Source organism: Mauremys mutica, chromosome 17 (genome assembly GCF_020497125.1).
Source record: "Mauremys mutica isolate MM-2020 ecotype Southern chromosome 17, ASM2049712v1, whole genome shotgun sequence".
Classification (NCBI taxonomy): Eukaryota; Metazoa; Chordata; order Testudines; family Geoemydidae; genus Mauremys; species Mauremys mutica.
The window spans coordinates 11,610,854-11,679,681 of record NC_059088.1 but is presented as its reverse complement, the minus strand read 5'-3'; the positions used below and the strand labels follow the sequence as shown (position 1 = coordinate 11,679,681).

Sequence of the window (68,828 nt, the reverse complement as noted above, 5' to 3'; positions counted from 1 at the left end):
GAGTTTAGCTCTGTAGCATGTAACAAGACTCCTAATGAAGTTAAAGTTAGTCCCATTATTGGTGAGACCTCATTTGGAGTACTGTGTGCAGTTTTGGTCTCCCATGTTTAAGAAGGATGAATTCAAACTGGAACGGGTACAAAGAAGGGCCACTAGAATGATCCGAGGAATGGAAGGCCTGTCGTATGAAAGGAGACTTGAGGAGCTCGGTTTGTTTTCCTTAACCAAAAGAAGGCTGAGAGGAGATATGATTGCACTCTTTAAATATATCAGAGGGATAAATACCAGGGAGGGAGAGGAATTATTTCAGCTCACTACTAATGTGGACACGAGGACAAATGGATATAAATTGGCAGTCGGGAAGTTTAGGCTTGAAATTAGACGAAGGTTTCTAACCATCAGGGGAGTGAAATTCTGGAACAGCCTACCGAGGGAAACAGTGGGGGCGAAGGACCTCTCTGGCTTTAAGATTAAGCTTGATAAGTTTATGGAGGGAATGGTTTGATAGGATAACGTGATTTAGTCAATAGGTCAATAACGTGCGACCACTGGTAATTAGTACCGAGGGTCAATGTTGGGATATTGAAAGTCTTTTTCCTGAGTGTCTGGCTGGAGAGTCTTGCCCGCATGCTCGGGGTTCAGCTGATCGCCATATTTGGGGTTGCTAAGGAATTTTCCTCCAGGGTAGATTGGCAGTGGCCCTGGAGGTTTTTCGCCTTCCTCCGCAGCATGGGGCAGGGGTCGCTTGCTGGAGGATTATCTGCTACTTGAAGTCTTTAAATCAGGATTTGGGGACTTCAACAGCTGAGTCAAGGAAGAAAATTATTTCAGGAGTGGGTGGGTCAGCTTTTGTGGCCTGCATCTTGCGGGAGGTCAGACTAGATGATCATAATGGTCCCTTCTGATCTTAAGTTCTATGATTCTATACAGTGGAGAGAGAAGGGGTGTTTGGCACCCAAGTCCCTTGTCTAGCGAGTGCTACTAAGTTGAGGTGAGTCCCTCTGTCATAAAATGCTGGTGCCCCTACTGCCCTTGATTCACATAACCAGGATAACAACCCTGTATTACTCCTGCCCCGATAACAAAGAGATTAGGGGGCCCACAGCAGCCAAAGTGACCGTTTGGGCAGGGTGGGTCATGCTAGTCCCAACATGCTAGATGGGATGGGTGGGCCCATGCAAACGAGATCAGCCCCTGACGTCCTGTTCCAGGGCTCACCACCAGACGTCAGGGTAGAGCCCATCCTGACTCTGCTCACATCAGCACGAGGTTTTAGACCTTCAGGAGCACCGTAGGCAACAATCCCATTTCCCCCGGAAATTTTGTCCTTTCCCTTTTCAGCCGGGGGCTGCTCTGCAGAAACATCTTCCTGAGCCTCTGTCTGGGTTTCAGCTGAGTCCAGAAGAACTTCGGAGGCAACGGACGCACCCTCCGTCCGCGCACGCTGCGAGGCACCTTCCATCTGCTCCCCAGGCCAGACGCTCCCCCAGCAGATAAACGGCCGTTCTCCACACCCCCAACCAGAGCTTGGCATTTCCTCCCCCTTGTTCCCAGACAAGCGTTTGGAGATCGGGGGAGCTCCCTCCATGGGCAAGTCATTACCCCCGACAGACACGGGCTTAGGGCCACTTCCTGCCTGGCTTTTAGCTGAGACCAGAACCGCGTCTGGCGCAACTGGCAAATCCTCGGTCTTTCCGCCTGCGCCACAGGCAGAGTGTTGGAGCCGTTTTCTGCCCCAGCAGCGAATCTGCTTTTCTGACTAGACAAACAGTTTGAACGTCCCTCCCCCTTGTCACAGACCACATGGCTGGTCTCATGGGCTCTGGGGGTTATTTAAAGGGCCTGGGGCCCCCCTGCTTCTAGCGCCCCGGCCCTTTAACTAGCCAAGGGAGCCCTGGGAAAGCGACGGGGCTCTGGCTGCTATTTAAAGTGCCAGGGTGGTAGAAGCAACGGGAGCTTTGGACTTTTTAAATAGCCCCCAGAGCGCCGCAGCCCTGCCCCAGGGCTCCAGCAGTGGGGCTCTGGTGGCAAGCCCTGCTGGGAGCCCCAGGCCCTTTAAATTGCCCCCTGGGGAAGCCGGGCCACCCCGGTGTGGAGCACCAGCTCCTTCCCGTACGCCGAACCGGGGCTTGGGCGCGGGGCCCTCTTTGGACAGGGCCCGATTCAGGGGAATTGGGCAAATCGCCCTAAAGCCGGCCCCGATGCTGAGGGGCTGGCGATCGTATTTTCGACAGGCCCCGATCCCAGCTGGGGCAGGGCCTGGCTCTGTGTGTCCGGGAAGCGCCTGGCATGACGGGGCCCCGATCCCAGCTGGGGCAGGGCCTGGCTCTGTGTGTCCGGGCAGCGCCTGGCACGACAGGGCCCCGATCCCAGCTGGGGCAGGGCCTGGCTCTGTGTGTCCGGGCAGCGCCTGGCACGACAGGGCCCTGAGCCCCTGATTTTATGGTGGTGCCTAGAGGGTGGCGCAGAGGCTCAGGGGTAGCCTAGTGTCTGGAAGACCCTGGTTCAGGACCCTCCGGCCTGGCTGTGTAGATCGAACTCAGGGGGAGTTCGGTGCTGAAAGCCCCTTGCAGCTCTGTGCCGGTATAAACAGGAGCTAACAGCCCCTTCTGGGGTAGTGGGAGGTGCCCAGCGGCTATGGGGGGGGGGGTTCAACAGCCAGTGCTGGGGGGGTGGGAGGCCTGGGACCCTCCAAACCATCGCAGCGGCCCAGGAGCCGGCCAACAGGGCGGCTAACAGGGGAGTTTTGAGTGGGAGTTCCCATTGGAGGAGCCAGGTATTTTGTGTTTGCGTCTGTCTTTGGGGTGCTTGTGTCTCTCTCTGTCGGGGCAGACTGCTGAGCCCTGATTAGGGGGCGGAGCTAGGCGGAGGAGGGGGCCTATAAAAGCGGCCGCCCAGCCAGGCAGCGGCACAGCTGATCGCAGCGGCCCAGGAGCCGGCCAACAGGGCGGCTAACAGGGGAGTTTTGAGTGGGAGTTCCCATTGGAGGAGCCAGGTATTTTGTGTTTGCGTCTGTCTTTGGGGTGCTTGTGTCTCTCTCTGTCGGGGCAGACTGCTGAGCCCTGATTAGGGGGCGGAGCTAGGCGGAGGAGGGGGCCTATAAAAGCGGCCGCCCAGCCAGGCAGCGGCACAGCTGATCGCAGCGGCCCAGGAGCCGGCTAACAGGGGAGTTTTGAGTGGGAGTTCCCATTGGAGGAGCCAGGTATTTTGTGTTTGCGTCTGTCTTTGGGGTGCTTGTGTCTCTCTCTGTCGGGGCAGACTGCTGAGCCCTGATTAGGGGGCGGAGCTAGGCAGAGGAGGGGGCCTATAAAAGCGGCCGCCCAGCCAGGCAGCGGCACAGCTGATTGCAGCGGCCCAGGAGCCGGCCAACAGGGCGGCTAACAGGGGAGTTTTGAGTGGGAGTTCCCATTGGAGGAGCCAGGTATTTTGTGTTTGCGTCTGTCTTTGGGGTGCTTGTGTCTCTCTCTGTCGGGGCAGACTGCTGAGCCCTGATTAGGGGGCGGAGCTAGGCGGAGGAGGGGGCCTATAAAAGCGGCCGCCCAGCCAGGCAGCGGCACAGCTGATCGCAGCGGCCCAGGAGCCGGCCAACAGGGCGGCTAACAGGGGAGTTTTGAGTGGGAGTTCCCATTGGAGGAGCCAGGTATTTTGTGTTTGCGTCTGTCTTTGGGGTGCTTGTGTCTCTCTCTGTCGGGGCAGACTGCTGAGCCCTGATTAGGGGGCGGAGCTAGGCGGAGGAGGGGGCCTATAAAAGCGGCCGCCCAGCCAGGCAGCGGCACAGCTGATCGCAGCGGCCCAGGAGCCGGCCAACAGGGCGGCTAACAGGGGAGTTTTGAGTGGGAGTTCCCATTGGAGGAGCCAGGTATTTTGTGTTTGCGTCTGTCTTTGGGGTGCTTGTGTCTCTCTCTGTCGGGGCAGACTGCTGAGCCCTGATTAGGGGGCGGAGCTAGGCGGAGGAGGGGGCCTATAAAAGCGGCCGCCCAGCCAGGCAGCGGCACAGCTGATCGCAGCGGCCCAGGAGCCGGCCAACAGGGCGGCTAACAGGGGAGTTTTGAGTGGGAGTTCCCATTGGAGGAGCCAGGTATTTTGTGTTTGCGTCTGTCTTTGGGGTGCTTGTGTCTCTCTCTGTCGGGGCAGACTGCTGAGCCCTGATTAGGGGGCGGAGCTAGGCGGAGGAGGGGGCCTATAAAAGCGGCCGCCCAGCCAGGCAGCGGCACAGCTGATCGCAGCGGCCCAGGAGCCGGCCAACAGGGCGGCTAACAGGGGAGTTTTGAGTGGGAGTTCCCATTGGAGGAGCCAGGTATTTTGTGTTTGCGTCTGTCTTTGGGGTGCTTGTGTCTCTCTCTGTCGGGGCAGACTGCTGAGCCCTGATTAGGGGGCGGAGCTAGGCGGAGGAGGGGGCCTATAAAAGCGGCCGCCCAGCCAGGCAGCGGCACAGCTGATCGCAGCGGCCCAGGAGCCGGCCAACAGGGCGGCTAACAGGGGAGTTTTGAGTGGGAGTTCCCATTGGAGGAGCCAGGTATTTTGTGTTTGCGTCTGTCTTTGGGGTGCTTGTGTCTCTCTCTGTCGGGGCAGACTGCTGAGCCCTGATTAGGGGGCGGAGCTAGGCGGAGGAGGGGGCCTATAAAAGCGGCCGCCCAGCCAGGCAGCGGCACAGCTGATCGCAGCGGCCCAGGAGCCGGCCAACAGGGCGGCTAACAGGGGAGTTTTGAGTGGGAGTTCCCATTGGAGGAGCCAGGTATTTTGTGTTTGCGTCTGTCTTTGGGGTGCTTGTGTCTCTCTCTGTCGGGGCAGACTGCTGAGCCCTGATTAGGGGGCGGAGCTAGGCGGAGGAGGGGGCCTATAAAAGCGGCCGCCCAGCCAGGCAGCGGCACAGCTGATCGCAGCGGCCCAGGAGCCGGCCAACAGGGCGGCTAACAGGGGAGTTTTGAGTGGGAGGTGGAAGGGGGCGGCGCTGTGTCCCCCCAGGTACAAGCACCGAGCGAGGCTGAGACAGCAGCAGCCATGAGCCAAGCCGTGGAGGACACACCGAGGATGAGAGCATGCAGCAGCTGCGGTATGTACCTGGTCCTAGCGGGGGACCCAGAGCAGTACTATGTATGCATGAAGTGCCGCCTAATAGAGCTGCTGGAGGAAAAGATCCAGGGCCTAGAGCTGCAGGTAGAAACCCTGATAGAGAATAGAAGGGGGTTCGAGCAGCTGATGGAGCAATGGCAAGCAGTAACGGAAGGGGAACGCCCAGGGGCAAAGGGGGAAGCAGGGGCTAAGGCCAACGAGGGGGGACCACCAGACAAGGAAGATGGGCGGTGGAAGCATGTGACCGTGAGAAGCAGGCAGAGGAAAAGGAGAGCCAGTGAGGGGGAAATTGAGCTAAGGAACAGGTATGAAGGTTTGGAGAATGAGGAAGGGGTACAGCAGGTGGTAGCTGATGGTGGGAGGCCAAGGAAAAAGAGACGAGCGGCCAGTCCCATGGAAAGAGGGGAGGAGTCTATGGAGACAGCACCAAGTTTGGGCCCAGGGAGGTTACAGGATGGCTTAAGGGGAACCATAAGGGACGATAGGAATGGAAGGAGCGTGCGACGAGGGGGGACAGGGGATAGGTTAGAGGACTGCACTGTCCCCAGGCAAAGGCAGGTCTACGTGATTGGGGATTCCATACTGAGAAGGTTGGATAGGCCTGTGACTAGGGCCGATCCGGAAAACAGAAGGGTGTGCTGTCTACCGGGCGCTAAAATACGGGATGTGGACCTGAGGTTGAAAAGGATCCTAAGAGGAGCGGGTAAGAACCCTTTGATCATCCTTCATGTGGGAACGAATGATACTGCTAGATTCTCGCTAGAGAGGATCAAGGGAGACTATGCCAGGTTGGGTAAGACGCTCAAGGAAATTGAGGCTCAGGTGATCTTCAGTGGGATCCTACCTGTTCCTAGGGAAGGGCGCCAAAGGGGTGAGAGGATAGTGACGATTAACAGTTGGCTAAGGGAGTGGTGTTACAAGGAGGGCTTTGGGATGTATGGGCACTGGGAGGCTTTTGGGGACAGACAACTGTTCTCACGGGATGGGCTCCACCTAAGTAGGGAAGGAAGTAGACTTCTAGGAGGGAGGCTGGCTCATCTGATTAAAAGAGCTTTAAACTAGACACTGGGGGGAGACGGTTGGGAGAGGTCCTGGTGCTCTCCACGCCAAATTTATACATTGGGAGCGAGAACAACAAAATAACAACAGATATAGCCAGAGGGGGGCAGGCAGGTGTAAGGAAGAGGGGGGGGACGGATACTAGATCTACAGGTCATGCTGGTAGTACTGTGTCCCTACCGAGTTGGGTGAAAAGAGTGAGAGGAGCCCAACAGCAAAAATTAGGATGTTTGTTCACCAATGCAAGAAGCTTAGGTAATAAAATGGAGGAACTGGAGCTCTTGGTCCGAGAATTGAAGCCGGATATCGTAGGAATAACCGAAACATGGTGGAACGGTAGCCATGACTGGAGTACAGGTATGGAAGGGTATGTGCTGTTTAGGAAAGACCGATGCAAAGGTAAAGGGGGGGGAGTAGCATTGTATATCAATAATGAGGTGAAATGTAATGAAATAACTAGCAATGCAATGGATAATACGGAGTCTGTTTGGGCAATGGTCACATTGGGGAAGAAAACTACTAGAGCCTCACCCGGGATAGTGATTGGGGTGTGCTATAGACCGCCGGGATCTACCCTAGAGACGGATAGAGAGCTCTTTAATGTTTTTAAGGAGGTAAACACTAATAGGAACTGCTTGATCATGGGGGATTTTAACTTCCCGGATATAGATTGGGAAACAAATGCTAGTAACAATAATAGGGCTCAGCTTTTCCTAGACGTGATAGCTGATGAATTCCTTCATCAAGTAGTTGCTGAACCGACGAGAGGGGATGCCATTTTAGATCTGGTTTTGGTGAGCAACGAGGACCTTGTTGGGGAAATAGTTGTAGGGGACAACCTTGGCTCGAGTGATCATGAGCTAATTCGTTTCAAAATAAATGAGAGGATAATCAATAGTGCATCAGAGACTAGGGTTTATGATTTCAAAAGGGCTAACTTTACTAAACTAAGGCGACTAGTTAGGGAAGTAGACTGGCCTAACATATTTAGGGATCTAAGGGCAGATGACGCCTGGGGTTATTTCAGGTTGAAGTTGCAGGAGCTGTCAGAGGCCTGTATCCCGAGAAAGGGAAAACGGTTCGTAGGTAGCAGTTTTAGACCGAGCTGGATGAGCAAGCGTCTCAGAGGGGTCATTAAGAAAAAACAGAAAGCGTACAAGGACTGGAAAATGGGAGGGATCAGCAAAGAAACCTACCTTATTGAGGTCAGAGGGTGTAGGGAAGCAGTGAGAAAGGCAAAACGACGGGTGGAGATGGACTTAGCGAAGGGGATTAAAACCAATAGCAAAAGGTTTTTTAGCCATATAAATAGGAAGAAAACCAAGAAAGAAGAAGTGGGACCGCTTAAAACTTTGAACGGAGTGGAGATTAGGGATAATCTTGGAATGGCACAATATCTGAACGAATATTTTGCCTCGGTCTTCAATGAGGCTAATGAAGGGCTAAGGAATAGTGATACAGGGACCGATGGGAATGAGGATATGGGGGTAGACATTATGGTATCGGAGGTGAAAGCCAAACTTGAACAGCTTAACGGAAGTAAATCGGGGGGCCCGGATAATCTTCATCCTAGAATATTAAGGGAACTAGCGAGTGATATTGCTAGCCCGTTAGCGATGATTTTTAATAAATCTCTAAATTCGGGGATTGTACCGTTGGACTGGAGATTAGCTAATGTAGTTCCTATATTCAAGAAGGGGAAAAAAAGTGACCCGGGTAACTACAGGCCTGTTAGTTTAACATCTGTAGTATGCAAAGTCATGGAAAAAATTTTAAAAGAGAGAGTGGTTACGGAGCAGGAGGCCGATGGCAACTGGGATAGTTTACAGCATGGATTTACGAAAGGTAGATCGTGCCAAACCAACCTGATCTCCTTCTTTGAGAAAGTAACAGATTTTTTAGACAAGGGAAATGCAGTGGATCTAATATATCTAGATTTCAGTAAGGCGTTTGATACGGTACCGCATGAGGAATTACTGGTTAAATTGGAAAGGATGGGGATTGAAATGAAAATCCAGAGGTGGATAAGGAGCTGGTTAAAGGGGAGACTGCAGAGGGTAGTATTGAAGGGGGAACTGTCAGGTTGGAGGGGGGTCACTAGTGGAGTTCCTCAAGGTTCGGTTTTGGGTCCAATTTTATTCAATCTATTTATTGCTGACCTGGGAACCAAGAGTAGGAGTGGGCTGATAAAGTTTGCGGACGACACCAAGTTGGGAGGTATTGCCAATTCGGAAAAGGATCGGGATATCCTCCAGGGAGATTTGGATGACCTTGTAAGCTGGAGTATTAGTAACAGGATGAAATTCAATAGTGAGAAGTGTAAGGTTATGCATTTAGGGATGACTAACAAGAATTTTAGTTATAAGCTAGGGACGCACCAGTTGCAAGTAACGGAGGAGGAGAAGGACCTAGGAGTCCTGGTTGATCGTAGGATGACCATGAGCAGGCAATGTGATGTGGCCGTTAAGAAAGCAAATGCGGTATTGGGATGCATTAGGCGAGGTATTTCTAGTAGGGATAAGGAAGTGCTAGTCCCGTTATATAAGGCGTTGGTGAGACCTCATTTGGAGTATTGTGTGCAGTTTTGGTCTCCCATGTTTAAGAAGGATGAATTCAAACTGGAACAGGTACAAAGAAGGGCCACTAGAATGGTCCGAGGAATGGAAGGCCTGTCGTATGAAAGGAGACTTGAGGAGCTCGGTTTGTTTTCCTTAACCAAAAGAAGGATAAGAGGAGATATGATTACACTCTTTAAATATATCAGAGGGATAAATACCAGGGAAGGAGAGGAATTATTTCAGCTCAGTGCTAATGTGGACACGAGGACAAACGGATATAAATTGTCAGTTAGGAAATTTAGGCTAGAAATTAGACGAAGGTTTCTAACTATCAGGGGAGTGCAATACTGGAACAGCCTACCGAGGGAAACAGTGGGGGCGAAGGACCTCCATGACTTTAAGACTAAGCTAGATAAGTTTATGGAGGAGATGGTATGATAAGATACCGGGCTTAGTCAATAGGTTAATTAAGTGCCACACTGGTAAATAGTACAATGGGTCAATGATATGTTATTCTTAACCTTTTTCCAGAGGGTCTGGCTGAAGAGTCTTGCCCGCATGCTCGGGGTTCAGCTGACCGCCATATTTGGGGTCGGGAAGGAATTTTCCTCCAGGGTAGATTGGCTGTGGCCCTGGAGGTTTTTCGCCTTCCTCCGAAGCATGGGGCAGGGGTCGCTTGCTAATGGAGTGGGGAGATCGGCTAATGTGGCCTGCATCTTGCAGGAGGTCAGACTAGATGATCATATTGGTCCCTTCTGATCTATGATTCTATGATTCTATGATTCTATGATTTGTCTGTTGCCCTGTGGGGAAAAATCGCCAGAGGCGGGGGCCGGCGTACAAGCCGCTCTCTCTCCCGCCTGCCCTGCCAACGGGGGAGCCGCTGAGATCCCACCGAAAACTGCCCCTGGGGGCACTGAATCCAAAGCAATGGAACGGCAACCGCCCACCAGCCGTCCCGCCTCATCGGCGCCGGCGCAAAGCCGCATTTGGGCTTTTCTACCCCCCACGGCCTGGTCCCTGGGAGAGCCCCGCAAAGCGCTGTCGGGCTGAGCTCAGCAATCACAGGGGAACCAGCGCGCCAGAAAGCCAGAAAAACTTGCATTTAGTTCTAGGAATCTGTTAACTCAGCTGCAGGTTAATTACTAGTCTAGTCAATTGATAGATCAGTTAGTAATTACTATTTGAATTAATTGTGTTATATACTGGTCAATTAATAGAGAGGTTGCTAATGTATTACTGGCTTAATTGAAATATTAGCTGGGAAACAAATATAGTCAACAGGTTAGCTAATAAATAGCTTGCTATCACGGTGATAAATATATTAGCAATTAATAAAGTAGTTATATTTTAATATGTTTATTTTATTATTTATTTTATTTTAATGTGCCAGCTGGTTAATTAATCCAGTAGGTGATTAATAGATTCATTGATTAAATATTTTGTTTAATTAGTTGTTTAATAAATACACCAGCCAATTAACAGACAGAAGTTAACCAGTCTTGTTTAATGTTAGCTAATTAATACACTAGCCAATATGTATTATTAATCAATTGATTATCTTTATATGAATTAATCATATACAATTTTGATTAATTCATATAATATGGAATACACTAATGAGTTTATTAGAATGAAAGTTAATATAGTAGCAAGTTAATTAGCGTAAGGTAATTAATACAGTAGAAACTTAATTAATACACCGGGCAACCGATTACTATATGGGCCAATTATTATTTCTTTGTTAATTGAATGATTTCTTTTGAGAGTATTAGAAACAAATTGTTGAAATCATTTCATAAATTAAATTTAAAAAGACACTTTCTGGAATCAGTGAAAATTCTCATTTTTTAAAATGAATATTTATTATGAAAATCACTAGAAAAAAATCTATGTAAGTATTTTAATAAATTCAATTTTTAAAATGCCTACTTAGTAATAAAAGTTGCAAAATGAAACTGCTTCTTAAAGAAAATTCAAATGCTTGTTAGTTCTGTTTATTAACTACTTTAATAATTAATATTGAATGTTCTAGAAATTCATATGTATTATTTCTATTAGGTAATGCTGTGACGATGCGGTTCTGGCGGGACCCAACTGAGAGTGCCAATTCAGGACCAATTGCTCAAACAGGGCAGTCACAGCCCTAGGCTGGGGTTTTTCCACCTCTAAGGCAAGCCAAACCAGCCAGACAAAAAGGACTTTGGTTTCACCCCACTGGCTAACCACAAGTCACACAAGCAATTTCCTTAGGCACTCCAGTCTCCCAGTATAACCACCAGTGCCACTCGTCCTGGGGATGAATGGTTATGAAAACCAACACCCCAATACAAGAAAAAGGTTCTCTCGATTCCAAAGAATCAAGCCCCAGACCCAGGTCAATATACACATCAGATCTTACCCACAAATCACGCTGTTGCCAATCCTTTAGAATCTAAAGGTTTATTCATCAAGGGAAAAAGGTAGAGATGAGAGCTAGAATTGGTTAAATGGAATCAATTACATACAGTGATGGCAAAGCTCTTAGTTCAGGCTTGTAGCAGTGATGGCATAAACTGCAGGTTCAAATCAAGTCTCTGGAGTACATCCCCCACTGGGATGGGTCATCAGTCCCTTGTGTAGAGCTTCAGCTTGTAACAAAGTCCCTCTACAAGATGGAGATGAGGCATTAGCCTTATATAGGCTTTTCCAGGTGTAAGAATCTCTTTGTTCTTACTGTGGAAAATTACAGCAAAATGGAGTCTGGAGTCACATGCGCCAGTCCCTGCATACTTTGCTGAGTTACAAGGCGTGTCTGCCTTCTCTCTGTTGGTCAATTGTGTAACTGATGGTCCTTAATGGGCCATCAAGCAGGCTAAGCAGAGCTAACACCAACTTGTCTGGGATATCACCCAGAAGCACATCACCAACTTGAAATACAGACAGCATAGAGCCAATACTCATCACTTCAACTAAAAATCATACATGCACACAGACAGCATAATCATAACCAGCAACCCAGAACCTGGTCTTAGACACCTTATATGACCCCCTTTACCTAAGATTTGGTGCCACTACAGGACCTTGGTTGCAACCCATGTTCTATATGGTCCCAATTTATATCAATAATGTCACAAATGCTGATTATTTTTCAATTGCATGTTTCTAGTATTTTCAAATCATGTCAAATTTCACTGCCTATAGATTAAAATGATCTCCTGGGTTTAATCAATTTACTTGCACTAATTAGTTAGCGATTAAACTATTGAAATAATGTAATACATTACTGTCACGGAGTGTGGGGGAGTCCGACCCTGCACCCCTCTTCCTGGGACTCACAGCGACTCTCAGCCAGCCAGTAAAACAGAAGGTTTATTGGACAACAGGAACACAGGATACAGCCCAGCTCGTGTTCAGAGCCAGGACCCCTCACTCTGGCCTTTCTGGGGGGTTCAGGGTGCTTTGATCCCAGCCTAGGATCCCCTGAAAACCCACCACCCAGCTCCCAAACCGAAGACTGACCCCACCCTCTCCACTCAGCTCCTTTCCTTTTGTCCAGCTCCTGGGCAGAGGTGTCACCTCCCCTCCCCCAGGCCTAGCTCATGTTACAGTCTGAATACCTGTGTCCCACCTAAAATCCTCCCCGGCTCTCCCATCCCCCACACAGACAGTCCCTACTCCACCACACCTCTCCCCCGTCCGAGACTGAACTGAGCGGGGTCACTCTGCCCAGTGACCCGGGGAAGTTCAGGGCCCCCTCTCCGGGACAGCGCGTCCGCTATCAGGTTGGCACTTCCCTTCACATGGACCACGTCCATGTCATAGTCCTGCAGGAGCAGGCTCCACCTCAGGAGCTTGGCGTTGGCTCCTTTCATCTGGTGCAGCCAGGTCAGGGGAGAGTGGTTGGTGTACACGGTGAAGTGGCACCCAAAGAGATATGGCTCCAATTTCTTGAGGGCCCACACCATGGCCAGGCATTCCTTCTCGATGGCCGCGTAGTTCTGCTCCCGGGGTAGCAACTTCTTGCTCAGGTACACGATGGGGTGTCTCTCCCCCTTTTCATTCTCCTGCATCAACACCGCCCCCAGGCCCGTGTCTGAGGCGTCGGTGAACACCAGAAAGGGCTTGTCAAAGTCTGGGTTTGCCAGAACTGGGCCACTAACCAGAGCCTTCTTCAGTGCCTGGAGAGCCTCCTGGCACTGCTCAGTCCAGACCACCTTGTCCGGCTTCCCCTTCTTGCACAGCTCAGTGATGGGGGCGGCTATGGCGCTAAAGTGGGGCATGAACCTTCGATAGTACCCCGCCATCCCGATAAAGGCCTGGACCTGCTTTTTGGTCTGGGGAGCAGGCCAGTCTCTGATCACCTCCACCTTGGCTGGTTCCGGCTTTAGGCAGCCGCTCCCCACTCGATGGCCCAGGTAAGATACTTCCGCCATCTTCACCTTGCACTTCTCTGCCTTTACGGTTAACCCAGCCTCCCGGAGTCGGTCCAGCACTCGTCTAACCTGGGACACGTGGTCCTCCCAGGTCTGGCTGAAGACGCAGATGTCGTCAATATACGCCACGGCAAAACTCTCCATCCCCCTCAGTAGCTGATCCACCAGACGCTGGAAGGTGGCCGGCGCTCCCTTGAGGCCAAAGGGCAGGGTCAGAAATTCGTAGAGCCCCAAAGGGGTGATAAAGGCTGATTTCAGCCTGGCATCTGCGTCCAGCGGCACTTGCCAGTAGCCTTTTGTAAGATCCATGGTGGTGAGGTACTGAGCGCCTCCCAGCTTGTCCAGGAGCTCGTCAGGCCTTGGCATGGGGTAGGCATCCGATACAGTGATGGCATTGAGCTTTCGATAGTCCACACAGAACCGGATCGACCCGTCCTTCTTGGGGACCAGCACCACTGGGGAGGCCCAGGGGCTGGCGGACGGCTGGATCACCCCCAAGGCCAGCATGTCCCTGACCTCCCTTTCTAAGTCCTGGGCAGTTTTCCCGGTGACCCGAAAAGGGGAGCATCTTTTAGGGGGGTGTGACCCGGTCTCCACCCGGTGGACCGTCAAATTAGTGCACCCAGCCTGGTTGGAAAACAGCTGTCAGTATAGGAGCAGTACCCCTCTGATCTCAGTCTGCTGGGCCGGAGTCAGCCGATCAGAGAGGGGAATCGCCTCCAGGGGGGAACCAGCCTTTGTCCCTGGGAATAGACCCACTAAAGGGTCATCCCCCGGCTACTCCCAATGTCCACACACGGCCAACACCACATTCCCCCTGTCATAGTATGGCTTCATCATATTCACATGGTACACCCGGTGGTGGTGCGCCCGGTTCGACAGCTCCACCACATAGTTTACCTCATTTAGTTGCTGGACAACCTTGAAGGGCCCTTCCCAGGTGGCCTGGAATTTGTTTTACCTCACGGGGATGAGAACCATCACTTGATCCCCGGTGGTGAAGGCGCGGGCCCGTGCCGTGCGGTCGTACCAGACCTTCTGCTTCCTCTGGGCTCGGGCCAGATTCTCCCTGGCCAGGCCCATGAGCTCGGCAAGTCTTTCCCGGAAGGTCAGGACATACTCCACCACCGACTCTCCATCGGGAGCGGCCTTCCCCTCCCATTCGTCTCTCATCAGGTCCAGGGGCCCCCTTACCCGCCTTCCATATAACAGTTCGAAAGGCGAGAACTCAGTTGACTCCTGGGGTACCTCCCGGTACGCAAACAGCAGGTGTGGTAAATACTTGTCCCAGTGCTGTGGGTGCTGGTGCATAAATGTTTTTAGCATCATCTTTAGCGTCCCGTTGAACCTTTCCACCAGCCCGTTGGTCTGGGGGTGATACGCTGAGACCCAGCTGGGTCGGACCCCACATTTCTCCCACAGGGACTGGAGCAGTTTCGACATAAAGTTAGACCGCTGGTCCGTTAAGACTTCCTTGAGGAACCCCACCCGGCTGAAAATGGTCAGCAGCGCATCCGCCACGGTGTCTGCTTCAGTAGAGGACAAGGCCACCACCTCGGGGTATCGAGTGGCGAAATCTACCACCACCGGGATGTGTTTCTTTCTTGACCGGGTCGCCTTGCTGAGAGGTCCCACCATATCTATGGCCACCTTCTGGAAAGGTTCTTCTATGATGGGCAAAGGCCTCAGAGCTGCTTTCCCCTTGTCCCGGGCCTTCCCCACCCTCTGGCAGGGGTCACACGATTGGCAGTACTGTCGGACATGGGTAAAGACCCCAGGCCAGTAAAAGTTCTGTAGCAGCCTCTGCCTGGTGCACCGGATTCCCTGGTGCCCTGCGAGGGGGATGTCATGGGCCAGGTACAGGAGCTTGGGGCAAAACTTCTGGGGAACCACCAGCTGCCTCCTGATCCTCCATGATTCCACCTCCCCGGGGGGAGCCCATTCTTGGTACAGGAACCCCTTCTCCCACAGGAACCTCTCCTTGCAACCTCTCCTCATGGTCTGCACTGCACTGAGGTCAGCCCGGTCCCTGAGCTTCCGCAAGGAGGGATCCTTCTGCACCTCGGCCTGGAACTCGGCAGCTGGGACAGGGCTGGGGAGTTGCTCTCTCCCACCGGCTGGGACTGAGGCCGCAGCCTCTCTGGGCCATGTCCCTGGGCGTTCCCTCCCCACCAGGTCAGGGTCCTGCGCCTCGGGCAGAGTACCTTCCCCGTTGTCAGGGCTCAGTGCCCTGTGCCGACTCTGACTACAGGTCACGACCAGGGCACCCCGGGCATTGCCTGGCCAAGCCTCGAGGTGCCCCCCCATTAACACCTCTGTGGGCAAATGGGGGTGCACCCCCACATCCTTGGGGCCCTCCTTGACCCCCCACTTCAGGTGCACCCTTGCCACAGGCACCTTGAATGGGGTCCCGCTCACACCCCTCAGGGTTAGGTAGGTATCAGGCACCATCCGATTTGGGGCCACCACCTCGGGCCGGGCCAGCGACACCTCTGCGCCCGTGTCCCAGTACCCAGTGACCTTCCTCCCATCCACCTCCAGGGGAACAAGGCACTTGTTCCGGAGGGGCAGCCCCGTGCCCACCCTGCAGACCAAAAACCCTGGGTCCGGAGCATCCCGCCCCCCAGAGGAGCTGACCTGGGGCCCTCCTCCCTCCTTCCCAGGTGGAACGCTGCCAGCCTCCCTTTCCTGGGAATGCTGCCCCTCATCCAATTGGGTCTTTACCCAGTCAACCCTCTGCGGGTTGGGTCTGCTCAGTCTGTCCCTGAGATTGGGGCACTGGGCCCGTATGTGGCCTCGTTGGCCACAGATAAAGCAGCCCATGTCTCGTGGGTCCCCTCGAGGGGGTCGGCTGGACCTGACGCTGGATGTTCCCCTTTGGTGGAGGTTCTCCATAGGTCCCCGCTGGGTGGTCCCATGGTGACTCTCTCTCTGCGTTGAGGCAGGCCTGCTCCTTCGAGACTCCTCCCTGCCATCCCCTGCCCGACTGTCCATGTATTGGTCGGCCAGCTGTCCGGCGTGCTGCGGGTTCTCCGGCTTCTGGTCCATCAACCACAGCCGCAGGTCGGAGGGGCACTGCTCATACAGGTGCTCCAGTACGAATAGGTCAAGCAGGTCCTCTCTAGTTTGGGCCCCAGCCGTCCACTTGCGGGCGTACCCCTGCGCCCGGTTGACCAGTTGTAGGTATGTGACCTCCCGGGTCTTATGTTGACTCCGGAACCTCTTCCGGTACATCTCCGGGGTCAGCCCAAACTCGCGGAGCAGGGCCTCTTTGAACAGGTTGTAGTCCCCTGCCTCCACCCCTTTCATTCAGCTGTACACCTCCACGGAGGTGGAGTCCAGTAAGGGGGTGAGAAACGGGATCCTGTCTGCAGGGTCCACCTGGTGCAGCTCGCAGGCATTCTCAAAGGCCGTCAGGAAGGTGTCTATGTCCTCCCCCTCCTTACGCCGGGCCAGGAAGTTCTTATTGAAGCTCTTTGTAGGCCTGGGTCCCACCTCACTCACCGCAGCCGGGGCCTTGCTGTGGTTCAGCTGGGCCAGTTCCAGCTCATGTTTACGTTGCTTCTCCTTCTCCTCCAGCTCACGCTGGCTTTGTCTCTCCTCATGTTTCCTCTGTTTCTCACGATCCTCCAGCTCTCTCCGTTTTATCTCTCTCTCCCAGTCCAGCCGCCTGCGCTCCACGGAGGCCAAGCGTCGTCGGGACGACCCCCTGCTGGGGGGTGAGCTTCGCCGGGCCGATCCCCTGCTGGCCGGAGGGGTCACGGTGCCCTCCGTAGCCGCTGGGCTCCTCCTCCCTCTCCCCCTAGGCCTAGGGGTGGGGGGTCTCGGGGAGCCCTCAGCGGCCGGCTGACCACTCCCAGCGGGGACAGACACTGGTGCCTGCGCGGTCTCTGCCAGGCTGCTTCCCTCAGACACAGGGATCGGTTCATTCACACGATCTGCCTCCTCCAGCTGGGCAATCAGCTGGGCCTTGGTGAGCTTCCCACTGCGCAGTCCTCTCCGCTGGCACAGCCCCACCAGGTCACACTTGCGCTGCGTGGCATACATCTTCCTGCTGGCCGCTCGCAGGCCGGGGTGCTTGCCACTCCCCACGGGTTCCAGGGGGGACCCCTAGTGTGCCAGTCCTTGAGGTCACCACCTCTCTGCCAGGGTCGAGCTGCAGCCTCCTCCGCCCCTGGGATCGCTCGCTGTGATCCCCCGGGGGACCCTGTTACTGCAAAGTCCTGCTCTCTTGTCAGCCCTCCAAGATCCATCCTCTCCCAGGGGTTAATTGCCCCTTCATTTTACTGCTCCCCAGTCACTTACTGCAGGAAGTGCCGTCCACAAGGTGCAGTAAATCCCACCGCTGGCACCAGTTGTCACGGAGCCCCAGCCTGGCACTAGGGGGCGCTGTGCTGCGGGGAGTGGGCTCTCCCCTGGCAGTCAGGGCTGGGCCTGATGTCCCAGCCTGGCACTAGGGGGCGCTGTGCTGCAGGGAGCGGGGTGGGGTCTCTCCCCTGGCAGGCAGGGCTGGCCCCGATGTCCCAGCCTGGCACTAGGGGGCGCTGTGCTCCAGGGGGAGGGTTGGGGGCTCTCTCCTGCGGGTCCGGGCTGGCCAGGATCGCAGTACCGGGATCGCAGTCCCTGAACCTACAGCCCTAGGGGACGGTCCTGGGCTATTAATGAGCCAAAGCACTTCCCTTGGGCTAGCAACAGAGGTGTCCTGGCTCCCAGCTCCCCCCTCCGGCCCCAACCACTAGACCCCACTCCCCTCCCAGAGCTGCAGAGAGAACCCAGGAGTCCTGGCTCCCAGCCCCCCTGCGCTAACCCCTAGACCCCTCCTCCCCTCGCCGGAGAATGAACCCAGGAGTCCTGACCCCGTTCTCTCCCCGCAGGCCCTGCTCCGGAGAGCCAAGCGCCACAACGCCCACTTCCCCATCTGCACCTACTGCTGCAAGTGCTGCCGGAACCAGGGCTGCGGCTTCTGCTGCCGCACCTGAGCCAGCCGGCCGGACGCGGCCGGACCACAGCAGCGCTCGGGGGCGCCGTCCCTCCAGCCGCGGACAGCCCGGCTCCCCCGCTGCCCCCAGCACTGCTGCCTCTCAGCCCGCCCCACCCTGCCCCGCCCCCGCCTTATTTATTGCTCCGTTTGCGTCTCGCTTTTTGTTATTGGACATTAAATGTGGTTTTTAAAGTCACAAGCCTGTCGTCATAGTTACTGAATTGGACCCACGAGTCCTGGCTCCCAGCCCCCCTTAACCCCCTAGATCCCACTCCCCTCCCAGAGCCAGGGACAGAACCCAGGAGTCCTGGCTCCCAGCCCTGCTTCTAACCACGACACTTCAGAGGTGGCTGCATCTCAGCCCCGGGCGAGCCCCATGGCATTGCTGTGCGGCTGTTCCCCAGCTCTCCCACCCCAGAGGTGGCTGCATCGCAGCACCAGGCATTATTTATCGTGATCCTTTTCCCAGTGCTTTGGTACCCCCAGGCCTGGGCAGGGAGTGTCCAGCCACAGCTGAGTGGCTCCACGAGCAAGGGGAACCCCTGAGGGAAACCGAGGCAACATAAAACTCTTCAGCCCAGGGAGGAGCTGGGAATGGCTTTTATTTAGCTGCAGCAGTGAAAGGGTTAACACAGGCCGACCTGCTCGGCATAACTCTGTCTGGAGCAGTAGCTGCCTCACGGGTGTATTAGCAGAGTGGCCCCCAGCTGAGATGGGGGGTGGGGAGGTGGGAGGGGGACGCGGCCCAGACACAGCCAGAGAGAGGCCCTGGTTGTGCCAGGTGCTGCCCACACAAAGCGAGAGACCATCTCCAACAAGCTCACGGCGTAAGTAGCCAAATGCAGTGATATACTCCCCGTGTTACAGCTGAGAAACTGAGGCACGGGGCGGGGGGGCAGGGACTTGCCCAGGGTCACACAGGCATTCCGTAGCAGAGCTGGGAATAGGACCCAGGTGTCCGGTGACCCAGGCTAGCACCTTAGCCACAAGGCAGGCCGGCTATCCCCCCGCTGCCACCAGTCTCTCTCTAGCTCGAGCCCTGCAATGACCCTGTCCCCCTCCCTGGCCTTAGGCGTTGGCGTAGATGTTTTCCTCTGGAAATTGATCCCAGTCACCTCTCCCCTGGTAGCATCTTCCTCCTCCTCCTTCTCCTCCTCTCCCTTTCTTCTCAAGGGCTCCCCCTTCCCTGGTGACGTCCTGTGCGGGGAGAGACAGGGTTAGCGGGGAAGAGTGGCCGCCATGCCCAGGGGAAAGGATGGGTGGTGAGCGCTGGAGGGGGGAAATCCCAGCAGAGGGGGATTCTGGGAGCGGCGGAGGGGGTCCCAGGGCCCATGTCAAGTGCAGGGAGGGATCCCAGCAGGGTGGGGGATGGGGCTGGAGGGTGCAGGGTCTGGGATAAGCCGCTGGAGGGCCAGGAACCCACCTGTCTGCGGGAAGGCGCCGTGGACTCTGGCTGCTTGGAGGAGTAACTGACCTGCCCGTCTCTGGTCCCTTGGCACCGTCCGGCCCTGGCGGGATCCCTGCTGCCCTGTCTGGGGTGAAACCATCATCAAAATCCAGCCCCTAGGCCCATCTAGCCTGGTGTCCTGCCTCCTCCCTCCTGCCCCGATCAGACCCATGGGTCTAGCTATCCCGATATCTCCCCGGCCTCCGCCATCCCAGAGCTGCACGTCGGGGGAGCCCAGGGCTGGGCTAGCAGGGGCTGCAGGTCAGGAGTGAGGGGCACTGGCAGAACTGGGGGGGCGAACCCACGGCTGGCACAACAGGGGGCTGTGGGTCGGGATTGAGGGCAGCAAGTGGAATTTCACGCTTGCAATGAGCGATAGCTGATCTTGGGGAGCCATTTTCCCCCCATTCCAGGCTACGGTTCCCACTGGATCCTTCTCCCGTCCCGCCTGAGTCTTACCTTCCCTTCCTGACTCTCCAGGCCACTGCAGCCCCGGCACCGACCAGCACGAGGCTCCCACCAACCGCCGAGGCCAGCACGAGTGTCAGGGGGAAGCCAGCTGCAAACCAACAGCTGGTGTGAGCAGTGGGATCGGCTGGGCAGCGATGGGCCCTACAGGGCTTGTAATGAACGGGTGGGTCCGGCGTAGGGGGAGGGTCCCCGAGCGGGGGAGGGGCCGAGGGCTGGCCTAGCCATGGGGACTGAGCCCCCTTCCCCACCTCTCCAGGGAGGCACAGAGGTGCAAGGGGGCAGGTGGGGACTGTGTGACTGATACGTGAGTTGTCACCTGTCTAAGGGGCTGGCACATAGCGCCGTATTTCCTCACATACACATCTCTGCCTGAAGACGAACAGGCCACTGCTTTTAGCTAATGGCAAAGCTGGATCCCCTGCCCAGCCCCCGCCGGTCCCCGGTACCTGCGGGCACCACGGGCAGCGCGGCCTGGCTCTGCCCGTGGGCGTTGGTGGCAGCGCAGGACACGTTGGCCAGGGCCCCGGCCGGGCCCCGCAGCTCCCCGCTCACGGCCGGGCCCCGCGCCCACGAGGTCGCTCGCAGCTCGGGGCCCTCGAAGTGCCCGGGGAGGGTGCGGTTGGGCAGGCGCCACTCGAGGCGGGGCGGGGGGTTCCCCTCGGCCGCGCAGTGACACGTGGCGGCTCCCCCGGGCCCGCGGCCCCGCACCGTGCAGTTCCCCCGCGGCAGCAGCTCCGGCGGGTCTGCAACGGGACACGGGACGTGTGGGGGGAGTTGCCTCCTGGGACCCCAGTGCTCTCCTATCGAACCCAGGAGTCCTGGCTCTCGGCCCAGCCCTGCCACTGGCCCCCACACCCCTCCCAGAGCCAGGGATAGAACCCAGGAGTCCGGGCTGCCAGCCCCCCCTCTAACCACTAGACCCCACTCCCCCGCCGGCGCTGGACGGGGTCACTCACAGCCGACGTGGAGCCGGACGGCTGTGCGGGTGGAGACCCCGACCACGGCGGGGTACGTGACGGTGCAGACCAGCTCTTTGCCGTCATCCCCCGGGGCCGGCGTGAAGCTGAGCACGGAGCTGTAGGAGACGCTGCCGTTCGCCAGGGCGACCGAGACGTTCCTGGCTGTGTAGTCGAACCCCCCTGTCCAGGTGATTTGGGGAGGGGTCCCAGAGCAGGTCCCCGGAGCCTGGCAGGTCACATTCACCAGCTGTCCGGACAGCAGCACCTCGGGGACCCCCAGCACCGGCTGCTCCGTCAGCTCTAAGCAGGCGACACCATTAAACTTCAACTCAGTGGGGAACTACTGGGGTTAATCCCTGGAACTCCCTGCCCCTGGGTATTAGTGAGACTAACCTGCGGGACTCCCTGCCACTGGGTATTAGTGGGGCTAACCCGCGGGACTCCCCGCCCCTGGGTATTAGTGGGGCTAACCCACGGGACTCCCCGCTCCTGGGTATTAGTGGGGCTAACCCACGGGACTCCCTGCCCCTGGGTATTAGTGGGGCTAACCCGCGGGACTCCCTGCCACTGGGTATAAGCAGAGTTAATCCTGCTGAGCTCTCCAGGCCCCCCAGCCTCACCTGTCACATCCACCAGCGGCTGGGTCACCCGGTAGCTGTATTTAAAGTCTCCCTTCACAAAGCGGAAGAGGTAGCGGTCCCTGTCTCTGGCTCTCACGTCGCTGATGTGCAGGGAGCAGTCGTCCGGGGCGTCCCCCACCAGGCGGATCCGGCCCCCAGGCTCCCGCAGGGCCCTGCCAGGGTCCGTGGTTGCCACAGCCGGGCTGGTGTCCCTGTGGTCGTCCTTGATCCAGTATTTGTAGGGGACCCCGGAGGACTCGAAATTGGCTGTGAAATTACAGGGGAGCAGGACGCAGAGACCCTGCTGGACCGTGACGCGGGACGGGACCTGGAGCCGATAGACGGGCTCCTGGCAGAGCCCACCTGCAGGGGAAACAGACCAGCTCTGTCGGTGCCCCTCAATCCCCATCCGCAGCCCCCCAATCCACCCTGCCCCCCCAGCTGTGTCGGTGCCCCTCACTCCCAACCCGCAGCCCCCCAATCCACCCTGCCCCCCCAGCTCTGCCGGTGCCCCTGAGTCCTGTCCCACAGCCCCCCTAGATCCACCCCATCCCCACACAGAGCTCTGCCACTGCCTCTCACTCCCCACCTGCAGCCCTCCAAGATCCATCCCCACCCCCACACAGAGCTCTGCTGGTGCCCCTCAGTCCTTCCCTGGGGAGAGAGAATAAAAAGACACCAATAAGGAAGCAGAGATTAAATATGGGTGGCTTGAGGGGAGTGGGGGCTAGCGGTTAGAGCGGTGGATGGGCGCTAAGAGGGGACTGGGGGGGCTAGTGGTTAGAGCCTGGGGGCGGGTGGGGGGCGTGTTTCCTAGTCACTGACAGGGGCCGGCTCTGAGAAAGAGACTCGATTTCTCAGCTGATCAATATTTGCCTTTATTACGTAAGCAGAGTCAGGATGAGCTCTACCCTGACATCTGGTGGTACATTATGAGGGGTGGGCAAAGGAATTTTAGGAATGTGCATTTGCATTGGTAAACCCACTCCACTTAGCATAACACACAGCAGCCTGGGATGGTTATTTTCACACTGTGGGATCCCCAATTTCTTTGTTATTGGGGCAGGAAGGAGAAAAAAGTGCTGTTACCTTAATTATGTGAATGAGGAACTATGAGACTGCTTTATGAGAGAAATGACTCAACCTACATTAAATAGTACTTGCTAGACAAGGGACATGGGTTCCAAAACCCAGTGAGGGGAGAGAGGCTGGGGACTGGTGTGTGTACCTGATGATATGGGCCCCTTTTGAGGGCCTGGAACACCAATTGCACATCCTCCTCTCTCCACTGTTAAAGAGCAGAGCTAATTTTGAATCCTTTAGGAGTCCATCTGGAGGCTGCTGACCTGAATTCATGTTGGGCCAAGGTGGCACTGGCGCTCAAGTTGAAACCACTAAGAGCTGAAATCACAAAAAGAGCTAAGCTTACTGAGCTGAGATCACTGAGTGGGGGAGCCTGAAGATTGATCGCTAAGCAGCTGGCAGAGCGGAGCAGTCTGCAGCACGTTGGTGCAGCCCGTGGAACAGTGAGCAGTGTGGAGCGGTTCGTGTGGACGGCTGATGCGGTTCACGGGTCGGCTGGAGGAGCGGCACAGCTGGTGGAGTGGAGCCAGTCGTGGTGAAGGCTGCAGCAGAACTCCACGGAGAAGCGGGGCAGTCGGCCCTGGCCCACGTAAGGTGCCCCTTAACACCCTGCGTGTGCCCCCCCCCCATTTCCACCCAGCCTGGGGGGGTGAAACTCTGCAGATAAACTTTTGAAATCTGGGGTGGCATTGACCAGAGACAGAGACTTTTGGGTTGTTGGACTTTGGGGTGATTGGACTTAAGACCCTACGGGGGAAGGACATTGCCAAATGTACTTGGAGGTGGGTTTTTGCTTATGGTTTGTGTATAGTCCTGTTTGTGGTGTCTCTCCAACGTGATGCCGCATTGTTTCCCTCCTTTATTAAAAGGATTTTGCTACACTCGGACTCTGTGCTTGCGAGTGGGGAAGTATTGCCTCCTAGAGGCGCCCGGGGGGGTGGTAGGTAATTGTCCCAGGTCACTGGGTGGGGGCTTGAGCCGGTTTTGCCTTGTGTTATTGAAACGGAACCCCTGGATACTGAACCCGGCCCTTGTTGCTGCCAACTCAGAGGGGCAGAAGGGTTACAATTAGCTGGTTAAAGAGGAAGCAGGTTTGGGCCGGGAGCCAAGGGCTAGTGGGAGGGGCATTTTAGTAACCAACCCCCCTCTTCCTGCACATCTCATTCTCCCCACAGCTCTGCCGGTGCCCCTCACTCCCGACATGCAGCCCTCTGCCAGCCCAGCCCTGGGCTCCCCCCACCCCACAGCTCTGCCAGAGCCCTTTTATTTCCCCAAACCAAACAACCAAGCCACCCTGAAATCCCCCAGTGTTGAAACCAACCAAGGGGAGGAACAGGCCAGGAACCAAGACTGCACCAACCCGCCAGCTGCAGGCTCAACTGGTTTATCGACGTCCGAACAGCCCAAAGCACAAACCAAGCTACCTACTGAAGAAACCGCAACCCAAGGGCTGGTCTCGACGTTTGTCGCTCAAACGTTTCCCGTTCAGTGACCTCGCAGAGGAAGCCCCTGGGGCACCTCTTGCCACAAAGCTGACGCGGAAGGAAAGCGTCTCCCTGCTCCAGCGAGGAACAGTGGACGCGCTTGGTCTGCCAGGCCCATCAGCAAAGCCAGGGCTGGCGAAGCCAGTGAAAGGGCTGCAGAGCACCAAGCCTCTGCTCTGCAGGAAGCCTCCTGAGCCAGCCACGCTCACGGCCAGATTGAGAAGCACTTAATGCTGGAGACCCAGCGCAGTGTGTGTCACACCAGACTTTCCAGCTACGCACACCCCAAGCTGAGGCCAGTGTGAAGCACATTGTCACTGGCTAACCCTGAATGTGGACGCTGGATTTGAACGACTCAGGAGCTGGAAAAGTGAAGAACTCTCTCACCGCACTCACACAACGAGCACACGTGGCTGATAAACGCACCGTGCAAATGGGTGTCCAGTACTAAGTCACTGCGGACGTTCTCCAGACGTCCGTGGGAGGCCTGTAGGTGCAATTCTAGATGTTCAGGTTACAGGCGACACATCGGACGCATCTCTGAAAAACCCACATCTCAGAAGAGGTAAATGGTTGTAAATCAGACCCCAAAGAGATGCTGCTTGTGCTTTTGATGGAGCTGCAAACTTCTCTGGAAGATCTGGTGGAGCACAAGCTTTGCTCTGAAAAAAGTGTAACCCTAATCTCTTCTGTGCCCGGAAAGATAATGGAGCAATAATTAAGCAATCAGTTTGCAAACACGTAGAAGACAATAGGGTGATAAGTAAGAGCCATCATGGATGTGTCAAGAACAAGTCATTTCAAACCAACCTGGTAGTTTTCTTTGTCAGGGTAACACGCCTTGTGGTTAGGGGGGAAGCGGTAGATGTGGTATATCTTGACTTTAGTAAAGCTTTTGATACTGTCTGACATGACCTTCTCATAAACAAACTAGAAAATTACAACCTAAGTGGGTGCAGAACTGGCTGGAAAACCGTTCCCAGAGCGTCGTTATCAACGGCTCACAGTCATGCAGGAAGATCATAGCGAGTGGGGTCCTGCAGGGATCAATTCTGGGTGTTGGTTCTGTTCAATATTTTCATCAATATTTAGCTCATGCCGTAGGGAGGACACTTATGAAGTTAGCGGACGATACCAAGCTGGGAGGGGTTGCAAGTGCTTTGGAGGACAGGATTAAAATTCAAAATGATCTGGACAAACTGGAGAAATGATCTGAAGTAGATAGGATGAAATTAAATGAGGACAAATGCAAAGTGCTCCACTTAGGAAGGAACAATCAGGTGCACACATACAAAAGGGGACATGACTGTCTAGGAAGGAGCACTGCGGAAAGGGATCTGGGGGTCATAGTGGATCACAAGCTGAATATGAGTCAACAACTTAACACTGCTGCAAAAAAAGCGAACATCATTCTGGGCTGTATCAGCAGGAGTGTTGTAAGCAAGACAGAAGCAGTGATTCTTCCGCTCTGCTCCGCGCTGATTAGGCCTCAGGTGGAGGGTTGTGTCCAGTTCTGGGCGCCACATTTCAGGAAGGATGTGGACAAATTGAAGAAAGTTCAGAGAAGAGGAACAAAAATGATTAAAGGTCCAGAAAAAGGTCATAGATCCTGAGGGAAGATTGAAAAAAACTGGGTTTGTTCAGTCTGGAGAAGAGAAGCCTGAGAGGGGACATGAGAACAGTTCTCAAGGACATAAAAGGTTGTTGCAAGGAGGAGGGAGGTAAATTGTTCTCATTAACCTCTGAGGCTACGACAAGAAACGGGCTTAAATTGCAGGTTGGACATTAGGAAAAACTTCCTGTCCGGGTGGTGAAGCACTGGAATAAATTGCCCAGGGAGGTGGTGGAATCTCCATCATGGGGGATTTTTAAGAGCAGGTTGGACAAACACCTGTCAGGGAAGGTCTAGACAATCCTTAGTCCTGCCATGAGTGCAGGGGACTGGGCTAGACCTCGCGAGGTCCCTTCCGGCCCTACAATGCTGGAATCTGTTCAAGCTGCAGAATCCTGAAAAGACGTTTAAAAAGCCGTAAATGCAATGTCTTCTTTATACTCTTTTTCTCAGCAGGAGTCCAAAAAGCTGAATGTCTTGATGAAAATGGAAAATGAAGTTCAAATTAGTGCAACCTGGGAAAACCTGCTGGCTTTCAACGAGCCATCCTTGGCTGTTGTCTTAAAATTACTGCCACCATTATTACAGTGGAGTCGCATCATAGGCGCATTTAACTTAGGCAATTTTAACTATACGCACTCGGCAAAAAAAGAAAAGAAAAATAACTATTTAAATACGGTACCTGTAGTGCGGGCGTTTCCACCCGCCATTCCACTCAATGAGCATTTGACTATATGCGATTTTGGCCTTATGCGCTGACTTCAGAACCTAACCCCCGCGTAAGATGCGACTCCCCTGTACTGGCTTTGGAAAGTCTCTACCGAGCGGGGGCGGATCTAAGGAGTGAGGCTGGTGGATAACTTTGCTACCACGTTCAGAGCAGACAATCGCTGTTCTCTCTCTCGTAAGTCTACTGATGAAACCACTCGGGTTATCAGCCAACGCCATCCAAGCATCTGCTACCACAGTCGTAGACTTTTCTCCAGCAAGAGAAGCTACACTTGGATCAGTCAGAGAAATAGTCATTGAAAAGGTGCTGGAAGAAGCAAAGACTTCAGTCCAGAAGTTGACTAATGAACGCACTAATATTGACCCCTTAAGTGAAGAGGACAAGAGGTGTCTGTAAAGGCAGCTGAAAAACTACAACCGACTTGTCTCTTACAAATCTACAACAGCGACTTCTGGATTCTATCAACCTCTCTGTAGCTTTTCCAGATGCCTTCTCATAAAACGCCAACAGAGAACTGGCGTGAGGCACTACCAGCCACGGGGCTGCCATGTGATCAGGACAGAAGAGAGGATTTGACCTCAGAGTGGAATATTATATGACGAACAAATGAAGATTTGGCTTCAGCTTCTTCTTCATCATCATCGCTAGTAGCGTGACCTGATCTTTGGGCCGTTTCCTGGGCTGGCAGAAGTAGGAATTCATCTCCTGCTGCTCCCAGTCACAGCAGCTCCGGTCGAGCGTCTCGTTCCTCACTGACCAGACCGCTGTGTGCTGGGAGGAGTCACCTTCTGCCCAGCCGGGAGCAGGTAGGGAGGACCCTGCCGTGAAGGCCTGGCAGAACCGGGCACAGGAGAAGCCCCCGAAGGGGACCTGGTGGCATTCGACACGTCCAAAATTACAGCAAGAAGTCAAGAAGGCTGGAGCTGTCGTGCTTCATGGAAGGTTTGAGGAGCCAGCGCTGATGCGGGTGATGGTTTTACAGCCTGAGTTAGAGCTAATAAAATGGCCGGGACATATTGTCTCCATTGTTACCATTGTTACCATGCCATACAACCCCCCCTGCACCCTCACGGGCTCACCCCTCAGCCCTCACCCCCTGTGACTTCAAACACCCTCCCCCCCATTTCAATTCCTGGGGAAATACGGCTTTGAAATCACATTCTCCCAACAGCTCTGCTGGTGCCCCTCACTCCTGACCTGCTGCCCCCTGCGAGCCCAGTTCTGGGCTCCACCCCGCCCACCCACTCTGCTAAAGCCTCTTTATTTCCCCAAACCATATTTTTTTTACCAGTATCAACTCTTACAGCAGGAGGCATCTGGGACCCAGGACTCCTGGGTTCTCTCCCCTAGTCTAGGGGAGTCCTGCCAGCCCAGCTGTCTCTGCTGTTGTTCTCTTACCCTGGCAGAGCAGTGCGAGGATGATTTCAATGCAGAGCTTGGTGGAAGGGAGCATCTGGCTGGCTCCTGGCACACTCATCCTCCCGCTCCGCGGCTCCGGGAGGCAGCCAGTGCCCGGACTGACGGGCTCCGTGATTTGCTGCTCTCAATGGGTCCCAGATCGCTGCCTGGGGAGGTGCTGGTGGGAAGTAGAGTGGGGAAGTGACTGAGCAGAGCAGGGGAGTGGGGACTACTGGGTAGAGCGAGTGGGGCTCAGGGGCAGGACTTCTGGGTTCTCTCCTGGCTCTGAGAGGGGAGTGGGCGGCTAGTGGTTAGGGTGGTGTTGGGGGGTGTTTCCAAGTCACTGATGGTGGTGAGCTCTGATAAGCTGGTGAAAGAGGAAGCTACTTTGGGCCAGGAGCCAAGGGCTTGTGGGAGGGGCATTTTACTAATCAGCCCCCCCTCTTCCTGGGCATCTCATTCTCCCCACAGCTCTGCCGGTGCCCCTCACTCCCGACCCGCAGCCCCCTGCTAGCCCAGCCCTGGGCTCCTCACAACTCTGCCGGTGCCCCTCACTCCCGACCTGCAGCCCCCTGCTAGCCCAGCCCTGGGCTCCCCACAGCTCTGCCGGTGCCCCTCACTCCCGACCCGCAGCCCCCTGCTAGCCCAGCCCTGGTATCCTCACAACTTTGCCGGTGCCCCTCACTCCCGACCCGCAGCCCCCTGCTAGCCCAGCCCTGGGCTCCCTACAGCTCTGCCGGTGCCCCTCACTCCCGACCTGCAGCCCCCCCCCCAGATCCACCCCCACACCACACAGAGCTCTGCTGGTGCTCCTCAATCCTGATCCACAGCCCCTCTGTTACCATATTTGCAAGTTACTCTGGGGTACCTCATTTATTAGGCTTACTATTCTGGGGGGGGTGTCTGTAATTCTATCAATCTGCTGCGTGTGTCATGTGTGTGTTCATGTGGAGCTGCAGGTCCCCTCCCAATGGAGCGATTCCGCCCCCCCCACACACACACACAGAGTCTGTGCAGACCGGGTCCATCAGCGCTTTCAAGGGGAGCCAGGTTTGTGATCAGAGGTTGAAATTTAAAACTGTTTCTTGTGGTTGGAGGTTTCGTTTCAATAACACGATGCAAACCCGGCTCGAGCCTCCACCCAGTGACCCGGGACACTTACATACCCCCGCCCCCGGCATCTCTAGGAGGCAACACTTCCCCTCTAGCAAGCACAGAGTCTGAGTGTAGCAAAAGCCTTTTAAGAAAGGAAGGAAACAATGCGGCAAACACCACAACCAGGATTCATAACACAAACCCTGAGCAAAGACCCACCCCCAAGTGAATGTGGCAGTGTCCTTCCCGCTCAGGGTCTCAAGTCCAGCAACCCAACCGTCACCCCTCCCACAGCTTCTGGCCTTGGTCAGTGCAGCCCCAGAGTTCAGACGTTCCTCTGCGGAGTTTATCTCCCAGCCTGGGTGGAAGTGGGGGGAGTTCTGGGGGGGCATTTTACATGCTCCGCTGCTCTCTGGTCAATGGCTGATTGCAGGCGTCGCCGTGGGGTTCTGCTCCAGTCTTCACTGCCAGCTGGGTCTCCCCCCAACCATCCTGCTTTCTGTGCCTCTCCACCAGCCACACCTGCCTCTCTGCCAGCCCCCTCACCACAGCTCTGCCATGATTTCAGATGTTACTGGGCAGGGGCGGGGGGCTACTGGCACACCCAGAACCACTTACCCAAAATAGGTCTAACATTTAGACCTAACTATCACTGAGTTTAGCTCTGCAACATGTAACAAAACTCTTAATAGAATTAAAATTAGTTCCATTATTATATAGTGGAGAGAGAAGGGGTGTTTGGCACCCACGTCCCTTGTCTAGTGAGTGCTGCTAAGTTGAGGGTGAGTCCCTCCATCATAAAATGCCAAGTACAGTTTTACTGCCCTTGATTCACATAACCAGGATAACAACCCTGTATTACTCCTGCCCTGATAACAAAGAGACTGGGGATCCCACAGCAGCCAAAGTGACCGTTTGGGCAGGGTGGGTCATGCTAGTCCCATCATGCTAGATGGGATGGGTGGGCCCATGCAAACGAGATCAGCCTCTGACGTCCTTTTCCAGGGCTCACCACCAGACGTCAGGGTAGAGCCCATCCTGACTCTGCTCACATCAGCACGAGGTTTTAGACCTTCAGGAGCACCGTAGGCAACAATCCCATTTCCCCCGGAAATTTTGTCCTTTCTCTTTTCAGCCAGGGGTTGCTCTGCAGAAACATCTTCCTGAGCCTCTTTCTGGGTTTCACCTGAGTCCAGAAGAACTTCGGAGGCAACGGACGCACCCTCTGTCCGCGCACGCTGGGAGGCACCTTCCGTCTGCTCCCCAGGCCAAACGCTCCCCCAGCAGATAAACGGCCGTTCTCCACACCCCCAGAGCTTGGTATTTCCTCCCCTTGTTCCCAGACAAGCGTTTGGAGATCGGGGGAGCTCCTTCCATGGGCAAGTCATTATCCCCGTGTAGTGAGTCGGTGTGGCTCCCCTCCTGCCCGGCGGAGGGAGCTCCCTTGCCAACCCCCCAGTGGGCGGAGCTTCCACCATCAGTCCCCGCCCCCCGGAAGTCAAGGGGCGGGGCAGGAAGTAGAAAAGGAGGGCACCAAAGCTCAGTCAGACGGCAGCCGCCGCCGCGAGCAGACGTGCCGGCGGGAGCTCCTGGCTGGGAACCCTCCTCGGCCCGAGGCGACTGCCCTGCCTGGCCGGAGCTTCCCCGCGCCCACTACGACGAGGAGCCTCCCCGGAGCCGGTACTGGGAGGAGCCCCCAGGCTTGCCGAGCGCCCGCTGCGACGAGGAGCCCCCAGGCCCTGCTGTTACCCGGAGGAGCCGCCCGAACAGTCCTGGCCCAACTTCCTGGAGGAGCTGCCGGACCTGCCGCCAAGCCCGGGTCCAGAGGAGCCGATGCAGACGGACTGGCCCGAACCCAGTGCGACCGACGAGGTAGGCCCTGAGGGGGGAATGGAGTGTAGCCCGGGGGTAGCCGACCCCTGTCCGGCTGAGGGCACCGACGTGCCCATGTCAGTGTGTTGCGGCCAGGATCCCCACTGACTGCCGCGGATCCACGCCGCTGCTAGGGCCCCGGGCTGGGACACAGTGGAGTGGGTGGGCCTGTGTCCCTCCTGCCACCCCACTCACGGGTGGCAGTCTCCCCCCTCACACCAGCACCCCGACCCAAAGGTCTGGACTTACTGGTTGTTTGCTCAGCTCCTGACTGAGGACCTGAGTCCCTAAACTTGAACTGCTGCTCAGCCCTGCTTGAGGGTCTGAGCCCTGTGTTTGCTGTTGCCCAGCCCCTGCTCCAGAGGGCCTGGGCCTCCTAACGTTGTTCCCTGTCACTCACGCAGACTAACAGGAGGCAAGAAGCGAGTCGGAGTGGCTCCCCTCCTGCCCATGGGAGGGTCGAGCCCCGACCAACTGATTACACTGGCACCTGACCAGGGACTCTTGAACCCTAGCCCTGTGATAAAGGGCTAGAAAAGGGAGCGGTGACTGCCTACCCCGCCCCTAGACCAGAATGGAGATGGAGCGTATAATCCAGCTGCCCGTAGAGAGTCAGGAGCGGCAGCTGGCCGCCCAGCTGCAGCAGCAGCAGCAGCAGCAGGCGACCCAGCGTGAGGAACAACAACAGAGGGATGCTGCCCACCTCCAGTTGCAACAGGGCCTGCATACGGCCCAGCTGGAACAGCAGCAGCAGTTGCTACAACAGCTGGGGGCCCAACTGCAACAGCTGCTGGTCACTCACCCTCGTCCCGCGGAGGGACCCGCCGGCGAGGGATCGGGACCACCCCGGATGGCGGCCCCCTTTCGCTTGACCAAGATGGGCCCGGATGACGACCCCGAGGCCTTTCTAGTGACCTTCGAGCGAGTGGCCCTGGTCGCCGGCTGGGCCCAGGACCAGTGGGCCACGCTGCTTGCCCCGTATCTAACCGGGGCGGCGCAGACGGCCTATCGAGGGCTCGCTACGGAGGACGCTCAGGATTACGACCGAGTGAGGGCCGCAATATTAGACGCGCTGGACGTCAGCCCCGAGACGTACCGGCAGCGATTCCGGAGCCAGGCCTACCCCCCGGGCACTCGGCCACGGGGGGTCGCCCAGACACTAAAGGAGACCTGCCGTCGATGGCTCCAACCAGACGTCCGGACAGCGGTGGAGGTAACTGAGCAGGTCGTCCTTGAACAATTTATTCACACCCTGCCATCCCGGGGCAGGGCGTGGGTGCTATGCCACAGGCCCGCGACTCTGGCCAAGGCCGTGACCCTGATGGAAGACTTCCTCACTGCTGAAACAGCGGTAGGTCCCCCCTGTCCCCCTCCCGGGGTAAGGGCAGACACCTCCCGAGTGGAAAAGAAGAGGGAGTCCCCCAGTGAGGCGCGGTGGGTAGGACACGGACTGAGCCCCCACCAGGAATCCCGGGCCCGGGGCCGGGAGATGACCCCTCGGACCGGACCCACGCCTGTCCGCCAAGGACCCCCGGGGGCCCGATGGAGCCCGCCTCGTGGGCCGAGCCAAACGGCCCCCCGGACTCGGCGGCCTGAGCTCGGCCCCTGCTTTGGCTGTGGGAAACGGGGACACCTGCAGCGAGACTGCCCCGACAAGGACTGCAGCTTTGGCCAGGTGTGGGCAGGACGCAACCAGGCGCGACTGCCCCAGAACCCCAAGCTCACTGTCCCGGTGGTTGTCGGCCACAAGTCAGCTCAGGCCCTAATTGACTCCGGGTGTGGCCAGACGCTAGTGCGGCAGGACTTGGAACCCCCGGCCGACTCCTGCTTAGGGACGATACAGCTACAATGTATACATGGGGATGTCAAGCCCTATCCTAGTGCCAGAGTCTCCCTAACGGTCAGAGGGGTCACTCGGAATCTGGTAGTCGGCCTGGCACCGGGCCTTGCCTACCCTGTCATCTTGGGGCGGGATTGGCCCGCCTTCGAGGAACTCTTGCGAGCCAAGCCGGTCCTCGAAGCAGACGCCCCGGAGCCCTCATCCGAGGACCCGGCGGCCACCCCGGAAGAGGAGCCGGAGCCCACCAGAGAGGTGGGGCCACACCGGGAGTCCCCTGAGGGACCCCGCTTTGACAGTGATTTCTGCCAGGACCAGCGGACGGACCCTACCCTCCGCACTTGTTACGAACAATTCGCGGCCATAGATGGGTCCGTGATTGAACCCCAGCGAGCTGTCCAGTGGCCGCACTTTGAATTGCGTCGGGACCGCCTGTACCGGATGGACCAGGATCCATGCACTCGGGAGCCACGGACTCAGCTACTGGTCCCCCAGTGCCACCGGCGGGCTGTGCTGAAGTTGGCTCACGACGTACCTGCCGCCGGGCACCTGGGGCAAGAAAAGACCCTAGCCCGGGTCCTAGGGCGGTTCTTCTGGCCGGGGATCCACCAGGACATAAAGCAGTACTGCCGTTCCTGCCCGGAGTGCCAGCTCGCGGCCCCGCCAGGAGTACCCCGGGCACCCTTAGTCCCCATGCCCCTCATGGAGGTACCTTTGAGAGGGTCGCCATGGATCTCGTGGGCCCGCTCCCCAAAACTACGACCGGGTTTCAGCATGTTCTTGTGCTTGTGGACTATGCCACCCGGTTTCCAGAAGCCGTCCCGTTGAGAAGTATTACAGCCCGGACCATAGCCGGGGAACTGGTGAAGATTTTCGCGTGAGTGGGGCTTCCCCGGGAGATCCTGACGGACCAAGGAACCAACTTCACCTCTCGGCTGCTCCAACAGGTGTGCAGCCTCTTAGGGATCAAGCAACTCCGCACGTCCGTCTACCACCCGCAAACCGACGGACTAGTGGAGCGCTTCAATCGAACCCTTAAAAGCATGATGCGCAAATTCCCCCCCGGGGAACTCCGTCATTGGGATCAGTTCCTGCCTGCCTTGCCGTTGGCGATCCGAGAAGTTCCCCAGGCGTCGACACAGTTTTCGCCCTTTGAGCTACTCTACGGTCGCCGTCCCCGGGGACTCCTGGACCTGGTGCGGGAGGCTTGGGAACAGATGACCTCCCCGACCCAAGGTCTCTTAGACTACGTCATCCAGCTACAGGAGTATCTGACCCAGGCAGGAACCTCCCTAGCCAGAGAGAATTTGAGAGCGGCCCAGAGACGGCAGGAGCGGACCTACAACCAAGGAGCCCAGGTCCACGAATTTACGCCAGGGGACCGCGTCTTGCTCCTCCTACCATCAAGTGAGTCTAAGCTGCTGGCCCGCTGGCAGGGGCCGTATGAGGTGGTTAAAAAGATAGGACCAGTCACCTATGAGGTTCGTCAGCCAGGCAAGCGCAAGGCGACCCAATGGTATCATGTTAACCTGTTGAAGCCCTGGCGTGAACAAGAGGGCCTCCTAATTGACCCGTGCCCGCCCGAGCCAGAGCTGGGACCTCGCGTGCCCCAGCCCGAGGAACCCCTCACGCCAGCGCTGGGCGGGTCGTTGACAGATGAGCAACGAAAACAGGCTAACTGTCTCCTGAAAGCGTTTCAGAAGACCTTCACCGCCGTTCCGGGTCATACCAACCTGGTATGCCATTCGATCCAGACAGAGCCCGGGAAGGTGGTCCGGGAAACGAACCGGCCCTTGCCCTATCGAATGCGAGACGACGTCGAGGAAGAGGTCCGGGCGATGCTAGCGTTGGGGGTCGTTGAACCGTCCCAAAGCGAGTGGCGCAGTCCAGTGGTGCTCGTGCCCAAACCAGATGGCTCCTGCCGGTTTTGCATTGACTTTCGGAGGGTTAACGCCATCTCACGCTTCGACGCGTACCCGATGCCCCGGGTAGACGAGTTACTAAATCGACTGGGCGAGGCTCAATACATCACAACCCTCGACCTCAGTAAGGGGTATTGGCAAATCCCCCTCGACGAGGCCTTGTGACGGGGCGATTCTGGCAGGACCCAACTGAGAGTGCCAAATCAGGACCAATTGCTTAAACAGGGCAGTCACAGCCCTAGGCTGGGGTTTTTCCACCTCTAAGGCAAACCAAACCAGCCAGACAAAAAGGACTTTGGTCTCACCCCACTGGCTAACCACAAGTCACACAAGCAATTTCCTTAGACACTCCAGTCTCCCAGTATCACCACCAGTGCACTCGTCCTGGGGATGAATGGTTATGAAAACCAACACCCCAATAAAAGAAAAAGGTTCCCTCGGTCCCAAAGGACCAAGCCCCAGACCCAGGTCAATATACACATCAGATCTTACCCACAAATCACGCTGTTGCCAATCCTTTAGAATCTAAAATCTAAAGGTTTATTTACAAAGGGAAAAAGGTAGAGATGAGAGGTAGAATTGGTTAAATGGAATCAATTACATACAGTAATGGCAAAGTTCTTAGTTCAGGCTTGCAGCAGTGCTGGAGTAAACTGCAGGTTCAGATTAAGTCTCTGGAACATCCCCCGCTGGGATGGGTCAACAGTCCTTCGTGCAGAGCTTCAGTTTGTAGCAAAGTCCTTCCAGAGGTCAGAAGCAGGATTGAAGACAAGATGGAGATGATGCATCAGCCTTATATAGACTTTTCCAGGTGTAAGAATCCCTTTGTCCTCACGGTGGAAACTTACAGCAAAAATATGGAGTCTGGAGTCACATGGGCCAGTCCCTGCATACTTTGCTGAGTCACAAGGCGTGTCTGCCTTCTCTCCATGGGTCAATTGTGTAGCTGATGGCCCTTTAATGGGCCATCAAGCCAGCTATGCCGGGCTAACATCAGCTTTGTCTGGGACACTTCCCAGAGGCAGAGCATAATACAAAATATAGACAGTATAGAGCCAATACTTATACTTAAACTACAAAATGATACACAGACATACAGACAGCATAATCATAACCAGCAACCCAGAACCTGGTCTTAGACACCTTATATGACCCCCTTTACTTAGGATTTGGTGCCACCACAGGACCTTGGTTGCAACCCATGTTCTATATGGTTCCCATTTATATCAATAACGTCACACCCCCAACGCAAAATTGATGCAGGAAGGGATGACAAAACATCGCTGACTGCATCCCAAGAGCCCCCTTTCCTTGGGTCTGTCTCACTACAGCTAGTGTTGGGCTAGAGGCCGTACCAGTGTATAACCGAAATGGTTTATCAAAGTCATGTTCAATAACATGAATGGATCTCTTTACAAACTTAAGGTATAACTTGGTTAGCTTTTGCAGCATGGTTCCTGTATGTTTCATGTGATCTTGCCAAGAGCTAAAGAAAACAGCTACTTTATCCATACCAGCTTTGGCCAATGTTTTGAACCCAATTAACATTAAACCAATGTAGATATTGATGTTGTTCATAGTACAGGACTCTTGGCATTTAGCCATGAAAGCAATATGGTAGTGTGCCTCAGTTTCCCCTTTCATACAGCACATCAGGTCTGGAATGTATTTTCCCCTGTGAAAAGTTCCAACACTGTTTACATGCATTAACTGTGAAACATCAGTATAGCAAGGCCCTTTAACATAAAGTGTGTTTTCATGTATTTCTTTCAACATGTTTAAGGGACTTTCCAACAGATTGGGCACATTGTACATTGTTACAGTTCTTGGCAATAGCAACACATTAGTTACAAAATTTAGCATTAGTAATAACAACAAATTCATTGCAAGTGTCCATTTACAATCATATTTGTCATGCCACACCTTTGGCTCAATACCATTGGAGTTTGGGCATTTTAGGGTTAACCTGTGGCTTCCCTTTGCAAAATTCAGTCTTCTTTTTCCTTCTGGATTAAACCCTGATTTCTCTTGCTTAACAGAATTCACTGGCTGATGGGGTGGGCCCTCTGTGCTAACAGCTATTAGCAATTCTTTCTTCTCCCTGCCAGCCAAGTAATTCGCATCAACACAGACACTAGCTTTTAACTTCTTAGCTGCTATGGATTCCAAGGCTGGACTTTGTCTTACAGAGATACCACACCAATCCAAAGAGTCTGAGGGTGAGAGCTGGCTTGCTCTCCCCTGCCTCCTTAAGCATTCAGCCATAAAACTGTTCTGCTTTGAAACACCAGTAACTGAATCTGTCCTCAGATCCTGAAGCCCAGACTGCTCACTTACCGATTCAGCATGGAGACATTCCTGTCCCAACAGCATTGTCTCCCCAACAAGCTGGCTACACACAGCCAGGTGGTTATAGGGCTGCTCAACTTCCTTAACAGCTTCTACTCCACCTGAGACCTTTTCAAAGCTGCCCACACTGGATCTCTCAAAAGGAAAGTCAGTGGATCCATTCACAACAGAAAATTTCTGGCTGTTAAGAACTGAAACTTCCTTGATTAAATCCCTTTTACACCCTTCAGTTGCAGTAAACTGCTTGCACAGGCTACCATGAGGATTCCTTTCCCTAGGAGCTTCTCTAAGCAGCAATTCACCCCTCTCAGAAATTCTGCCCTTCCCCTCTCCACCTAGGGCTTGCTCTACAGGAACACTTCCCTGAGCAACCACAGCCGCTTTCTGGGTCTCACTTACACTTAGACTTACTTCAGGCCCCACAGGCGGATTTCTACACAATCCCCTTTTAGGCACACCTACAGACTTTCTAGATAACAGGTCAGAAGCAGTCTCCTTCCCTTGGCCATGAACAAGTTCAGGAATCTTTTCCTTCTTGCTACAAGTTGTCAAACTGTCAGTAGATAACACAATTAAATCACCTTCCTGCTCTCCTTGTGCCCTGGCTAGGGTATCACCCTGATCAGACAGAGTTGCTACACCCTTTTCCAACCACACGTTAGCAACTGGTAAACTACAAGCATCAGAATTGTCTGTTCTCTGGGATTTTGCTAAGACACTAACTGGATGCAACCGAGTTACAGTGCCATTCTCCCCAGCAGACACAAACTTAGGACCATTCCCTTTCTGGGCTTTAGCTGTATTTGCAACCAACTCCGAGACAACTAAATCGCCCTCAACCATCACAGGTTGACAGGCACCTTCTGTCTGCTCCACAGACACAGAAGAGCCGGAGACACATTCTCCTTCACCAAACACACAGCTTGGGATTTCACTTCCCTTGTCCCAGCACACAGGGCGGTTCACAGACAACTGCTTGGAGACCGAGGTAGCTCCCTTCATAGGCAAGTCAATACCCCTGACAGACACAGGCACATTCCCTCCACTGTCACATTTTTCCACACAGGACACAGGTAAGGGATAGGGACACTCCTCTTCCACTATCCCTGTCTTCCCAAACTGCTGATTAGACAAAGCCATCAGCTCACAAGGCTGCCTAGGCTCCTCCAAACTTTCCCTACCAGGCACATTGCCACTTCCAACAGATAAGCTGCTGCTTTTTTCACTACACTGAGCTACTTTTAGCAAATCACAGTTACCCATTTCAGGTTCACTTCTACAAGCTGCACTAGCCACCAATCCATCACCTATCACAAATTTACCCTTTCCTTCCTCAGTTAGGGCTTTAACCTGACCATTTACTTTAATCTGCTTCTGAGAAACATTTTCCTCACCAATGAGATCTTTCTGCTCTTGATCTAACTTCAGATTCACTTCTGAGACATTAGACAGACATTCAGAAACTTCATTCCCAAACACACTGCTTTTTTGCATAGACAAACCTTTGGAGCAACCCTCCTCAGGCAAATCATTGCTCACAATAGACACAGGTTTAAGATTATTCCTCTCCTGTGACTGGCTACCTGGACTGAACAAAGCTTTAACATTTTCCCCAATTAAAAGATCTTTAGGCAATAACTTCCTGACGCCAGCTATCACTTCATGCTGAGCCCCATTCCACTCAAGGTGGATTTTGGCTAAAGGCACACGGACAGTAAACTCACAGAGGATCACAACATTCACACCCTGATTTGGTAAATAATCTTCCTCTTTGACCAGATCTGCTTTAACAAGAGTGATGTTAGAAGCCATAGTTTGCCCTAAACAGCTTTTACCATTGACTTTTACACTCTCATACATAGCACTGGCACAATTTATGGGGCCACCCCCTACTGAACACACAGTAACAGCATTGACATAAAAGGTGGCATTGTTGGGGTACATTTGGTTACCCCCAGACAACTGCTCAGAGTTATACAACATACCAACATTGTTACAAACTGGACTTTCAAGAGGATACAGTCTCTGCTGTTCTTCCATTGCTTTTTTGACTTGGAGTTGGAGTCTAGCTGTCTCCTGTTGCATCTGTCGAGTTTTCTCCTCAGCAGCCAGCAGCTCCAGATGCCTCTTACGAGCTTTTTCTTCTCTCTTAGCAACTTCTTTCTTTCTCTCATCAGCCTCTTTCTCCATTCAAATTTCTGCCAGTTCTTGCTCATAATCAAACTGCAGGCTGTCTCTCAAGGCTTGCAGTTTCCTTGCTTTTCCTGATGCTTTCTGTCTCATGGTCACTGATCTTTAACCAACCAAACTCTCAATCCCAAAGTTAAAATTTGGATAGCGTGGGGTTCTGACCCAAAGCGTAATTGACCTGGTTCTGTGGATCCAAGCACGACTACGCCACTGTGACGGGGCGATTCTGGCGGGACCCAACTGAGAGTGCCAAATCAGGACCAATTGCTTAAACAGGGCAGTCACAGCCCTAGGCTGGGGTTTTTCCACCTCTAAGGCAAACCAAACCAGCCAGACAAAAAGGACTTTGGTCTCACCCCACTGGCTAACCACAAGTCACACAAGCAATTTCCTTAGACACTCCAGTCTCCCAGTATCACCACCAGTGCACTCGTCCTGGGGATGAATGGTTATGAAAACCAACACCCCAATAAAAGAAAAAGGTTCCCTCGGTCCCAAAGGACCAAGCCCCAGACCCAGGTCAATATACACATCAGATCTTACCCACAAATCACGCTGTTGCCAATCCTTTAGAATCTAAAATCTAAAGGTTTATTTACAAAGGGAAAAAGGTAGAGATGAGAGGTAGAATTGGTTAAATGGAATCAATTACATACAGTAATGGCAAAGTTCTTAGTTCAGGCTTGCAGCAGTGCTGGAGTAAACTGCAGGTTCAGATTAAGTCTCTGGAACATCCCCCGCTGGGATGGGTCAACAGTCCTTCGTGCAGAGCTTCAGTTTGTAGCAAAGTCCTTCCAGAGGTCAGAAGCAGGATTGAAGACAAGATGGAGATGATGCATCAGCCTTATATAGACTTTTCCAGGTGTAAGAATCCCTTTGTCCTCACGGTGGAAACTTACAGCAAAAATATGGAGTCTGGAGTCACATGGGCCAGTCCCTGCATACTTTGCTGAGTCACAAGGCGTGTCTGCCTTCTCTCCATGGGTCAATTGTGTAGCTGATGGCCCTTTAATGGGCCATCAAGCCAGCTATGCCGGGCTAACATCAGCTTTGTCTGGGACACTTCCCAGAGGCAGAGCATAATACAAAATATAGACAGTATAGAGCCAATACTTATACTTAAACTACAAAATGATACACAGACATACAGACAGCATAATCATAACCAGCAACCCAGAACCTGGTCTTAGACACCTTATATGACCCCCTTTACTTAGGATTTGGTGCCACCACAGGACCTTGGTTGCAACCCATGTTCTATATGGTTCCCATTTATATCAATAACGTCACAGGCCTCAAAAGAAAAAAACGCCTTTGCCACCCCGTCGGGGCTCTATCATTTTACACGGATGCCCTTCGGTCTTCATGGGGCCCCGGCGACCTTCCAGAGGCTAATGGACTGCCTGTTACAGACACATCACGAATACGCCGCCGCCTACCTAGACGACGTGGTCATCTATAGTCGTCGGTGGGAGGACCATCTGCCCCGGGTTGCGGCAGACCTAAGATCACTCAGTCAAGCGGGGTTGACCGCTAACCCCAAAAAGTGTTGTATCGCCTGGCAAGAGACGAACTATCTGGGCTATATGGTCGGCGGGGGTCGGGTAAGACCCCTCGTGGGGAAGGTACAGGCCCTGCTGGACTGTCCTACGCCGACGACGAAGCGTCACGTTCGTCAGTTTTTGGGCATCGTCGGGTATTATCGGCGATTCATTCCCCAGTTTGCATCCATAGCTGCGCCCTTAACGGGGCTCTTGACCAAGATAGCCCCAGGCAGGTGCACTGGGACGCGGAGTGCGAGGCTGCGTTCCAAAGACTGAAGCGCTGCCTCTGTCAGGAACCCGTCCTATACAGCCCGGACTTCCACCGAGGGTTCATTCTACAGACGGACGCCTCCAAGGTGGGATTGGGCGCGGACCTGTCTCAAGACGTGGACGGTCAAGATCACCCCGTACTCTACCTCAGTAGGAAACTGTTTCCTTGCGAAAAGAACTACTCCGTGGTGGAAAAGGAGGCGCTGGCTGTCAAGTGGGCCTGCGAGGCCCTCCGCTTCTACCTGCTGGGGGCCCCCTTCACCCTGGTCACAGACCACGCCCCCCTTCGATGGCTACTATGCATGAAGGATAACAACGCACGCATCATGTGTTGGTACTTGGCATTGCAGCCCTACGCTTTCACCGTCCTGCACAGGGCTGGCAAAGACCATGCCAACGCGGACTTCCTGTCTCGTATTGGGGAGATGGACGAGCCTGGCCCCGACAGGCGGGAGCCAGACTTGAGGGGTGTGTGTGTAGTGAGTCGGTGTGGCTCCCCTCCTGCCCGGCGGAGGGAGCTCCCTTGCCAACCCCCCAGTGGGCGGAGCTTCCACCATCAGTCCCCGCCCCCTGGAAGTCAAGGGGCGGGGCAGGAAGTAGAAAAGGAGGGCACCAAAGCTCAGTCAGACGGCAGCCGCCGCCGCGAGCAGACGTGCCGGCGGGAGCTCCTGGCTGGGAGCCCTCCTCGGCCCGAGGCAACTGCCCTGCCTGGCCGGAGCTTCCCCGCACCCACTACGACGAGGAGCCTCCCCGGAGCCGGTACTGGGAGGAGCCCCCAGGCTTGCCGAGCGCCCGCTACGACGAGGAGCCCCCCAGGCCCTGCTGTTACCCAGAGGAGCCGCCCGAGCAGTCCTGGCCCAACTTCCTGGAGGAGCTGCCGGACCTGCCGCCAAGCCCAGGTCCAGAGGAGCCGATGCAGACAGACTGGCCCGAACCCAGTGCGACCGACGAGGTAGGCCCTGAGGGGGGAATGGAGTGTAGCCCGGGGGTAGGCGACCCCTGTCCGGCTGAGGGCACCGACGTGCCCATGTCAGTGTGTTGCGGCCAGGATCCCCACTGACTGCCGTGGATCCACGCCGCTGCTAGGGCCCCGGGCTGGGACACAGTGGAGTGGGTGGGCCTGTGTCCCCCCTGCCACCCCACTCACGGGTGGCAGTCTCCCCCCTCACACCAGCACCCCGACCCAAAGGTCTGGACTTACTGGTTGTTTGCTCAGCTCCTGACTGAGGACCTGAGTCCCTAAACTTGAACTGCTGCTAGCCCTGCTTGAGGGTCTGAGCCCTGTGTTTGCTGTTGCCCAGCCCCTGCTCCCGAGGGCCTGGGCCTAACTGTACTGCTGTTGCCCAGCCCCTGCTCCCGAGGGCCTGGGCCTCCTAACGTTGTTCCCTGTCACTCACGCAGACTAACAGGAGACAAGAAGTGAGTCGGAGTGGCTCCCCTCCTGCCCGTTGGAGGGTCGAGCCCCGACCAACTGATTACACCCCGACAGACACGGGCTTAGGGCCACTTCCTGCCTGGCTTTTAGCTGAGTCCAGAACAACGTCTGGCGCAACTGGCAAATCCTCGGTCTTTCCGCCTGCGCCACAGACGGAGCGTTGGAGCCATTTTCTGCCCCAGCAGCGAATCTGCTTTTCTGACTAGACAAACAGTTTGAACGTCCCTCCCCCGTGTCACAGATCACAAGGCTGGTCCCATGGGCTCTGGGGGTTATTTAAAGGGCCTGGGCCCCCCCTGCTTCTAGCGCCCCGGCCCTTTAACTAGCCAAGGGAGCCCTGGGAAAGCGACGGGGCTCTGGCTGCTATTTAAAGGGCCGGGATGGTAGAAGCAACGGGAGTCCCGGACTTTTTAAATAGCCCCCTGAGCGCCGCAGCCCTACCGCAGGGCTCCAGCAGTGGGGCTCTGGTGGCAAGCCCTGCTGGGAGCCCCAGGCCCTTTAAATTGCCCCCTGGGGAAGCCGGGCCGCCCCGGTGCGGAGCACCAGCTCCTTCCCGTACGCCGAACCGGGGCTTGGGCGCGGGGCCCTCTTGGGGCGGGGCCCGATTCAGGGGAATTGGGCAAATCGCCCTAAAGCCGGCCCTGATACTGAGGGGCTGGCGATCGTATCTTCCCATGTCCTCCCCTAACTTCACCAGCTCCATCCAAATCATGTTCCTAAGGGTCTCCTTGGGTCGACGCTGCCCGGGGCTGTGGGCGGTGGGGGGTTAGGATTGGGAGGGCGCCTGGCACAGTGAGGACCGTTATGTGTAACTGTGATCGCCCGCCCGGGCTCTGAGGGCGTCTTTTTGCTGACTTGTCTTTTCAGGACACCAGTTTCTCGCAGCAAATCTCCTGCCTGTTGGATTTTTGCCACTAGTTCACTCCAGGTGAGGTGTTCTATCGCCACAGCCCCATGGTCAATTTTCTGTGAGAATTTAGTCCCGCATCGGGTTCCTGGTACTGGAAAGAGACGATCCCATTCTCTTCTGTCCGGGGGAATGAATCAGAGAGAGCTGCCAGCATTTTCTTTCCAAGTAGGTAAGCTTCGGGGGCCTCGCCTGGCATCTGCTCTTCCATTGCAGGCAGTTTCTTGCTTGAAGACACAGGCAGTAATATCTTGAGAGCCCTTATCACTCATTCCCGGCGTCCAGGGGCAGCCCACTCCCAAGGACCTACGCCTGTGCCCAGAGCATCTGCATCACAAGCAGAGGCGCATAACTGAGCCAGCTGGGTTAAGTCCATGCCGTCAGCAGAGGGGTGCATTTGCCGAACACGGGCCAGCCATGCAACAGCTGTGTCACAGTTCAGTGGCCCCAGTCGCTCGGCAGTAGCCTTGGGCTGACTAGGAGACCATCTTACTACGTCCGTGGCCAGCTCCGTTGTGGGGAGATCGGCTCCCGCAACTCTGCGTTGAACCTCCCTCGTGGAAACAGGAGCTACGTTATGCCTGCGTGGCCAATCGGGGTTGAATGGGCTTTTGGGGACAGCATCAGGGGGTCACTTTATTTTCCCAGGTGGCTCCAAATCCCAATCCTCTCTCAACCTTCCAGCTGCTACCACCCCCCCATAGGCACTAAGTTGGGCACTTGTGTTTTCATATGGGAGCTCGAGTCCTCCCTTCTGCACGTCCCCTCCCAATGGGGCGATCCTGCAGGACCTCGGTTCCCCAGCGCTGGGTTCCTCCAGCCCCAGAACATCACACACACGCGCGCACACACACACATTAACAGAGCAAGTCTGAGCGCTGAGTGGACCGAGTTAATCCGCACTCTCAACCTGACCCCCTTAAATGCCCCTGGACTCAATACTCTGGGTCGAGCAGCACGTCCAAGCTGCCACCCTCGGATGTCCCAGGTTCAGCACGTCCCTCTCCCCACTGTCACGTTACAATTATTCTGGGATTAACCCCCTGGATGAGCAAACCCCACAGGATTTTTGGGTGCTACAGGGATCTTTAGCTTAGGTAAGAGGAGCGTTGCTGCAGAGTGAATGGGGGAAGCTAAAAACACAAAAGAGTAAAGTTTAGAGAGAGAAGCAACCAGCTTAACCATAAAAGTTATTTATAGACTAATAGTGATACCACACAAGGAGCCTAAACCAGCATAACAGCTACGTTACTGAAGGTTAATAACTGAGGTAGAAAAGAAAACAGAGAGAGAGAGAGAGAGAGAGCGCGCTCGGGTCTCACCCACTCCATGAGGCTTGAACTGGTCGGGGTTCCCAGGTGATGGGGGGAGCTCGGGGTCCTGGGTTCTGGAGACGGGCAGAGCCCCCAGCACAATCAGTCAGGAGAAGGTGAAGTCCCAGTGGGACTGATGCAGAGTTTGGATCCAGGCATCAGAGCACTGACTGAAGCGTGAGTAGGGTTTTTTGTAGGGAAACAACAATGGTTCAAGGGAGACACTGGATTTGTTTATGGGTAAACTGATGACTCGGGTTTTCTTTAGGCTGGACAATAGGAGCCGATCACTCCTGGCTATGGGTGATGTTCCTTGCAGGGAGCTCACAAGGCAACTAGGGAGCTTCACTATTTTGGATACCAGTCAAGGATTCGTTACTAGAATTGGTCTGATAACTGCTGAGCTGAGTGTGGGCAGGCGGGTTCATTGACATCAGGAGCAGAGATCCCCCATCATGCACTGCTTCACGGCTTTCCTGGTCCCAGAGTTCAGTGCCGTTCCTGCCTTGGAATCTCTGTTCTCCATTCTGTAGCTAATGGAGATGCCTCCTTGCACCCTCTTCGATGCAGATGAGGTAAGGGGAGTTCCCTTAATCCTGTCACCCTTGTCAGGAGGGGTCTGGGTGTGTCTCCCCCTGCCTTTCACTGCTCTCTGTAAGGCCGTTCTCTGATCGGTTTTGGTTCAAGCAGAGGCTGGGGGGGGGTCCTTTGTGAGTCAGGCAGGCAGGATACTGTGCCCTGGTTCACCAAGAACACAGAGCTGAACACAGAGTGTCATCCCTCAATCCACCCTACCCCCACACAGAGCTCTGCCGGTGCCCCTCACTCCTGACCCGCAGCCCCCTGACCCACCCCTGCCCCCACACAGAGCTCTGCCGGTGCCCCTCAGTCCTGACCCGCAGCCCCCTGACCCACCCCCGCCCCCACACAGAGCTCTGCCGGTGCCCCTCAGTCCTTCCCTGGGGAGAGAGAATAAAAAGACACTAACAAGGGAAAAGAGATGAAATATGGGAGGCTTGAGGGGAGTGGGGTCTAGTGATTAGAGCGGTGTAAGCAGAGTCGGGATGAGCTCTACCCTGACATCTGGTGGTGAATTGAGGCGAGTGTGGAAAAGAACTTCAGGGGCTGATCTTGTTTGCATAGGCACACCCAGCCCGCCTGGCATGAGCCCGCAGCTGCCCAAGTGGTCACTTTGGCTGCTGTGGGATCCCCAGTTTCTCTGTTATTAGGGCAGGAAGAATAAAGTGTCGTTACCCTGATTATGTGAATCAAGGACAGAGGAACTGTTTTATGACAGAGGGAGTCGCCATCAACTAAAGAGCATTTGCTAGACAAGGGACATGGGTTCCAAAACCCCAAGAATAGAAAGAGGTTGGGCATTGCATCGCTCCGCTCCGCTCCGCTCCTCTCCTCTCCTCTTCTCTTGAGGGTCTGAAACACCAATTACACTATCTTCTCTCTCCACTTTTAACTAGCAGAGCTAATTTTGATTCTATTAGGAGTCTAGCTAGAGGCTGCTCAGATGAATTTCACTTTGGGCCAATAGTGCACCAGCACTGAGGCTCCCCTACTACAAGCAGAAATCACTAAGAGCTGAGATCACTGAGGGCTGTGTTAACCAGTGGGGGAGCCTGAAGATCTATTGCTAAGTGGCTGGCAGAGCTGAGCAGTTTGTGGGATGGTTGGAGCGGCTCAGGGAGCGGTTGGTAGAGCAGAGCAGTTCGTGGTGAAGGCGGCAGCAGAACTCCACGGAGAGGCAGGGCAGTCGGCCTCGGCCCACGTAAGGTGCCCCCTTAATACCCCATGTGCTCCCTCCCCCCATTTCCACCCAGGCTGGGGGGTGGTAAAACTCCACAGATAAACTTTTGAATTCTGGGGCTGCACTGACCAGGGACAGAGACTTTTGTTGGACTTTTGGGTGGACTTTGGGTGGTTGGACTTAAGACCCTGAGGGGAAAGGGACACTGCCAAACTAGCTTGGGGGTGGGTCTTTGCTCATGGTTTGTGTTATGAATCCTGTTTGTGGTGTTTCCCCAACAACGTAATGCCACATTGTTTCCTTCCTTTATTAAAAGGATTTTGCTACACTCAGACTCTGTGCTTGCGAGAGGGGAAGTGTTGCCTCTTAGAGGCACCCGGGGTGGGGGTGGGGTGTAATTGTCCCAGGTCACTGGGTGGGGGCTCGAGCCGGTTTTGCATTGTGTTATTGAAACGGACCCCCTGGATACTGAACCCGGCCCTTGGTGCTGCCAACTGTGACGGGCAGAAGGGTTACAGCAGTGAGTGGGAGCCAGGACTCCTGGGTTCTCTCCTGGCTCTAAGAGGGGCATGGGAGGCTAGTGGTTAGAGCCAGGGGGCAGGGCTGGGCGGTGTTTCAAAGTCACTGATGGTGGTGAGCTCTGATTAGCTGAAGAAAGAGGAAGCGGCTTTGGACTGGGAGCCAAGGGCTAGGGGGAGGGGCATTTTACTAACCGACCCCCCTCTTCCTGCACATCTCATTCTCCCCACAGCTCTGCTGGTGCCCCTCACTCCCCATCCGCAGCCCCCTGCCAGCCCAGCCCTGGGGTCCCCACATCTCTGCTGGTGCCCCTCACTCCCAACATGCAGCCCCCCGCCAGACCAGCACTGGGGTCCCCACAGTTCTGCCGGTGCCCCTCACTCCCGACCCGCAGCCCCCCGCCAGACCAGCCCACAGCTCTGCCAGAGCCCCTTTAATTCCCCAAACCACAATTTATTTGTCCAGTATCTGGGATCTCCCTCCCCCACAATGGGGGGTGAACCCTCCCTGAAATCCCCCATCACCCCCCAGTGTTGAAACCAACCAAGGGAAGAACATGCCAGGAACCAAGACTGCACCAACCCGCCAGCTGCAGGTTCAAGTGGTTTATCGACGTCCGAACAGCCCGAAGCACAAACCAAGCTCCCTACTGAAGAAACTGCAACCTAAGGGCTGGTCTCGACGTTTGTCGCTCAAACGTTTCCCGTTCAGTGACCTCGCAGAGGGAGCCCCTGGGGCACCTCTTGCCACAAAGCTGACGCGGAAGGAAAGCGTCTCCCTGCTCCAGCGGGGAGCAGTGGAGGCGCTTGGTCTGCCAGGCCCATCAGCAAAGCCAGGGCTAACGAAGCCAGTGAAAGGGCTGCAGAGCACCAAGCCTCTGCTCTGCAGGAAGCCTCCTGAGCCAGCCACGCGCACGGCCAGATTGAGAAGCACTTAATGCTGGAGCCCCAGCGCAGTGTGTGTCACACCAGACTTTCCAGCTAAGCACACCCCAGCCTGAGGCCAGTGTGAAGCACATTGTCACTGGCTAACCCTGAATGTGGACGCTGGATTTGAAAGACTCAGGAGCTGGAAAAGTGAAGAACTCTCTCACCGCACTCACACAACGAGCACGTGGCTGATAAATGCACCGTGCAAATGGGTGTCCAGTACTAAGTCACTGCGGACGTTCTCCAGACGTCCGTGGGAGGCCAGTAGGTGCATTTTTAGATGTTCAGGTCACAGGCGACACATCCGCTGCATCTGTGACAACCCACATCTCAGAAGAGTTAAATGGTTGTAAATCAGACCCCAAAGAAATGCTGCTTGTGTGTTTGATGGAGCTGCAAACTTCTCTGGAAGATCTGGTGGAGCACAAGCTTTGCTCAGGGAAAGGTATAACCCTAATCTCTCCTATACACACTGCAGAGGCTGTTTTAACTCCAGGATCTGGCCAGATAATGAAGCAAATAATTAAGCAATCAGTTTGCAAACCCCTGGAAGACAATAGGGTGATAAGTAAGAGCCATCATGGATGTGTCAAGAACAAATCATGCCACCCCAGCCTGACGGCTTCTCTGACAGGGTAACAAGCCTTGTGGGTAGCGGTAGGGGGGAAGTGGTAGATGTGGTACATCTTGACTTTAAAAAGGCTTTTGATACCATCTCCCATGACCTTCTCATAAACAAACTAGGCAAATACACCTAAGTGGGTGCAGAACTGGCTGGAAAACCGTTCCCAGAGAGTCGTTATCAAAGGTTCACAGTCCTGTTGGAAGGGATAACGAGTGGTGTCCCGCAGGGATCAATTCTGGATCCGGTTCTGTTCAATATCTTCATCAGTGATTTAGATCACGGCATAGAGAGGACACTTATAAAGTTAGCGGACGATACCAAGTTGGGAGTGGTCACAAGTGCTCTGGAGGATAGGATTAAAATTCAAAATGATCTGGACAATCTGGAGAAATGGTCTGAAGTAAACAGGATGAAGTGAAATGAGAACAAATGCAAAATACCCCACTTAGGAAGGAACAATCAGTTGCACACACATGGAATGGGACATGACTGCCTAGGAAGGAGCACTGCAGAAAGGGAGCTGGGGTCATAGTGGACACAAGCTGAATATGAGGGATCAGTACAACATTGTTGCAAAAAAGCGAACATCATTCTGGGCTGTATCAGCAGCAGTGTTGTGAGCAAGACACAAGCAGTGATTCTTCCGCTCTGATCCGTGATGATTAGGCCTCAGCTGGAGGGTTGTGTCCAGTTCTGGGCGCCACATTTCAGGAAGGATGGGGACTAATTGGAGAAAGTCCGGAGAAGAGCAACAAAAATGATTAAAGGTCCAGAAAAAGGTCGTAGATCCTGAGGAAAATTGGGTTTGTTCAGTCTGGAAAAGAGACGCCTGAGAGGGGACATGAGAACAGTTCTCAAGCACATAAAACATTGTACAAGGAGGAGAGAGGTAAACTGTTCTCATTAACCTCTGAGGACAGGACAAGGAGCAATGGGCTTAAATTGCAGCAAGGGAGGTTTAGGTTGGACATTAGGAAAAAGTTCCTACCTGTCCGGGTGGTGAAGCACTGGGATAAATTGCCCAGGGAGGTGGTGGCATCTCCATCATGGGGGATTTTTAAGAGCAGGTTGGACAAACCCCTGTCAGGGACGGTCTAGACAATACTTAGTCCTGCCGTGAGTGCAGGGGACTGGGCTAGACCTCGCGAGGTTTCTTCCGGCCCTAGAATGCTGGAATCTGTTCAACGAGAACTAGTACGAGCTGCAGGATCCTGAAAAGACGTTTAAAAAGCCGTAAATTCAATGTCTTCTTTATACTCTTTTTCTCAGTAAGAGTCCAAAAAGCCCGAACGTCTTGGAGAAAATAGAAGATGCTCCAGGACTGAAGTTCAAATTAGTCCAACCTGGGAAAACCTCGTTCCTCACCGACCAGACCGCTGTGTGCTGGGAGGAGTCGCCTTCTGCCCAGCCGGGAGCGGGGAGGGAGGACCCTGCCGTGAAGGCCTGGCAGAACCGGGCACAGGAGCAGCCCCCGAAGGGGACCTGGCGGCATTCGACACGTCCAGAATTACAGCAAGAGCCAAGAAGGCTGGAGCTGTCGTGCTTCATGGAAGGCTTGAGGAGCCAGCGCGGATGCGGGTGATGGTTTTACAGGCTGAGTTAGAGCTAATAAAATGGCCGGGACATATTTCTCCATGGTTACCATGGTGCCATACAACCCCCCCTGCACCCTCACGGGCTCACCCCTCACCCCCTGTGACTTCAACCCCCCCCATTTCAATTCCTGGGGAAATACGGCTTTGAAATCACATTCTCCCAACAGCTATGCCGGTGCCCCTCACTCCCGACCCGCAGCCCCTGCTAGCCCAGCCCTGGTCTCCCCCCAATTCCTCCAGCTCTGCCGGTGCCCCTCACTCCCGACCCGCAGCCCCTGCTAGCCCAGCCCTGGGCTCCCCACAGCTCTGCTAGAGCCCCTTTATTTCCCCAAACCGTAATTTATTTGACCAGTTTCAACTCTTACAGCAGGAAGCATCTGGAACCCAGGACTCCTGGGTTCTCTCCCCGGCTCTGGGAGGGGAGTGGGGTCTAGTGGGTTAGAGGAGGGGGGCTGGGAGCCAGGACTCCTGGGTTCTCTCCCCGGCTCTAGGGGAGTCCTGCCAGCCCAGCTGTCTCTGCTGTTGTTCTCTTACCCTGGCAGAGCAGTGCGAGGATGATTTCAATGCAGAGCTTGGTGGAAGGGGGTATCTGGCTGGCTCCTGGCACCCACATCCTCCCGCTCTGCAGCTCCGGGAGGCAGCCAGTGCCCGGACTGACGGGCTCCGCGATTTGCTGCTCTCAGTGGGTCCCAGATCGCTGCCTGGGGGAGGTGCTGGTGGGAAGGAGGGTGGGGAAATGACTGAGCAGAGCAGGGGACTGGAGTCTAGTGGTTAGAGCGAGGCGGAGCTGGGACTCACACATAGGGTCTGTCTGTACTTACCCAGCGCCCGGGTGATTCTGCACCAGCCCAGAGCTGAGCAGGCACCGAACCGACGACACTGCAACTCCCTCTTCTCACAGGAAAACCACATCCTGCCAAACCCGCCTGGCCCCACACAGCGCAGACCCACGGGCCCCTCTAGTCCGGCGTCCCGCCTGCCCCCAGCCCGGTGCACACAGAGCTGGGGGCAGTGCCCTCCCCCTGCATCCCTCCCCACAGCCTGTGCGCTCAGCCCCTGGGCCTCCCACACCCCGGCTCTGCTTTTCACACCAGCTGCTGGGAATGTGCCCGTCTGGGTGGGGCGGTGCTGTCCGGGGTGCGAGCTGGGCTGGGGAGCAGCCGTGTCCCCTCCCCCCTCCAGCCCAAGACACTGCGTTGCTGGCGACCTGCCCCCCCGCCCCCCGGCCTCCGCCCACACCCAGCCTCCAGCCTGTGGCTTGTGCCACCAACCGGCTCCTCACGAATTAAACTGCAGAGCGACCCCTGCAAGAGCTCGACCCCTGCATCCCTGCCGCTCCCCCTGGAGATCTGCCGCGTGCACGGCCCAGGCCGCTCCCGGTGCCGGACGGGTCTGTGCCAATGTCCTGCCCCAGCCCTGTGGCCCCCAACAGCGATTCCCACACGCCGGTGTCGAGGGAACATTCCCCCAACCTGATTCACTCCGGGACGCCGGACTAGAGGGGCCCGTGGGTCTGCGCTGTGTGGGGCCAGGCGGGTTTGGCAGGATGTGGTTTTCCTGTGAGAAGAGGGAGTTGCAGTGTCGTCGGTTCGGTGCCTGCTCAGCGCTGGGCTGGTGCAGAATCACCCGGGCGCTGGGTAAGTACAGACCGACCCTGTGTGTGAGTCCCAGCTCCGCCTCGCTCTAACCACTAGACCCCACTCCCCTGCTCTGCTCAGTCATTTCCCCACCCTCCTTCCCACCTGCACCTCCCCCAGGCAGCGATCTGGGACCCACTGAGAGCAGCAAATCACGGAGCCCGTCAGTCCGGGCACTGGCTGCCTCCCGGAGCCGCGGAGCGGGAGAATGTGGGTGCCAGGAGCCAGCCAGATACCCCCTTCCACCAAGCTCTGCATTAAAATCATCCTCGCACTGCTCTGCCAGGGTAAGAGAACAACAGCAGAGACAGCTGGGCTGGCAGGAATCCCCCAGAGCCGGGGAGAGAACCCAGGAGTCCTGGGTTCCAGATGCCTCCTGCTGTAAGAGTTGATACTGGTCAAATAAATTATGGTTTGGGGAAATAAAGGGGCTCTAGCAGAGCTGTGGGGAGCCCAGGGCTGGGCTAGCAGGGGCTGCGGGTCAGGAGTGAGGGGCACCGGCAGAGCTGTTGGGAGAATGTTTTTTCAAAGCCCTATTTCCCCAGGAATTGAAATGGGGGGGGGTGTTTGAAGTCACAGGGGGTGAGGGCTGAGGGGTGAGCCCGTGAGGGTGCAGTGGGAGGTTGTATGGCACCTTAGTAACAACTGGGAAATATGTCGTGGCCATTTTATTAGCTCTAACTCAGGCTGTAAAACCATCACCCGCATCAGCGCTGGCTCCTCAAGCCTTCCGTGAAGCACGACAGCTCCAGCCTTCTTGGCTTCTGGCTGTAATTTTGGACGTGTCGAATGCCGCCAGGTCCCCTTTGGGGGCTGCTCCTGTGCCCGGTTCTGCCAGGCCTTCACGGCAGGGTCCTCCCTCCCCGCTCCCGGCCGGGCAGAAGGCGACTCCTCCCAGCACACAGCGGTCTGGTCGGTGAGGAACGAGGTTTTCCCAGGTTGGACTAATTTGAACTTCAGTCCTGGAGCATCTTCTGTTTTCTCCAAGACGTTTGGGCTTTTTGGACTCTTGCTGAGAAAAAGAGTATAAAGAAGACATTGAATTTACGGCTTTTTAAACGTCTTTTCAGGATCCTGCAGCTCGTACTAGTTCTAGCTGAACAGATTCCAGCATTGTAGGGCCGGAAGGGACCTCGCGAGGTCTAGCCCAGTCCCCTGCACTCATGGCAGGACTAAGGATTGTCTAGACCTTCCCTGACAGGGGTTTGTCCAACCTGCTCTTAAACATCCCCCATGATGGAGATTCCACCACCTCCCTGGGCAATTTATTCCAGAGCTTCACCACCCGGACAGGTAGGAACTTTTTCCTAATGTCCAACCTAAACCTCCCTTGCTGCAATTTAAGCCCATTGCTCCTTGTCCTGTCCTCAGAGGTTAACGAGAACAGTTTACCTCTCTCCTCCTTGTACAATGTTTTATGTGCTTGAAAACTGTTCCCATGTCCCCTCTCAGGCGTCTCTTTCCCAGACTGAACAAACCCAATTTTCCTCAGGATCTACGACCTTTTTCTGGACCTTTAATCATTTTTGTTGCTCTTCTCCGGACTTTCTCCAATTAGTCCCCATCCTTCCTGAAATGTGGCGCCCAGAACTGGACACAACCCTCCAGCTGAGGCCTAATCAGCGCGGAGCAGAGCGGAAGAATCACTGCTTGTGTCTTGCTCACAACACTCCTGCTGATACAGCCCAGAATGATGTTCGCTTTTTTGCAACAATGTTGTACTGATCCCTCATATTCAGCTTGTGATCCACTATGACCCCAGATCTCTTTTGGCAGCTCTCCTTCCTAGGCAGTCACGTCCCATTCTGTATGTGTGCAACTGATTGTTCCTTCCTAAGTGGAGCACTTTGCATTTGTCTTCATTTAATTTCATCCTATCTACTTCAGACCATTTCTCCAGTTTGTCCAGATCATTCTGAATTTTAATCCTATCCTCCAAAGTACTTGCAACCCCTCCCAGCTTGGTATTGTCTGCAAACTTTGTAAGTGTCCTCTCTATGCCGTGATCTAAATCACTGATGAAGATATTGAAGAGAACTGGACCCAGAACTGATCCCTTTGGGACCGCACTCGTGATTTCCTTGCAGCATGAGTGTGAACAACTGATAACAACTCTCTGGGAACGGTTTTCCAACCACTTCTGCACCCACTTAGGTTGTATTTGCCTAGTTTGTTTATGAGATGGTCATGGGAGATGGTATCAAAAGCCTTTTTAAAGTCAAGATGTACCACATCTACCACTTCCCCCTCATCCACAAGGCTTGTTACCCTGTCAGAGAAGCCGTCAGGCTGGGGTGGCATGATTTATTCTTGACACATCCATGATGGCTCTTACTTATCACCCTATTGTCTTCCAGGTGTTTGCAAACTGATTGCTTAATTATTTGCTTCATTATTTGTCCGGATCCTGAAGTTAAAACAGCCTCTGCAGTGTGTATAGGAGAGATTAGGGTTATACCTTTCCCTGAGCAAAGCTTGTGCTCCACCAGATCTTCCAGAGAGGTTTGCAGCTCCATCAAACGCACAAGCAGCATCTCTTTGGGGTCTGATTTACAACCATTTAACTCTTCTGAGATGTGGGTTGTCACAGATGCAGCGGATGTGTCGCCTGTGACCTGAACATCTAAAAATGCACCTACTGGCCTCCCACGGACGTCTGGAGAACGTCCGCAGTGACTTAGTACTGGACACCCATTTGCATGGTGCATTTATCAGCCACGTGCTCGTTGTGTGAGTGCGGTGAGAGAGTTCTTCACTTTTCCAGCTCCTGAGTCTTTCAAATCCAGCGTCCACATTCAGGGTTAGCCAGTGACAATGCGCTTCACACTGGCCTCAGCTTGGGGTGTGCGTAGCTGGAAAGTCTGGTGTGACACACACTGCGCTGGGTCTCCAGCATTAAGTGCTTCTCAATCGGGCCGTGCGCGTGGCTGGCTCAGGAGGCTTCCTGCAGAGCAGAGGCTTGGTGCTCTGCAGCCCTTTCACTGGCTTCGCCAGCCCTGGCTTTGCTGATGGGCCTGGCAGACCAAGCGCCTCCACTGTTCCCCGCTGGAGCAGGGAGACGCTTTCCTTCCGCGTCAGCTTTGTGGCAAGCGGTGCCCCAGGGGCTTCCTCTGCGAGGTCACTGAACGGGAAACGTTTGAGCGACAAACGTCGAGACCAGCCCTTAGGTTGCGGTTTCTTCAGTAGGGAGCTTGGTTTGTGCTTCGCGCTGTTCGGACGTCGATAAACCACTTGAACCTGCAGCTGGCGGGTTGGTGCCGTCTTGGTTCCTGGCCTGTTCCTCCCCTTGGTTGGTTTCAACCCTGGGGGTGATGGGGGATTTCAGGGTGGGTTCACCCCCCTTGTGGGGGAGGGAGATCCCAGATACTGGACAAATAAATTGTGGTTTGGGGAATTAAAGGGGCTCTGGCAGAGCTGTGGGGAGAATGAGATGTGCAGGAAGAGGGGGGCTGGTTAGTAAAATTCCCCTCCCACGAGCCCTTGGCTCAGGGCCCAAAGCTGCTGCCTCTGTCACCGGCTAATAAACAGCCCAGATCAACCTGTTATGGGCCTGGCGCCGAACATATTCGTGAGCCCCCATAGGGGCAAAGGAGCCCCTGGGCAGGGGGTCAGTCCCCAGAGTGAGGGGCCGGCCTGGGGCATGGGGCAGAGCATGGGGGGCGGCCCCGCTCCACCCAGCCCAGCGCAGGGCCCTGCATAGAAACCGGCTGTCGCCAGACGCACCCTGGCCCCCTCCGGCCCTGTGCTACCAGCCTGCCCCTGCCCCTCGGGGGGGGGAGGGAGGCTGGGCCACACAGACCCCGACTCCCTCTGTCCAGCAGCCCCCCCCACAGACCCTCCACCTCAAACGCACAGCGGCCTGCACCCCCTGGCCAGCATCACCCCCCGAGCCCACCACAACTGCCCAACGCACTTCACCACAGCCCCCCACCACAACTACACCCCCCCACTCAGACCCCCCACTGCCCAGCATCCAACACACAGACCTCCCCCACCCCCCCACTCAGACCCCCACGGCCCAGCATCCAACACACAGACCCCCCCACCCCCCCAGAGACCCCCCACTGCCCAGCACCCCAACACACAAACCCCCCCACCCCCCCAGAGACCCGCCACTGCCCAGCATCCAACACACAGACCTCCCCCACTGCCCCCCAAGAGACCCCCACTGCCCAGCATCCAACACACAGACCTTCCCCACCTCCCCCCCAGAGACCCCCCACTGCCCAGCATCCAACACACAGACCCCCCCACCCCCCCCGAGACCCGCCACTGCCCAGCATCCAACACACAGACCCCCACCCCCCAGCGACCCCCCACTGCCCAGCATCCAACACACAGACCTCCCCACCCCCCAGACCCCCCACTGCCCAGCATCCAACACACAGACCTTCCCCACAGCCCCCCAAGAGACCCCCCACTGCCCAGCATCCAACACACAGACCTCCCCACCCCCCCAGAGACCCCCCACTGCCCAGCACCCCAACACACAGACCTCCCCCTGCCCCCCAAGAGACCCCCCACTGCCCAGCACCCCAACACACAGACCTCCCCCACCGCCCCCCAAGAGGCCCCCCACTGCCCAGCATCCAACACACAGACCTCCCCCTCCGCCCCCCAAGAGACCCCCCACTGACCAGCATCCACCCCACACCCCCCCCCACCCCCCCAGAGCCCCCCACTGTCCAGCACCCCAACACACAGACCTCCCCCACCCCCCCAGAGCCCCCCACTGTCCAGCACCCCAACACACAGACCTCCCCCACCGCCCCCCAAGAGACCCCCACTGGCCAGCAGGCCCCCCCACACACACACCTCCACAGACCCACTCCCTCACACCCTGCCCCCGGCCACTCACCGGCCCTGCTGGAAGGCGACGGCGTCTGCCAGGCTGAGCTGGCAGCGTGGCCGGGGCCGGTCCAGTGCCAGGGCCGGGCATCCCTCCGGCCTCTCGGGAGTGGCGCGATGAGCCAGCCCAGGGCCGAATCCCTCAGGACCCACACGCCTGGCGATGGGGTGACCAGACGTCCCCGTTCGGCCGGGACGGTTCCCTTTGTAAGCTCTGTCCCGGCCAGCCTGACTTTTTTGACAAAAACGGGCATTTATCCCCTCTGCTCTGGCCAGCTGACAAGAGCCAATGAACAAGTGCCCAGTTTACCAGAGAAGCCCGGTGCGCCCCCCTAGCGGGGTGTGGAGGAACGTGTGTGTGTGTGGGGGGGGGTGACGCGAGGGGTCAGGCCGCAGGGCTTGGGGCCTCAGTCGCAACCCCAGTCAGAATGGAGCTGTGGGGGGGGGTAGGGCCAGACCTAGTTCCTGGCAGCAGTTTGGGGAGGGTGTCAGCCCCACGTCCTGGCAGTGGTGTGGGGAGCTGGGGCGAGGGAGGGGTCAGCCCCATGTCCTGGCAGTGGTGCGGGAAGCTGGGGCGAGGGAGGGGTCAGCCCCATGTCCTGGCAGTGGCGTGCGGATCTTGGGGGTGTCTCAGCCCCTGGCTGTGGCATGGGGAGCTGTGCGGGAGGGCTCAGCCTAGTGGTGGATTTAGGGTTAGTGGGGCCCTGTGCTCAGCTTCATTTGGGGGGCCCCCCCTTGGGACCAGCCAGGAAACTGCCCCTTCTCTCTTCTCTCCCCCCCGCCCACTTTTCAGTCTTTTTTTCTTCATCCTCCTCCTATGAGTAACAGCAAGTCAATGAAAATTGAGTGCGGGGCCTTGACTGGTTTTGTCAGCCAACTTATCTCCCCACAGACCACGTGAAAATCGCGGGGGTCTCGGCCGACACTGAACGATCTTTCCAGACACTGTTTGTGCCGCTAGCAAACTAGTGCCAAGCGCTTTGGAGACGAGCGTTTTATATAAAAAAAAGTAAAAAATCTTGGGGTGCAGGGTCAGGGAGGGAGTTGGGGTGCAGAAGGGGACTCAGGGCTGGGGCAGGTGGTTGGGGTGTGAAGCTGTGGCATGGTGGTTCCCCGCTCCTGCCCCGAGGGGGTTGAAAAGCAGCCGTGGCTGGAGGGGGCTGCGGCTCTAACAGCCGGGCTGATTGGGGAAGCGGCCCCAGCTGGGCCAGGCACCGATCAGGCCCCAGCTGGGCTGGATAAAAGGGCTGGGAGCCAGGAGCCCAGACAGTCTCCCTCTGCCTGTACAGGGAGCAGGGCCTGGCTGCAGGGAGCTGGACACAGGGTACCTGAGTGGAGCAGGGCTGGGGAAGGCAGAGGAGCTGGGGAGCTCCAGCCTGGAAAGCCCCAGGCTGCGGCCTAGCATTGGGCTAACAGGTACTGGGGGTTGCAGGGGGCAGCCCAGGGGTAGGCCAAGGCAGCAGGTCCAAACCCTCCTTGCCAGTGATGAGTGGCTGATACTGCAGCTGCCCCGGGGCGCGGGGCTAGACAATGACTGGCAGTAGCCCTAGTGGGTTGGGGGTTCCCCAGGGAGGGGAGACCCAGATTGGTGGGGCACTGCCAGGGGGCAGCACCCCTGTTAAAAGGGCACCGGGGTCGAGGGAGGGACACGGGGGCCAGAGGACGGGCAGATCACCGGCCTGCAGGGGGCGCTCTGGGCTGGAATGAGCTAATTCCTGGACCAGACCAGCAGGAGGCGCCGCAGGGGTGAGTCGGCACCTCTACAGATGCGCTTACCTGGGGCAGGTCCTGTTTGGTGTGAGGGGTGCAGGGGACGGATGGGGGGGTGCAGGAGCTCCCGTTTGGGGACGCGCCGGTGGAGGAGGTGGGAGCTTGGTGGCCGGTGGGGGCGGGACAGAAGTGGGGGGAGGGGAGAAGAGCTGGCCCTGCTTTCGGCTGCAGCCCAGTCAGAGCTGGCCAGGCCAGGGTCCCGGCTTGGTGCCATTGTAAACCCGGTACTGCTAATAAGGGCAAATATTGATCCATCCCAGAAATCGAGTCTCGTTATCAGAGCTGGCCCCTGTCAGTGACTTGGAAACACGCCCCCCCCTGGCTCTAACCACTAGCCCCCCACTCCCCTCTTAGAGCCAGGAGAGAACCCAAGAGTCCTGGCTCTCAGGTCCCCCTCCTCAGCTCTAACCATTAGACCCCACTTTCCTCAAGCCTCCCATATTAAATCTCTGCTCCCTTGTTGGTGTCTTTTTATTCTCTCACCCCATGGAAGGACTGAGGGGCTCTGGGGGTGTGTGAATCTAGGGGGGCTGCGGGTTGGGACTGAGGGGCACCAGCAGAGCTCTGTGTGAGGGCAAGGGTGGATCTAGGGGGGCTGCGGGTCGGGACTCGGGCACTCTCAGAGCTCTGTGTGCGGGTGGGGTGGATCTGGGGGGGCTGCAGGATGGGATTGGGGGGCACCAGCAGAGCTGGGGGGGCAGGGTGGATTGGGGGGCTGCGGGTCGGGAGTGAGGGGCACAGCAGAGCTCTGTGTGGGGGTGGGATGGATCTGGGGGGGGGCTGTGGGTCGGGATTGAGGGGCACCGGCAGAGCAGGGGGGGCAGGGTGGATTGTGGGGCTGCGGGTGGGGACCGAGGGCACCGTCAGAGCTGGTCTGTTTCCCCTGCAGGTGGGCTCTGCCAGGAGCCCGTCTATCGGATCCAGGTCCCGTCCCGCGTCACGGCCCAGCAGGGTCTCTGCGTCCTGATCCCCTGTCATTTCACAGCCAATTTCGAGTCCTCCGGGGTCCCCTACAAATACTGGTTTCTCAGGGACGATGACAGATACACCAGCCCGGCTGTGGCCACCACAGATCCTGGCAGGAACCTGAGGGAGCCTGGGGGCCGGATCCGCCTGGTGGGGGACGCCCCGGACGACTGCTCCCTGCACATCAGCGACGTGAGAGCCGGAGACAGGGACCGCTACGTCTTCCGCTTTGTGAAGGGAGACTTTAAATACAGCTACGTGGTGACCCAGCCGCTGGTGGATGTGACAGGTGAGGCTGGGGGTCCTGGAGAGCTCAGCAGGATTAACTCTGCTTATACCAGGGGCAGGGAGTCCCGCGGGTTAGCCCCACTAATACCCAGGGGCGGGGAGTCCCGTGGGTTAGCCCCACTAATACCCAGGGGCAGGGAGTCCCGTGGGTTAGCCCCACTAATACCCAGGGGCGGGGAGTCCCGCGGGTTAGTCTCACTAATACCCAGTGGCAGGGAGTCCCGCGGGTTAGTCTCACTAATACCCAGGGGCAGGGAGTCCCGCGGGTTAGCCCCACTAATACCCAGGGGCAGGGAGTCCCGCGGGTTAGCCCCACTAATACCCAGGGGCAGGGAGTCCCACAGGTTAGCCCCACTAATACCCAGGGGCAGGGAGTCCCGCAGGTTAGTCTCACTAATACCCAGGGGCAGGGAGTTCCAGGGATTAACCCCAGTAATTCCCCACTGAGTTGAAGTTTAATGGTGTCGCCTGCTTAGAGCTGACGGAGCAGCCGGTGCTGGGGGTCCCCGAGGTGCTGCTGTCCGGACAGCTGGTGAATGTGACCTGCCAGGCTCCGGGGACCTGCTCAGGGACCCCTCCCCAAATCACCTGGACAGGGGGGTTCGACTACACAGCCAGGAACGTCTCGGTCGCCCTGGCGAACGGCAGCGTCTCCTACAGCTCCATGCTCAGCTTCACGCCGGCCCCAGGGGATGATGGCAAAGAGCTGGTCTGCACCGTCACGTACCCCGCCGTGGTCGGGGTCTTCACCCGCACAGCCGTCCGGCTCCACGTCGGCTGTGAGTGACCCCGTCCAGCGCCGGCGGGGGAGTGGGGTGTAGTGGTTAGAGGGGGGGCTGGCAGCCCGGACTCCTGGGTTCTATCCCTGGCTCTGGGAGGGGTGTGGGGGCCAGTGGCAGGGCTGGGCCGAGAGCCAGGACTCCTGGGTTCGATAGGAGAGCACTGTGGTCCCAGGAGGCAAGTCCCCCCACACGTCCCGTGTCCCGTTGCAGACCCGCCGGAGCTGCTGCCGCGGGGGAACTGCACGGTGCGGGGCCGCGGGCCCGGGGGAGCCGCCACGTGTCACTGCGCGGCCGAGGGGAACCCCCCGCCCCGCCTCGAGTGGCGCCTGCCCAACCGCACCCTCCCCGGGCACTTCGAGGGCCCCGAGCTGCGAGCGACCTCGGGGGCGCGGGGCCCGGCCGTGAGCGGGGAGCTGCGGGGCCCGGCCGGGGCCCTGGCCAACGTGTCCTGCGCTGCCACCAACGCCCACGGGCAGAGCCAGGCCGCGCTGCCCGTGGTGCCCGCAGGTACCGGGGACCGGCGGGGGCTGGGCAGGGGATCCAGCTTTGCCTTTAGCTAAAAGCAGTGGCCTGTTCGTCTTCAGGCAGAGATGTGTATGTGAGGAAATACGGCGCTATGTGCCAGTCCCTTAGCCAGATGCAACCCACGTATCAGTCACACAGTCCCCACCTGCCCCCTTTCACCTCTGTGCCTCCCTGGAGAGGTGGGGAAGGGGGCTCAGTCCCCATGGCTAGGCCAGCCCTCGGCCCCTCCCCCGCTCGGGGACCCTCCCCCTACGCCGGACCCACCCGTTCATTACAAGCCCTGTAGGGCCCATCACCGCCCAGCCGATCCCACCGCTCACACCAGCTGTTGGTTTGCAGCCGGCTTCCCCCTGACGCTCGTGGTGGCCTCGGCGGTTGGTGGGAGCCTCGCGCTGGTCGGTGCCGGGGCTGCAGTGGCCTGGAGAGTCAGGAAGGGAAGGTAAGACTCAGGCGGGACGGGAGAAGGATCCAGTGGGAACCGTAGCCTGGAATGGGGGGAAAATGGCTCCCCCAAGATCAGCTATCGCTCATTGCAAGCGTGAAATTCCACTTGCTGCCCTCAATCCCGACCCACAGCCCCCTGCTGTGCCAGCCGTGGGTTCGCCCCCCCCAGCTCTGCCGGTGCCCCTCACTCCTGACCCGCAGCCCCTGCTAGCCCAGCCCTGGGCTCCCCCAACACGCAGCTCTGCTGCTCTGGGATGGCGGTGGCGGGGGGGGTGGATATCGGGATAGATGGACCCATGGGTCTGATCATGGCAGCAGGGAGGAGGCGGGACACCAGGCTAGATGGGCCTAGGAGTGGGATGTTGATGATGGTTTCACCCCAGGCAGGGGGGCAGGGTCCCCGCCAGGGCCGGACGGTGCCGAAGGACCGGAGACGGGCAGGTCTGTCACGCCTACGAGCAGCCTTCCCACAGACAGGTGGGTTCCCAGCTCTCCAGCGGGTTATGCCAGATCCCCCCGGTACCTACCCCAACCCCCACTCTGAGATCCTTCCCCCCCACATGGGCTCTGGGATCCCCTCCCTCACTCCCAGAATCCCCCTCTGCTGGGATATCCCCCCTCCATGCTCTCCACTCATCCTTTCCCCTGGCATGGCGGCCACTCTTCCCCGCTAACCCCGTCTCTTTCCACACAGGACGTCACCGGGGGAGGGGGAGCCCTTGAGAAGAAAGGGAGAGGAAGAGGAGGAGGAAGAGGAGGAAGATGCTACCGGGGGAGAGGTGACTGGGATCAATTTCCAGAGGAAAACATCTACGCCAACGCCTAAGGCCAGGGAGGGGGACAGGGTCATTGCAGGGCTCGAGCTAGAGAGAGACTGGTGGCAGAGGTGGGATAGCCGGCCTGCCTTGTGGCTAAGGTGCTAGCCTGGGTTGCCGGACACCTGGGTCCTATTCCCAGCTCTGCTACGGAATGCCTGTGTGACCCTGGCCAAGTCCCTGCCCCCCCCCGCCCCGTGCCTCAGTTTCTCAGCTGTAACACGGGGAGTAGATCACTGCATTTGGCTACTTACGCCGTGAGCTTGTTGGAGATGGTCTCTCGCTGTGTGTGGGCAGCAGCTGGCACGACGGGGCCCTGATCTCAGCTGGGGCAGGGCCTGTCTCTGGCTGTGCCTGGGCCGCGTCCCCCTCCCACCCACCCCACTCTGCTAATACACCTGTGAGGCAGCTACTGCTCCAGACAGAGTTACGCCGAGCAGGTCGGCCTGTGTTAACCCTTTCACTGCTGCAGCTAAATAAAAGCCATTCCCAGCTCCTCCAGGGCTGAGGAGTTTTATGTTGCCTCGGTTTCCCTCGCTCGTCAGCTGTGGCTGGACACTCCCGGCCCAGGCCCAGGGTACCAAAGCACTGGGAAGAGGGTCACGATAAACAACGCCTGGTGCTGTGATGCAGCCACCTCTGGGGTGGGAGAGCTGGGGAACAGCCGCACAGCAATGCCATGGGGCTCGCCCGGGGCTGAGATGCAGCCACCTCTGAAGTGTCGTGGTTAGAAGGGGGGCTGGGAGCCAGGACTCCTGGGTTCTGTCCCTAGCTCTGGGAGGGGAGTGGGGGCTGGGAGCCAGGACTCCTGGGTCCAATTCAGTAACTATGACGACAGGCTCATGACTTTAAAAATAACAAAAAGACACAGAAGTAAACAGAGCAATAAATAAGGTGGGGGTGGGGCGGGGGCTGAGAGGCAGCAGTGCTGGGGGGAGTGGGGGAGTCTGGCCTGTGCCCCACCCCTTCCCTCCCCATATCCCATCCCTGCAGCCCTCCCCGCCCATCCCATTCCTCTCTCCACCCTCCCCACAGGCCCCACCCCATCCCTCCTTACCCATACACACATCCTCCCCACACGCCCCGCTCCAGCCATCCCACACCCTCCCATCAGCCATCTAGCTGGATCCGGCTGTGGAGCTTCTCACAGACTCCCCCGTCGGGCCCACCCTTGGCCCCGTACGGTCCCTGGGGGGAACCCCCTTCAGTGCAACAGCCCTTCTCGGGGGGCCGCTCTCTCTCGGGGTCAGGCCCCTCCACCTCCTGGAGCCGCCCCTCTCTGAGCCTTAGCACGTCTGTCTCTCCCCATGGGCCCCCTCAGGGAGTCCCCTCGCTCTGGACCCCCAGGGCCTCCACCCCCAGAGGGAATAATGCCCCCCTGCTCTCCAGCCCGGAGCGACTCTCCCCCAGCGTAACACAGGAGGTTTATTGAGCGTCTGAACCCAGCAGAGGAAATTCTCCAGCCTCAGGCCTGGCCTCCCTCAGCCCAGCACATCCCAGTCCCCCTGCACCCAGGGGGGCTCTGCCTGCTCCCCCTCTCCAGCCCGAGCCCCCCTGCTCCCAGCTGGGCCTCCGATACCCCCGGCCCCAAGCCCCCTCTGTCCACTGGCTTCTCTCCAGGGAACCAGGGTCGCCTGGGCCTCCTCTCCCCTCTTCTGTCCTCTGGCCCCTCGGGCTGGAACCGGCTGCTCAGGTCACCGGGGTCCTGTCCCCGCAGCCCATTGTCCCCCACTGCCCAGACCGGCTGTGACTCCCGAGCTGGGCCTCCCGCTCACCAGGCGCTGGGGTCTCCATCCTCCAGGCCATTGGCCGGGTCCCAAGTTCCCTCGCTGGCCCTTTGTACCCACCAACTCCCTCTCCCCTCCCCTCGTTAAACCCGTAACAGCCGGGGACACTGAGTCCCACCCGCTCTGCATGCAACCCCCTGGCAAAACCCAGAAAATCCCCCACTTCGTCCCGGGCGGCTTATCGGGGGGCTGCACAGCTCTGGGGGTAATTAGGGTAACTAGGCAGGGCGAGGCCATTGCTCAACCCTGAGCCAGCCAGATCTCCCCCCCCACACCCCCGGGAGCTGACGCCCCCTACAGGGAAAGGCCCCGTGTCCCAGTCCCTGCCCAGCAGCAGTCCTGGCTCCCAGACCCCACTCCCCTCCTACAGCCGGGGAGGGAACCCCGGAGTCCTTTGAGGGACACGTGAGGGGAGTCAGGGGGGATAAATCACCAGAGAGGCGTCTTTGAGGACAGGATCTCTAATCTCCATGGAACAAGGGGGTGGGGAGGGTTGGGGCTCATTGCTGGGGGGTCCAGCAGGGACGGACAGACGGACACACACACGCTGCCCCCTGTTGGGTCCCAGGATGCTGCAGGCTCCGTCCGGCCCGCACGGCTCCCGGCCCCAGCCCCGGGGCCAGCACGGGCCCCACATGCGGCTCTAGGAGGATTGGTGGGCGACCATCGTCACCACACCTGGGGGGGAGAAGAGAAATGGGCTCAGAGCAGCAATGGGAGCATCATCTACTGGTACGCGGCCCCCCCACCCCAGAGCTGGCTGCATCTCAGCGCCTGGCAAAGGGTCCCTGTATAACCAGCCCCCATGCCCCACCCCAGAGCTGGCTGCATCTCAGCGCCAGGCAAAGGGTCCCTGTATAACCAGCCCCCGCGCCCCACCCCAGAGGCAGCTGCCTTTCGACACTCCCCAATGTTGCACTCACCAGTGATGAGGAAGAGGGGGAAGGAGGCCCAGCCGAGACCGAAGGACCAGCCGAAGGTGACTTGGTCTGATGGGACAATCACGTCCCCAGTGAACTCCCCTGTGTACACGGCCAGCGCGATCATGGCACAGAGCCCTGGGGAAAGGGAACAGCACGGACACCCCTCAGCGCGGCCCCCGCTCAGTCCCAGCACCAGGGGGAGCCGCAGAGCCCAGGGCAGGATTCGGGGAGGGGGAGGCTGGGGCTCGGTTCCCCTCGGGTGGCTGTGGTGGGGGGGGGGGAGATGAGTTCCCGGGGGAGGGGGGAAGGGGGGACGTACCTGCGCTGAAGCTGCCCAGGAAGGAGAGCAGGGTCAGAGCTAAGGAGCCGAGGTGGGAGCGCAGGAACGAGGCGAGGAGAGCGACGGAGGAGAGACACCCAGCGATCGCGCCCAGCAGCGTGAACGCCCTGGTGACCTTTAACGAGACTAGCAAAGGACGGGGTTAGATAAACAACACTGCACTGAACGGGTTAGAGACCCCAGGAGTCCTGACACCCAGCCCCCCCTGCTCTAACCACTGGCCCCCACTCCCCTCCCACAGCCAGGCACAGACCTGCCCCATGGTGCTGGTTGGTGGCAGAAGTGGGGTCCCTGGCGGAGCCGGGCTGCCCTCACCTGATGCTGAAGAAATTTGCTCACACACTGAATTGAGGCAGATCTTCCACAGCCCCTCATGGAGGGACCCGAGGCGGGTGTTGGCCACCAGCCAGTGGTCGGCGCCCAGGGCGGCCAGGAGGAGCAGGAGGCTGAGCAGGGCCAGGACGGTGCTGAGGATCCGGGGAGACGCCATCGCGGGAGGGGGGGGGGCAGCGCTGGGATCCGGGAAGCACCTGGGGGGGGAATGAGTCAGAGGCAACCGTGGCCCAGAGCAGCAGGGCTGAGCCAGAGCCCTGGGCAGGGCCTCCGGCAGCTCCACAGCTGGGTGATGGGGGTGTGGGGGACGGAGGGAGGGATGGGGGTGGGGAGAGGTGGATGGGGTGGGGCGTGTGGGGAGGGTGGATGGATGGATGGATGGGGTGTGTGGGGAGGGATGGGATGGGGGTGTGGGGAGAGGTGGATGGGGTGGGGCATGTGGGGAGGGCTGGAAGGGAGGGGTGGGATGGGGGGGTGTAGGGGGAGGGGTGGGTGGATGCGGTGAGGCGTGTGGGGAGGGGTGGGATGGGGTGTGTGTGAGGAGGGGTGGGTGGATGGGGGTGTGGGGAGGGCTGGAGGGGAGGGGTGGGTGGATGCGGTGGGGCGTGTGGGGAGGGATGGGATGGGGGGTGTAGGGGTGGGTGGATGCGGTGGGGCATGTGGGGAGGGATGGGATGGGGGGTGCGGAGGGCTGGAGGGGAGGGGTGGGATGGGGGGTGTAAGGGGCGGGGGGGGTGGATTCGGGGGGGGATGTGGGGAGGGCTGGGATGGGGGTGCGGAGGGCTGGAGGGGAGGGGTGGGATGGGGGGTGTAGGGGGAGGGGTGGGTAATTGCGGTGGGGCACGTGGGGAGGGATGGGATGGGGGTGCGGAGGGCTGGAGGGGAGGGGTGGGATGGGGGGGTGTAGGGGGAGGGGTGGGTGGATGCGGTGGGGCGTGTGGGGAGGGATGGGATGGGGGGTGCGGAGGGCTGGAGGGGATGGGTGGGATGAGGGGTGTGGGGAGGGCTGGAGGGGAGGGGAGGGATGGGGGGTGTAGGGGGAGGGGTGGGTGGATGCGGTGGGGTGTGTGTGGGGAGGGATGGGATGGGGGTGCGGAGGGCTGGAGGGGAGGGGTGGGATGGGGGTGTAGGTGGAGGGGTGGGTGGATGAGGTGGGGTGTGTGGGGAGGGATGGGATGGGGGTGTGGGGAGGGCTGGAGGGGAGGGGTGGGATGGGGGTGTAGGGGGAGAGGTGGGTGGATACGGTGGGGCGTGTGGGGAGGGTGTATGGGGTGTGTGGGGAGGGCTGGAGGGGAGGGGAGGGATGGGGGGTGTAGGGGGAGGGGTGGGTGGATGCGGTGGGGTGTGTGGGGAGGGATGGGATGGGGGTGTGGGGAGGGCTGGAGGGGAGGGGAGGGATGAGGGGTGTAGGGGGAGGGGTGGGTGGATGCGGTGGGGTGTGTGGGGAGGGATGGGATGGGGGGTGCGGAGGGCTGGAGGGGAGGGGTAGGATGAGGGGTGTAGGGGGAGGGGTGGGATGAGGGGTGTGGGGAGGGCTGGAGGGGAGGGGTGGGATGGGGGTGGAGGGGGAGGGGTGGGTGGATGCGGTGGGGCGTGTGGGGAGGGATGGGATGGGGGGTGCGGAGGGCTGGAGGGGAGGGGTGGGATGGGGTGTAGGGGGAGGGGTGGGTGGATGCGGTGGGGCGTGTGGGGAGGGATGGGATGGGGGGTGCGGAGGGCTGGAGGGGAGGGGTGGGATGAGGGGTGTAGGGGGAGGGGTGCGTGGATGCGGTGGGGTGTGTGGGGAGGGACAGGTTGAGGTTCCCAAAGGGGGTGCTCTGGGGGGCTGGGACCTGCCATTCAGGGGTCCCGTGGGGGGTCTCCGTGAGGGAGCGGGTGGGGCAGGGGGAAGAGGAGGAAACCCGACCCCCACTACCCCTGTGCTATGGGGCGGAGGCCAGGGAGAGGGCGGGTGTCGGGGCCAGCCCCACAGAGCCGTGTGTGAGGGGACGGCCGGACGGACGGACAGAGGGACGTGGGGCCAGACTCTCGGGTGCCCGGACCCTCCAGGCTGTCCCGGGGTAAATGACCCCCCCATCCCGAGCGCCCCCCTCACCTGCTCCGCGTCGCCTGCTCCCTCGCAGGGTTTGCTCCGGCTCCAGCCCTGACCCCCCCATGGGGCCTCTTGTTCCCGGGTGACTTCCTGGGAGGGGCAGGGATGCGGTAAGGCCCCATTGCAACATCCCCACATCCTCTGTGTCAGTTCCTCCCTGCAGCCCGCGAACCTGCCCCCCATCACCAGCGCCCTCAGCGGCCCCCAGGGTCTCCCATCCGAGCCCCAACCGCCCCCCGGCCTGCTTAGCAAGGGAATCCTCTGGATAGACCCCAGGAGTCCTGCCCCCCCCAACCTGCTCTGTCCCACTCCCCTCCCAGAGCCGGGGAGAGAACCCAGGAGTCCTGGCTCCCAGCCCCCCCTGCTCTAACCACCAGCCCCCGCTTCCCTCCCAGAGCCGGGGAGAGAACCCAGGAGTCCTGGCTCCCAGCCCCCCCTGCTCTAACCACCAGCTCCTACTCCCCTCCCAGAGCCGGGGAGAGAACCCAGGAGTCCTTTGACGCACACTTGAGGGGATCGTGGGGAAGGGGGGCCCTCCGGGGGGGGGGCGAATAAGTCACCAGACGTGCAGCTCTGAGAACAGGCCCTTTAATCTCCATGGAACAAGGGGGGGAGGTTTGGCAGGTTGTTTCTCTGGGGGAGGGGTAGTAACAGGAAGAGGGGAGGGGAGGGGATCACTGCTTGGGTCTGTGGGAGCCCAGGGTAACACAGACACAGAGCAGGGCCCAGCCCCTCCAGCAGGGGGCAACAGGGGGACCCCCCCCCACACACACACACAGAGCAGGGCCCAGCCCCTCCAGCAGCCCCCCCCCACACACACACACAGACACAGAGCAGGGCCCGGCCCCTCCAGCAGGGACACCCCCCCACAGACACACACAGAGCTGGGCCCAGCCCCTCCACCCCCCCCACACACACAGAGCAGGGCCCAGCCCCTCCAGCAGGGACCCCCCCCCCCACACACACACAGAGCAGGGCCCGGCCCCTCCAGCAGCCCCCCCCCACACACACACAGAGCAGGGCCCAGCCCCTCCAGCAGGGACCCCCCCCACACACACACAGAGCAGGGCCCAGCCCCTCCAGCAGGGACCCCCCCCCACACACACACACAGAGCAGGGCCCGGCCCCTCCAGCAGGGACACACACACACACACACACACAGAGCAGGGCCCGGCCCCTCCAGCAGCCCCCCCCCCACACACACACAGAGCAGGGCCCAGCCCCTCC

At 57.4% G+C, this 68,828-nt stretch overlaps 3 protein-coding genes across 4 annotated transcripts; 1 reads left to right on the top strand and 2 right to left on the bottom strand.

Moving 5' to 3' along the window:
• Window positions 1-18,680: 18,680 nt before the first annotated feature.
• Window positions 18,681-28,043, bottom strand: LOC123351407 (sialic acid-binding Ig-like lectin 13). The gene is made up of 7 exons (XM_044990728.1): window positions 27,891-28,043; window positions 21,584-21,946; window positions 20,961-21,263; window positions 20,451-20,747; window positions 19,993-20,092; window positions 19,510-19,618; window positions 18,681-19,283 (listed from the first exon to the last, which is right to left on the bottom strand). The coding sequence occupies exons 1-7, from the start codon at window positions 27,967-27,969 to the stop codon at window positions 19,155-19,157; spliced, it is 1,380 nt and encodes a 459-aa protein (XP_044846663.1). The 5' UTR covers window positions 27,970-28,043; the 3' UTR covers window positions 18,681-19,154.
• A 23,853-nt stretch (window positions 28,044-51,896) lies between these two features.
• LOC123351955 (sialic acid-binding Ig-like lectin 13) lies at window positions 51,897-62,489 on the top strand. Its single transcript, XM_044991649.1, has 7 exons — window positions 51,897-51,975; window positions 59,196-59,561; window positions 60,037-60,339; window positions 60,553-60,849; window positions 61,207-61,306; window positions 61,695-61,788; window positions 62,006-62,489. Exons 1-7 carry the CDS (start codon window positions 51,897-51,899, stop codon window positions 62,135-62,137), a joined length of 1,371 nt encoding a protein of 456 aa, XP_044847584.1. The 3' UTR covers window positions 62,138-62,489.
• On the bottom strand, window positions 52,516-67,692 carry LOC123351954 (protein NKG7-like). Of its 2 annotated transcripts, none has more exons than XM_044991647.1 (5): window positions 67,605-67,692; window positions 65,492-65,706; window positions 65,156-65,302; window positions 64,837-64,971; window positions 52,516-52,700 (listed from the first exon to the last, which is right to left on the bottom strand). In XM_044991647.1, the coding sequence occupies exons 2-5, from the start codon at window positions 65,664-65,666 to the stop codon at window positions 52,645-52,647; spliced, it is 513 nt and encodes a 170-aa protein (XP_044847582.1). In that variant the 5' UTR covers window positions 65,667-65,706; window positions 67,605-67,692; the 3' UTR covers window positions 52,516-52,644. The 2 variants fall into 2 exon arrangements, with proteins under 2 accessions (XP_044847582.1, XP_044847583.1); XM_044991648.1 differs by lacking the exon at window positions 52,516-52,700 and adding an exon at window positions 63,801-64,591.
• Window positions 67,693-68,828: the final 1,136 nt, after the last annotated feature.

Bases quoted from the DNA above. Each gene is read 5' to 3' on its own strand.
- LOC123351407 (XM_044990728.1), bottom strand. From the start codon at position 27,969: ATGAGTGTGCCAGGAGCCAGCCAGATGCTCCCTTCCACCAAGCTCTGC. The intron at 21,264-21,583 runs GTGAGGCTGGGG...TCGCCTGCTTAG, and splicing joins GCCGCTGGTGGATGTGACAG to AGCTGACGGAGCAGCCGGTG. The intron at 20,748-20,960 runs GTGAGTGACCCC...GTCCCGTTGCAG, and splicing joins CGTCCGGCTCCACGTCGGCT to ACCCGCCGGAGCTGCTGCCG.
- LOC123351955 (XM_044991649.1), top strand. From the start codon at position 51,897: ATGTGGGTGCCAGGAGCCAGCCAGATACCCCCTTCCACCAAGCTCTGC. The intron at 51,976-59,195 runs GTAAGAGAACAA...TTTCCCCTGCAG, and splicing joins CCTCGCACTGCTCTGCCAGG to GTGGGCTCTGCCAGGAGCCC. The intron at 61,307-61,694 runs GTAAGACTCAGG...GTTTCACCCCAG, and splicing joins TGGAGAGTCAGGAAGGGAAG to GCAGGGGGGCAGGGTCCCCG.
- LOC123351954 (XM_044991647.1), bottom strand. From the start codon at position 65,666: ATGGCGTCTCCCCGGATCCTCAGCACCGTCCTGGCCCTGCTCAGCCTC. The intron at 65,303-65,491 runs GTGAGGGCAGCC...GTCCTTTGCTAG, and splicing joins GCAAATTTCTTCAGCATCAG to TCTCGTTAAAGGTCACCAGG. The intron at 52,701-64,836 runs GTGAGTGCAACA...TCTTTTTCTCAG, and splicing joins CCCCCTCTTCCTCATCACTG to CAAGAGTCCAAAAAGCCCAA.